The 72,089-nt window shown below is 41.0% G+C and overlaps 2 protein-coding genes and 1 pseudogene across 2 annotated transcripts in view; all 3 read right to left on the bottom strand.

Annotated features, from left to right (window-relative positions):
* LOC143106805 (histone acetyltransferase p300-like) overlaps nucleotides 1-10,149 on the bottom strand; it is a 37,519-nt gene extending 27,370 nt beyond the window's left edge. The window contains exons 1-11 of the mRNA XM_076271282.1: nucleotides 9,840-10,149; nucleotides 8,649-8,752; nucleotides 8,361-8,408; nucleotides 6,921-7,016; nucleotides 6,098-6,608; nucleotides 5,736-5,800; nucleotides 4,021-4,122; nucleotides 3,462-3,572; nucleotides 1,914-2,018; nucleotides 862-963; nucleotides 235-345 (exon numbers count right to left, since the gene is read on the bottom strand). Coding sequence (XP_076127397.1) covers nucleotides 235-345; nucleotides 862-963; nucleotides 1,914-2,018; nucleotides 3,462-3,572; nucleotides 4,021-4,122; nucleotides 5,736-5,800; nucleotides 6,098-6,608; nucleotides 6,921-7,016; nucleotides 8,361-8,408; nucleotides 8,649-8,743 — 1,346 coding nt within the window. The 5' untranslated portion in view covers nucleotides 8,744-8,752; nucleotides 9,840-10,149. The remainder of the gene's footprint in view (nucleotides 1-234; nucleotides 346-861; nucleotides 964-1,913; nucleotides 2,019-3,461; nucleotides 3,573-4,020; nucleotides 4,123-5,735; nucleotides 5,801-6,097; nucleotides 6,609-6,920; nucleotides 7,017-8,360; nucleotides 8,409-8,648; nucleotides 8,753-9,839) is intronic.
* An 8,399-nt stretch (nucleotides 10,150-18,548) lies between these two features.
* Nucleotides 18,549-66,476, bottom strand: LOC143106804 (histone acetyltransferase p300-like; annotated as a pseudogene).
* A 3,964-nt stretch (nucleotides 66,477-70,440) lies between these two features.
* Nucleotides 70,441-72,089, bottom strand: part of unc119b (unc-119 lipid binding chaperone B) — a 7,638-nt gene continuing 5,989 nt past the window's right edge. Inside the window, exon 5 of the mRNA XM_076269754.1 lies at nucleotides 70,441-72,089. This exon is cut by the window's right edge and continues 1,784 nt beyond it. The gene's annotated coding sequence lies outside the window, so the exon portion shown is untranslated.

The following is a 72,089-nucleotide window of genomic DNA, read 5'->3' as shown; positions in this document are numbered from 1 at the left end:
TGACCTGACTACTCACGGAGTGATATGAAAGACGTGAATATGAAGCACAAAACCCATTTTTCTTGACAGCGGTCTGTTATACTTAGCAACGGTCTGTTATCGAGAAATATCAGACCTCCGAACATTGGGAAGGCCCATTTAAGTGAATGGAGCATTAGGCAGCATTATGAAGAGCCGTGTAATAATAATTTATATCAATCATCTTCCATTCTAAATTAATGATGTGCCGCTCACCTTGAATCATATGGTGTAAATGTTCCTCTTTTTTTGAAGTCGTCTGGTGGGTCCATTGACTTCAGAGACACACAGCTGGGTGCAGGTGAGTCTGACCTCTCTGTCTTCACTCTGAAATTACATGTTCAATTTTAAAATTGAAAAAAAAAAATCTATGATGATCTACACATGCTGTCCTACTTCAGGGTAGTCTTGAGACAGATAAAAAAAAACCTTTTAAAATGATAGGCTTCATTCAACATAATCAATAAGAATATGTAAGAGTGTCTAATAATGTAAGAAGTGTTCACTCAATTGCAAGGGGGTAAAGATTTACAGGGGAGGAGTTTTTATGCTCTTAGTGGGAAGGAGTCAGGTCTTTCAGGGGATAAGACCCAATTGGCATGCTGCCTATGATCATGCACAAAACATTCATGTTCATGATTAAAAAAAAGTTAAGATCTAATATTAAAGAGTTGAAAATTGCATTACCATTTTAGGGGACTTTAGTGGACTGGTATTTTATTCCAAATTAAAAAACTACAGCCAAACTGATCATCGTAAAGAGTTCAGATATTAAGACTGCGTGTAAGACTGCCAGACCAGTTCAGTTGCCTCTTGGTAGACGAGAAAAATTACAAAACTCACATTGAATCAGGTTTGGATTCTCGCTTAAAGTCATCAGGTGGATCCATTGACTTCAGAGTCACACAACTGGGTGCAGGGGAGTCTGATTTCTCCAGCTTCACTCTGTAATTAATTACTCAAAATGATTTGCATATTAAAGGATCAAAATAAGGTACCAACAAACTATATAGTTAACATTAACCTCTGGTTAACATAAACATGGTAACTGAGGTAGTTCTGTTTGACCTAAGTATGCCATTTGCATACTTAGGTCAAACAGAACTACCTCAGCCATTTATTGGCCAGACTTTTGCACTATTATTATATTGACTGTCTACTGTATGCACAAATGCACAATTTCAACCCATTTTTTTTGCTGCTCTTATTTCTTCACTGTATGTGCCTTCTTATCTACTTTTTATATTGTTTAATTGAATGTTATGTTTTTGTCTGTGGACCTAATTGGTAAAATGTCTTGTCTCCACTGTGGGATAGTGGGAAACGTAATTTCGATCTCTTTGTATGTCTTGACATGTGAAGAAATTGACAATAAAGCAGACTTTGACTTTGTAAGGTGGTCTTGGGGATTCAATTAACTGTTGAATATAATTTACTGTGTGCCCATGACAGAAACACTATCCAGTGTTTCCCATACATTGACTTATTTGTGGCGGCCTACAACAATATCAACATTGATCACCACACATTGATTTTCCAGGTTATACTAAATTGTGCTTAAATCTGGTTAGCATCATAACCACACTGTGCTAATTTGTTTAAAAACTGTTGCATTCAAGTTAATTCTGCAAACCAACCACCACAAATGGAATTCAATTCTGTGGGAAACACTGCTATCTGAACTACAGATACCCAGTGTCAAACTCTCAGGTATAACATTCACAATTGACATTTGACAGGGAACTGTACAGGTTAAATCAACAACTTGTGGAATACAAACACAAGCATTTTTTTTTTGGGGGGGGGGGGGCAAGAACATTTTTACCGGTCATTTATATTTTATACTAATCATCATCTACCATTATCCATTCTAAACAGATGAATGGTGAGTTTACCTTGAGTCACGTGGTGTAAATTCTCCTCTGAAGTCATCAGGTGGATCCATTGACTTCAGAGTCACACAACTGGGTGCAGGGGAGTCTGACCTCTCCAGCTTCACACTGAAATCACAACATATTGAAAATCAGAATGTACTGACGTTTTGAATAAAATGTCCATTGGCTAAAGACATTTCTGATGAATGTGCTTGTGTGTGTAATAACAACAACACTAATTTTGGTGGATATTGGTCTGTGTCTGAAATGTTGCAAACCAGTCACTGCAAATACTTACATCTAAGTAGTAAACCTGCAGTATTTCCACACAAACACATTGCACTCAATTGATCTGACATTGTTAAGAGTCATTAGTATTTTTGGTGTTCTAGAGACAAACAACAGTAATATATCCCTCACCATTCTTATAGGCTTTAAGCACATGATACCACTTTGTCAGTAATATTCACCTACAGTCCTAGAGGCATTAAAGAAGCCCTATGCAACAATTTTAGCAAAAATTACCTTAATTATGCAGGTTGAGAGTCGTTCTGATGGTTCTACAACACTTTTTGGGTCATTTGGTGGGTGCTTCGTCTCCCCCTAGTGCTTCTCCGCGGAAAAACCGACTATGCAACTTTCTGGTCGCGGTCCGAACACATCCGGATGTAACTCAGCGGAAGTATCGCGCCTCGAAAATGTAGTCAGATTGTAGTTTCTGAGAAGACTGCAAAACGGACTCCGACTTGGCTTTGTTGCTGTTGAAATTGTAAGTAGCCTACCCTTGGGTGACCTTTGTTTTTTGTAATGTGATTTGATAGTCTCTTGAACAATGTGTTTGCTCGACCGTTTTATTGTGAGCCCTGTATGTGTTTAGCTTGGTTTCTTGATGGCTAGCTAGCAGTCACTTGCTACCGAAGCTGCAGGGGGAGCTATGTCGTGAAAAATGCGAGCCCAAATCAGACGAAAACCCAGAAACAGGGCTTCTTTAAGTAAGGGATGATGTATCAATCATTATCGGAAAGTAAGTCTCGACTGGCAGGACCCTGACACGCCAGCAGAGGGGCCTTGCTTCGTCCTGAAAATACTTTTTTTCCGACAATAACCGGCGTTCTATACATTATCAGGCTTATTATACAGCTACTTGCCAAAACTAAAAAATAAACTCGACATGATATGACTCTTTACATTTATTTGTTACCGTTTCATCATGGCTTTTGCTGAGAAACAAATAGTTCGCAACACACACTGACCTTGAATCAAACATTCTTTAATACAGCTGATCGACCGTCTGCTTTCACTTTTGAATGAAGTTCCAATGCAAGAAGTGACCTGACTACTCACGGAGTGATATGAAAGACGTGAATATGAAGCACAAAACCCGTTTTTCTTGACAGTGGTCTGTTATACTTTGCAACGGTCTGTTATCGAGAAATATCAGACCTCCGAACATTGGGAAGGCCCATTTAAGTGAATGGAGCATTAGGCAGCATTATGAAGAGGCAGAGCTGTGTAACAATAATTGATATCAATCATCTTCCATTCTAAACAAATGAATGATGTGCTCACCTTGAGTCACATGGTGTAAATTTTCCTCTTTTTTTGAAGTCGTCTGGTGGATCCATTGATTTCAGAGACACACAGCTGGGTGCAGGTGAGTTTGACCTCTCCATCTTCACTCTGAAATTTTAAAATTGAAAAAAAAAAAAAAAACAATCTATGATGATCAATGCATGCTGTCCTACTTCAGGGGGGTCTTGAGACAGAAAAAAATCTTTTTTAAAATGATAGGCTTCATTCAACATAATCAGTAAGAATATGTAAGAGTGTGTAATAATGTAAGAAATGTTCACTCAATTGCAAGGGGGTAAAGATTTACAGGGAAGGGGGGGGGGGTTTGGCTCTTAGTGGGAAGGAGTCAGGTCTTTCAGGGGATAAGACCCAATTGGCATGTTGCCTATGATCATGCACAAAACATTCATGATCATGATTAAACAAAAGTTAGTTGAGACTAGATCTAATATTAAAGAGTTGTAAATTACATTACCATTTAGGGGACTTTACTGGACTGGTATTTTATTCCAAATGTAAAAAAAAACTACAGCCCGAGAAAAATTACTGAACTCACATTGAATCAGGTTTGGATTCCCGCTGAAAGTCATCAGGTGGATCCATTGACTTCAGAGTCACACAACTGGGTGCAGCAGAGTCTGATTTCTCCAGCTTTACTCTGAAATCACATGTTGGAAATCAGAATGTACTGACATTAAATAAAGTGTACTCCATTGTCTAAAGACATTTCTGATGAATGTGCTTGTGTGTGTAATGACATGAACACTAATTTTGGTGGATACTGGTATGTGTCTAACCTTTTGCAAACAAATCACTGCAAATACTTATATATCTAAGTAGTAAACCTACAGTATTTCCACACAAACACATTGCACTCAATTGATCTGACATTGTTAAGAACCATTAGTATTATTTGTATTCTAGAGACAAAAAAAGTAATATATCCCTCATCATTCTTATAGGCTTGGCGCCATGTTGTGCTGGGTGTAAGATAGAGCCCATCACCTTCCTGAAATATTCAAGGTTTTCCCTGATAAAACACATTGCCTGGATGGCATAATGTGATGCTCAAAACCTGTGAACATCATTCAGAATTGATGGGCCTTGCCAGATGGGCAAGATGTCCATGCCATAGGCACTTATGCACCTCCACACCATCATAGATGCTGGCTTTTGAACTGAACCCTATAACAAGTTGGATAAGGTGGATAGTTGGATAGTCCCTCTCCTCTTTAGCCAAGAGGAGTCGATGATTTCCAAAAAGAATGATACATTTTGATTGGTCTAACCACAGGACCGTTTTCAACTTTACCTCAGTCGACCTTAAATGAACTTGGACCCAGATAAGATGGTGGCATTTCTGTGTCAAGTCTAAATAAAATTTCACAGGTTGAGCATGAGCCCATACAATGATTTTCTTTACAGAAAATGGTCTGGTTTCAATGCAGTGCCAGCTGAGGTCTCTCCCCAGCTCAGTCCTGTCCCTTGTTTTAAAGGTTTTTCTGGATTCTCTGAATATTTTAATGATATTACATAGCATAGATGATGAAAATTCCCAAATTCTTCATATTTTTTAATGTTAAGAAACATTATTCTAATATTGTTTCAGCATTTGCCCACACAAGTTTACACAGAGTCATTAGTACCTCCACATCTTAACATCTGCGAGACTCTGCTCTTTTGTATACCCAATCATGGCTCCAGTTCACCTAATTAGTTGTGAAATGTTCCTATATATATTTCCTCAGATGTATCTACTTGTACCAATTTTAAAATGGGCAACCATTCACAGTTCATTTGAAACTTGATGTTGTACAATTTCACACACTTTCCATGTCACTTCATCTAATAATTTAGCCACAGTTGACTGAAGAACTGAAGAACATTTTGTTGATTGTAGATAGTATAGATAATAAAGTCTTCTCTGTCTCAATGCTACATTTCATATTTTTATTTAAACCTACAACTCCATTTCTACATAGCCAAAATAGCAGAATCCTGGTTTAGGAAGTAAGAATATTTGCAATGCACTTTCTAATCAGACTGTTCAAATTTTTGGATGGATTTATTGTTTTTAGAAATATGTTCTCTCTCATTTTGTAATGATGAACTTCTTTTAAAGCTATTTTCCAAAGCAAATGACAAATATTCAGTTGTAAGAACTTGTATTGTTGCCCCACTGTAAATCCCCATACATGGCAATCTGGCCTAGAGCAGGTTTAGCATAAGGCCATGATAGAATGTTGCACTGAAATATACTGGGTTAGGTACCGTTGGTCCAGTGTCCCTTGCTGGATACTTTGATCTGCATCTGGAGACCATAGGCCATACGAAAGCTGGGTCATACAGGACAGATAGAAACAGGTGAGAGACTTTAGTGTGAGCATCACGTTGTTAGCCTCCAGAATGTTTCAATTAATTATGACTAAAGTCAGCTTTAAAGTAATATAGACCTATATATAGATACACATTTATATTTGATAAGCCATGCTGTTGTTACCGATAGATACATACAGATTGCCTCTGTATAAGACGTTTTTTATCAGTCTGAATCTGTAATTAATTCTACCAAAAAATAATTTAACTTTTAATCACAGCCGTAAAGACAACTCGGTAACTGCTACATATCTTACCCATTCTAGGTCTTCACCCTCAATACATTTAAAGTCTTCGATTTTGATGTTGTGCTGCTGACTGAGCTTTTGTTCCTGGATTTGGGGTTCCACCAGTGTGTGTTTCTGCAGTACTGCAACTGTGTAGTGCTGCCTAATGTGAGACTCACAGTAGGAGGCAGAGCAGGTCAGACAGGATTTCACAGCTCTGAGTTTCCCCCCAGTGCAGAAATCACAGGCCACATCTCCAGGACCAACGTAGCATTGAGCAGGAGGAACAGGACTGAACTGCTGGAGCTTCTGGACCACCACTGCTAAGGCTGAGTTTGAGTAAAGTGCAGGACAGGAGCTGTATGTCTGTGAGCACTGGGGACAGGCATAGTGTCCTGCATGGTTAGGCTGGGCCCAGTATGAGGTGATGCACTGCCTGCAGTAACTGTGTCCACATGGGATGGAGACTGGGTCCTTCAGCACGTCTGTACAAACGGAGCATGTGAAGTGGTCCTTTGTCAGGAGACTGGTAGTCAGCTCACTGTAGAGATATAAGCAGACAGAGTAATTACTTAACACCGTTTAACTGTACTGCATGAAGACCATACACTTTATCAATCAAAGTATTAATTAATTATTTATTTAATTAGTATCTATTTTGCTTAATGCAGGCTTACAACATTTTTTAATCTGTTTACTGGTAATTTTAACTATTGTAATGTATTGTAATATTGTGTAAGTTGCTTTAGACAAAATGTCTGCTAAATACAATAACTATAAACATTACCACAATCATAATTTATCAGTGAACAGTGGTGAGGAGCATTTCAGTGAACTGGCAAACTAAACTCACCTTGAGTCAAGTAGTCTTAATGCTAGTTTAAATTGATCAGGTAGATCCTTTGATGTACAGCTTGGTGCAGATGAGTCTGACCTCTCCTGCTTTAGACTGAAATCACAACATATATTGTTCATATGAACTTGTTTAATGACATCACTTTTGGAAAATAAGGGTTCTTGATGTACATCAACTTTACCCTGGAAATCCAGAGTTCTCGAGAGCACAATGGAATGGTCTCTGCGAGACACTCTGGCAAAGAGCAATGATGCACGTTACTTTTACCCCAACATTCCGGGGAACCAGCTAAACTGATTAAGACAGCGCTGCAACGTTGGAGGACAGTACACATTGTTATCCGATTGCGTCAAAGTCCGAAATCATTCAGAGTAAACATGGTGTAGTGTTATCCAATTGCGTGCAGTGAGATTTTTAAATGCATGCTTGTTGCCGCCCCTCGAGTTGGGCCATTACATTGTTCTTTGCCAGACCCTTATCATTAGATTATCAGGGTCTGGATTTTCCAGGCTACATCAACTTTATAATCCTTGACAGAACCAGCCCTCCTTACAATACTAAGAACAAGTATGCCATTGAGAGAAAATGTGTAGAGCCCAAAACAAGAGAACAATACACTACATCGCCACAGAATTCTGTATCTTACACGGAAGCATGAAGCAGATGAATAATAAAACCTTCATCTTCAGTTAGAATATGAACATCTGTGTCTAATGCAGTGCTGATGATCCAAATTAAGGCAAAATGAAAATACACAAGTGAAAATATGTGCATTAAACATATTTTTTAAATACAATATGTGTATTAAAATGGGAAGCTTGGGCTTCAAGCAAATCTGAATTCCTTCCAATGTCACTTCTTGAACTTATTCTCCATCCTAATTATCCCTTTAGGATTTACAATGATTTACTGTAAGCCATCTTAATAATATTTCAAACCTGAAAACAGGTATAATCAATCCAGTGTAAAAATGAAGCCTGTTTTAAGTGAAAAATGTATAGCTGACCCTAAATCCAGAGGTTTACATTGTTCTTTAACATTTTCATGTGGATCCATTAACTTTAGAGACCTACAGCTGGGTGCAAAGTGAGTCTGATTTCTCTACCTTCACGCTGAAATCATGATATAGGCTACAAAAGAATGATAACCAATAACAAAGTTAGCGGTTGTTCTAGACGAAAATCTATTTTCAAAATTCTAAATATAAATGATCTGAAAATAAGATGCTCTGATTAAGAAGGATGTTTCAGGTGACTCTTGGATCATATTCATGGTCATTCATGTCTCATTCATATATAACAATCAAGCAGCAACATTCTAATCTGAAGAATGAAGCCAACCCAGTTAGTGTATGATAATGATGCAACAAATTGTTGCAATCAGAAAGAATGGCTCAGCTGACCTTGACTAAAATAGCTTAGTTTTATTAATACTCACACATTTAGACAGCTGGGTGCAGGGGAGTCTGGTCTTTCCTGCTTCAGTCTTAAAAACACATTGGAAACTATGATTATCAAAGCATGTTGCACATTTTGATTACCAAAAAACACCTAAATGTCAAATAAAAAAAATAACTTAAAAGATTAGAGACTGCAAATTTCCCAGGCCAGACTCACTGGGCCATGCATCCTTTAAAATGTGTCTTAACTCAGAAGCACGAATCAGTTAAAAACCTTCTTCAATCATTTATATTGTGTAAGAGTGCAAAGAATGCCAGTTGCTTACCTTTTCTCTGACGTGAATCGTTCGGGTGATGTTGCCCTCTTCAACATGGTTACGGAAATTCCACTTGCAGTTGCAATCTTGCATTTTGTTGACATGTAGTCTACCTTTTTTGCATCAACAATATCCAAGTATCAACCTACAAACAGCAACAATAACAACAACAAAAGAAAGCAAGAACTTCTCTGTGGACAAGATGAGCGCACTGTCCCTGGTCTAATGCTTGATGTTGGTCCTTCCACTACCCAACACATAAAGGCATACAGCGCTTTATGGACATGCCGTTCAGCGTCAGCTGTGTTTAATTCAAATTTCCATGTTTTTTTCATCTGGGCAGCAATGGCATCTTGCAGTATAGAAGCACTCTCAAATAACTTTTGGATGTCATCATCAGTTGGATGTCATCATTAGTGTTAGAAGGTTAAGCTTCTGTGCCCTATTCTCATTCTTGTGAGTATATTTTCCTCCTGATCCAAACACTTTTCAAAACATCGCTCAAGCAAGGCATAAGCAGTTTCCTCCTGAGGTCAACCTCCATTTCCCATCCCTGGGCTGACTGCAGGAGATTCTGCCTGGCTTGGCTGTGGACGACAGGACTTTTCCATTTTTATCTTACTAACACATCAAGCTGTCCTTGGCCAGAATCTAGTGGTATCCGGGGGGCCTTTTTCATGGAAAAGTTTGGGAACCCCTGGGCTAGAGGAGCTAGAAGCTGAGACTGACTGACAAACTGAACCACTCTGGAGATAACATAGTAGGCCTAGGTTAGAAGCAACAACTTGGGCAGTGAAGTGATGCATAAGGTAGCCATTTCCCATGTTCATGTCACGTGAGCTAGAGCTGCTTGCTCTGTAAGGCCCTATTTCTGTTCCTCCCAAACTGCGTTAAAATGGTAGCCTGACGAGCCAGACCCACATTAACATCTAATTTGCCTCCGCTAGGGTGCGTCTAGATTTATAGGCTATTAAAATGGTGTTTTGCAGCCAGATTTCAACACACACACACACACACACCAAGTGTGTGTGTAACTGTAAAAGTTAAAAGCTTTTGTTCGTGCGGTTAGCTTAGGTCTATTTGATAAGGGATGTAATTGGTAGACTGACGTGATTAAGGAAGGCTGTGCCTGTAGGCTTAGGTTTTACATAGGCTCAATAAGATATGTTACACATTAGGCAAAATCAACCAAAAGCTCACATTTTGTACGTAGGCTTAGCCCAGGGGTGTCAAACATAAGGCCCGGGGGCCAGATCAGGCCCGCCAGCAGGTTTCATACGGCCCCCTAGATGTTTTGGGTAGGAATGGAAAATTAGAAAAAAAGATCACATCCAGTTATCTTCAACAATGTGTAATAAGCAATATCTCTATAAAAATTGGTAACACTACAAACCATCCCCAGGAAGGAAGAAGCAGAAAAACTAACATGAAAGTAGAGCATTTCAAGAGAGAAAGAGCAGTATATGACAGCAGTGCATTATTGTGTACTTGTTTTCTCATACACTAAGTGATAAAATCAAACAACACTGCAGAAAAATTATAATAACCTTGACAATGACGGCCCCCCATGAGGTCTCATTCCAACAAATCCGGCCCACTACCTAATATGAGTTTGACACCCCAGGCTTAGCCGGTCAGAGTGCGGGTCGGGTATCATTTTGTCTTCTTAATTAAAATAGTCGCGGTTTGATTTGCGATCGGGCTGATTTAAATATCGGACGAGTGGGCTCAAAGAGCTCCATAGCCCAGGGGCCTCAGGTTGTAGGCTACAGGTGATGAGAACATGAGCACAGGTGAGAACATGAGCACAGGTTGACGGAACCGTCTTTTGTAACTCATTTTCCGACTGATATTTTTTTTGCAACACAGCTTGATTAAGCTTGAAAGTTAACCTGCTACCGACCAGGCAAGTTCTGGGCATAGCCTATTCCCATAGTTAGCCTGTCGGGATTCACGTAATGAACGGAGCTCTCACTCGCCTTTAGCGAGGATCAGACCAATGCCCGTGCACCCACTTTGTAAAAAATAGGCTAAATAAATTAACATTATAATGCATAGCATCTAGGCCTTATAAGGCTTAGGCTAGGCCTACATTAAATGACAACACATCACCACATTCCGCTGAGACATCAAAATTGCTACGTAGCCTACTAGCCGTGCCTGCATTAAGGTCTCTATCGATACATGAAAGAGAATCACTACGAATATTAAATTATTTAGCGCTCCCCCCCCCCCCCCCCCCCCCTCAATCTCTCTCTCTCTCTCTCTCTCTCTCTCTGTCATATCTAACATTCTTACCTGTTGCTTAGTTTAAGTTTAGTTTACTTTTCTTCTTCCTCGATGTCTTGTCTCAAACAAAATGGATCCAGTGCCTGCAGGCCTAGCATACCCATAAGTTTCGGTTTCACCTTCTCACCTCTACCTGAGGCCTTTTGAGTTGGCTACGGGGGGCAATGTGGTTCTGGCTTTGAAATGTTAATTTTTGGAGAGTGGTTGGACTGTCTTTTGGGGTCATTGAACATTAAGAAAAATGATATACAAATAAAATGATTTTTTCACCTGTTTCAACATATATTTTCACAAAACAGTTATTTTCAGGTATGATTGTATTCATTATTATTATACAGATGTTTCAGAATACAGAATATCTTTTTTTAAATGTATTTTGTCACATAAGGCTTAAAATGCAACATTATTATATTAATATATGTGTGCAAATAATAATAATAATAATAATAATAATAATAATAATAATGGGCTAGTTTTCAGGTGATTTAATTTGTGCAATTTTGCAGTTGCAATCTTGCATTTTGTTGACATGTAGCCTACCTTTTTTGCATCAACAATATCCAAGTATCAACTTACAAACAGCAACAATAACAACAAACACAATTATCAGGAAAATGCTAGTGTTGATATGAAACAGTCCTTGTTGCTTTGACTTGAAACTAGAGGCTTTATATGTTCTGGCTGAAAGAAAGAACTTCTCTGTGGATAAGATGAGCGCACTGTCCCTGGTGTGATGTTTGATGTTTGACCAGCTTGATGTTGGTCCTTCCACTACCCAACACATACAGTCTGACCAAGGCCCTACGTCCCAGATTACTCAGTTTGACTGAGTGGTCAGATCTAGGAAGATTGTTCCAAAATGTTCCATTTGAGAATGATGGAGGCTACCATGCTCTTACTTACTTACTTACTTACTTACTGTCCGTTTTGCCTCCTGGCAAGTAGGGCAGCAACAAAGGTTCTCCACTCTGGTCAATTCTGGGCTGTTTTATGGACACCTTCCCATGTCAGGTTCATATATTTCATTTCCTCTTCTACTGTGCGCCGCCAGGTGTTCTTGGGTCGTCCTCTCTTTCTTCTCCCTTCAGGTGTCCAGCGAAGGGCTATTCTTGGGATGCTGTCTTGCTCTCTTCTCAGAACATCCAATCAATCAGAAAGTCCAATCCAGTTCCAGCGCCTCTTTGTTATAATACCATCCATGCTGTCTTGTTGGCATCTAGTCAGTAGATCTTCGTTGGATATCTTATTGGGCCAAAAAATTAAACATATTCTTCATAGACTTTTTGTGTGGAAGAATGGCAGTTCACACAGGTCGCTTGTTGTCATCCTCCAGCATTCTGCTCCATACAGGAGGGTGGATAGCACACAACTCTGATATATCCTCAGTTTTGTCTTTGTTCTATTGCTGTGACTTCCATATGTTGTTCAACATTCTGAACGCATTCCTGGCTTTATTGATTCTGTTTTTTATGTCATTGTGTGCACCCCCATCAAATCTTACAGTACTGCCAAGGTAGGTGAACTCCTTTGTTGTTGTTAGAGCTTCTCCATACACAAGGATTGGTGGTGGATCTGAGACGTGCTCTTGGGCACTTGGGCACAAGCACTTTGAATGCTTGTATCCTTCCCCAGATCTGACTTCACACCCTGTCTCGTAGGTCTACGGACAATTCTCTGGACCTCATGGCTTGGTTTTCACTCATTGCTTGACACACACCATCAACTGTGAGACCTTATAAAGACAGATGTGTGTCTCTCCTAATAATGTCCAATCAAGTTGTAGAAGCATCTCAAGGACCACTGATATAAGTAGAATGCACCAGAACTCAATTGCAAGAGTTCTCTGTACACAGAATCTGTACTTACAATATACACCATCACCTGAAAATATGAGGTTTTGATATGTTGGTGCATGCATATTGTTGTTGTGACAACATTGTTTCTAAAGTCCACAAGATGGCGCAACACCTCATTCCTCTCTTGCGTCACAGCAGAAAAAGGGAAAGGAAGTTGATTAAACTTGTCACTCCAGTGAATCCCAGTGTGCAAAAAGTTTAGTGTGGCTTTAGTTTGGCTTAATATATTTGAGAAAAGAGCAAAACCTTTTGTATTGTAAAATTGGAATTGGAACAATACTGTATTATGTGTAACAATTGAGATGCATATTATCACCTCTGTGACAGTTCCCACCGTAACTACTATTATAACATGTATACTGACACACTCTGATACAACGTTCTCATTATCAGCAGTCATTTCATGACTTTACGCTTCTCTTATCCTCCCAAAGGAATTCTGGATCTCATTCATAGTGACCACTGGGTCCTTGGTTACCTGTCTGACCAAGGCCCTTCGTCCCAGATTACTCAGTTTTGCTGAGCGGCCAGATCTAGGAACAACTGTTGGTTGTTCCAAACTTTTCCATTTGAGAATGATGGAGGCTACCGTGCTCTTGGGCACTTTCAATGCTGCAGAAATGTTCTTGTATCCTTCCCCAGATCTGTGTCTTCACACAACCCTGTCTCACAGTTCTACGGACAATTCTCTCGACCCTTGTGGCTTGGTTTTCACTCCGACATACACTATCAACTGTGAGACCTTAAAGAGATGTGTGCCTCTCCTACTAATGTCTAGTGAATTCATTTAGGCACAGGTGGACTCCAATCAAGTTGTAGAAGCATCTCAGAGACCATTGATAGAAGTAGATAGGATGCACCAGAGCTCAATTGCAAACGTCATAACAAAGGGTCTGAATATTTATGTAAATGGAATATTTCAGTCTTTAATTTTTTTTCATAAATTTACGAAACACTCCAAACACCTGCTTTTTTGTGGAGTGTTGGAGTATTGTGTGTAGATTGATGAGAAAAAAATGAATTTAATCCATTTTAAGATCAGCCTGGAAAATATGTGTGTGAAATCAGTGTTAATGGCAGCCATTTGGACCTAGACATTTTGAAGGAAAACATGTCGGAGGTCGATAAATGTCTCAAGAGTGTTTTGTTCAACATAATGGATGAGCTGCTCCTCTTGGCAAGATTTGCACCTTTTTTCCCATGACCACATAAATCCATGTGTTTTAATTTCCTCTAAATGTTCCTCTGTTGACCATCTAAACTCTAAATTATAATCAGTCATGGTCTTGGCGGACCAATCAAACGATCTGATTTTAGTTGACTTGTAGAAATTTCAAAAAGTCTATAGCCATTGGTTTATTTTCAGTTCGTTTTGTTAATCCACACCAGACATTATGATTATGGTGGAGAGTTAAAATGAATGTTTTCATCCAAATAACTACTCCAAGTGAAACCAGCAGGGTCTCAGTTTTACGGCCCATTTTGGTCCCTGTAATTCATGTCCAACCCTGCAACACTGTCGCTTATTGTGTGTCTGTGTGTGCGAGAGTGAATCCATATAGAGGTGCTGACTGCTGATCTGCTTGCCATGTATTGTGTGTAAAGACAGACAAGAGAGAAAATTGTACAAAATATTTTTGTTTGAGGGTTCTTTAAATTTACTTTCATTCTTTTAGGTCAACTTCACAGAGAAAAAAAACTTAAACTGACCTAAAGTTGGAATGAATAAAGATTATTATTCACAAAAGGGTGTCTTGTATTTCTTAGTGATGATCTAGGGCTAAATTGTAAAATGCCTATACAACTCTTTGGGCAGCCGTCATATCAACACTGGTCCTCAGTAGTCATTGTATTATGAAAGTGGCAGGTGGGGAAGAAGGATACACACACAATTTAAAATAAAAAAAATATTATATATATATATTATTATATATTATATTTATTATATATTTATATTTGTCACCTTATGACTCACAGTAGTGTACTCTGCAGATCATGCTGAACCATTGTGATTCAAGAGGGGCTTAATAAACTAAGACTTTATGAAGAGAAGCTTAGGCATAATGCTCTGATAAAACACATCATTGGTACTGTAGAAATCGAAGATTGGCACCTTGGTTATTATGTAATACAGTACATAATGCGTGCAGGGGAGCATGGGTAAGGGTCTGAGGGGCCTAAAATGTATTCTACATGTACAGTAGGGGAGTGATGGGGTAGGACGCTTCATCCACGAGGAGGTTTTGGAGATGATGGAGTAGCTGATGGACAGAGGCTGCTGCTGGGTGAAGTATTGTTGCGGCTTTTACCCTACTCATGCTGGCGTTGCGTTACTGCTTGCCAGTGGGTTTTCCAGATGTTCGGTGGGGTGTACTATAGTGTGCTTTGAAACATAACCGTAATTTGAATGGCTACCCATTTCAACAGTCTACCCAGTTTGAAGAGTTTTGTGAATTGTAGCAGTCGCAGGGTAGCCTACATAACAAGCGACTGGTTGACCGAGAAAAAGGAAACACAAAACAATACAACGTTTATTGAATTAAATCACTTGCTCTTTAATATTTCACCACTTTTTTATTCTTAAAAATATCTCCTAAAAAAGATACTCTTCTCCAAACCAACCCCCAAAATATTACTACTTCTCTAAGGGAGAAAAATGTCCCTTCTCTTTGTACACAATTGCTAAAAAAAAATAATATATATATTAGGGCTGTCAAAATAACTGATTAATTTCGATTAATTAATTTGAGAAAAAATAACTGATTAAAAAAATTAGTGCAGATTAATCGATTCCGTATGACCTTTGACCCCGAGCCGTTTTAGCCAGTAAAAATTAGACTGTAAAATGAAGGAGAGAGAAGAAAACGTGCTGCCTGGATAATTGATTGGAACATTTACTTTTAAAAAATGGCCTGATGGTGTTGATCAAAAATAAAGTGTTGAAAATAAAGTCCTCTGCAATGTCTGCAGCAAGGAATTTGCATATCACCAGAGTTCATCAACTCTATAGTCGCACATCAATGCAGAGAAATAAGTGTTGACATTGAGGGGAGTGTTAATTCATTTTCATTGTGTCCCCTAGGTTATATCTGTGGCCTGAAATGCCTTGTATGTGAAAAAAAAAACTTCTTCCCGAAGCACTTTTGAACTTATTTCCTCAGCATATTAGGTCATATCATAGATTATTATGGAAATTATTTGAACAGTGAAAATAATAATAAAAGAGTTTTTGAACTTTAATGTCACTAATGCTGCTTATTCCATGATTCATTTGAATTTAAATATTTAAAATACCTTCACAGCAAAAATTATATATGCGATTAATTTAGATTAATTAATCACAGAGTATGTAATTAATTAGATTAATTTTTTTAATCGATTGACAGCCCTAATATATATATATATATATATATATATATATACTGTATGTAGGGCTGCTGTGCTGGGTGGAGGACCCCCCTGCCAGGTGCTGCTGCTGCTGCAGGGCCTGGTAGAGCAGTGGTTCTCATTGTTTATTTTTTAAACAATGCGCCCAGGGGTGTGGTAATTAACAACCTAAGGAGTGGCCTAGCGCATTGTCCAAAAATCTCTATTGTACACCACCTAAAACGCATTATGCCACTGACCAAGAGAAACCTGGTCAGAAGTCTATGGCGAGTTGTTTATATGTTATTTTAAAAGCGCATTGTCAACAGTCATATTGGCAAGTGCACAACGCACCATCCTTCTATCCTCCATGAACGCGCACCAGCGCACATCCATGCAAAACATTAGAAATTAGGATACAATGGGAAACATAATTAAAATAAAGATATTAGGAAATACATCTCACAATGCATTTTCAGATTGGTAATGACTGTTAAAAGTGATTAGGCGAGAGCGCAGCTGAAGACGCACTATCAGGAGATATAAGCAATTCCTCTGCAGGATAAACGTTTTATTCAGTCATTCGAAAAATATTAGGGTAAGTGTTGCTTTTTCTAGCCTATGTTTTTTCTATGGTAACCCATTGTCAGTCAATAGTAAAAGTAACTTACTGCGTATAACTGCCTTGTCATTGACTGACACCATGGTGAAGTTAGTTTCACTTTGCCAATGAGTTCAAATAATAGATGAGTGCAAATGTGTAAAGGCTATGCTAGGTTTTAGTAAAGCATGGTTTAGTGGAATTACTGTTCCATACGGTCTCGCAAGCAGCCTCCTTCAAATGCGCCATTGACTGTCAAAATACTGATGCATTCTTTGACGTTGCGCTTTGCGAATGCCAGATGTCATTCTTATTGGTTTAAATGATGTTACGCCCCAAACACACCCATGACTGATTAAGAAACCTAGGAAGACCTTGTTGCGCCATGCGCTCGACGTTTGATAATGAAAACACTCCCAATGTGGACTGAATATCCTATTAAATTTTAAAAAGCTTTTGACTAGTGACGATACGCTTTAGACTGTCATGATAGGGCCTGTGAGGGACCAGGCAACAGGGACGCAGAAATAAAGTTTAGAAATAAGGATTTATTTTTACAAAAATAATAATTTGCACACATATATATTGGTGGATCCTACCAATTAAACAGACAAGGGGAGACAACAACTACATACAATTCACAAGAGGACAAACACAAGGACAACAGCCAGCTAGGATAAACACAAACAGTATCCAAACTCATACAGTTAATAATTAATGCAAACAACAAATTATTCTCCCCCCCTGACGCATGCGCAATGGTGGTGCCTTCCGGGAGACACTTAACTGGCATTCCGACGGTTAGAGAGAAGGGGGTCGCGAGACTTGGCCCATGTTTTTTGGGGGGGTTGCCAGATAAAAAGTTTAAGAACCAGTGTGCCAGAGGAGGGATTGGGTCTGCGGGCCGACCTGGCCGCCCAGCTGCTGGGGAGGGTGCTGCGGACCTCCCACTCCTCCTCCAACTGGACCTCCCTCAGCCCCCTGCAGCATGGCGTGCTGCTGTTGCATCTGGAGCCTCTGCTGTAGGGCTGCTGTAGCTGCCTGCTGCGGCTGTTGGGCCCCAGGAGGGAGTTGCTGGCCACCAGGGGCCACCTGCATGCTCCCAGGCTGGCCCATGCAGCTCCGCGGAGGCTTCTGCTGGAGGGGCTGGGGCTGCTGGAACTGAGCGTGGTTCGCCATCTGCTGCTGCTGTTGTTGCTGCAGGTGCCTCCTCAGTAGGAGCTCTTGCAATTGGGGGCTGTTGGCTATGCTGGTCATAGAGTGTCCCTGCTCTGGGATGCCCCCGTGTTGTTGCTGCTGCTGCAGTTGGGCTATCGACTGCATGCCAACATCCTGACCAGAGCTAGTGAGCGGAGCTGAGCGGTGCGAATATCCCGCTTCTCGCTCAGGTGGCTATTCACTCGGCCGCTCCTCCGCTCAAATTCACGTCAGGCCGCTCCGCTCGATTTCGCTCCCCGCTCCACTTCAAAATCCTCCCGCTCCAGTGAAATCGCTCCACGCTCGCTCCAATTTAAAAGAGGGAGAAATAATCTACAAGCCGAATTGTCACCTTAGAAAACTTAAATCCCAAAGAACTAAGAGAAATGGCAATGTCACTCATAGAACATGTATTGTAAAACAGCCTAATGCAACACCGACAGTGCAACAACGAACAAGCTTGGCAACGTACACATAAGCCTCAAACTAAAGGGATCAGTGGGATTAATTGCCTAAATAATACAGGTTTAGCGTCCCAGTTTTACTTCAGCCTTACTTAAAGCATAGGCCTTACTTAAAGCATAGGCCTTACTTAAAGCAGGCCATTCAGCCTTACTTACTTAAAGCTTAGGCCATTCAAATTGCTCACGGTTTCCTTTGCTCTCCGCAGCACACTCATGTTTCCGCGAAATGTGTCTTCTTAAATTCCAAAATAAATCTCACTGGAACAGTATCACGACATAGGCTATTTGTTTTTGCTCTACATTGTTTGTATCTAGTTGTTATGTAGGAATAGTACGCTTGTAAGCCCTATGAATTTCAGTTTCCTTTCTAAAATATTTAGCGACTTCATCCCCAACGAACTCATTGTAACGTCGGCAAGCTGGACTGTGTGCTACGGACTCTGGGACAATGCATTCTGGGATACGGGGGAGAACTCTGGGGGTTGTTTGTGTGTGTTAATGCCTTTATTTACTGTTTTAATCTCCGTGTTTTAGTGTAGTGTGTTACCCTTTTAGGTCTTCCTCCTGTGTGATCCTTTTTGTGTGGGGGGCTGCGTTCACCCCTGTATGCGTAGTGTGTGTGTGCGTTTGATCTGGCAAAGTGCGCTTTTCGTGGCCTGCGTCCCTGCTCCTGTTTCTGAATGCTAGGCACTGAACGCGGCCTCTGCACCTAGCTGCAGCAACGAATCTGTTACATCACTATGGCAAGTGTCTTCATTTTGAAATGTAACGGTCTTCATTTCATTATGAAGACGTGAGTTCTGGGTGGATTTGGGCCTCAGACTCGTAGTGTGAGCGGCGCCGGAGCGAAATTGGAGCGGAACAGAGCGGCCGCTCCGGTCTCAGAATTAAAAAGCGTTCCGCGCTCCACCAAAATTCCATCCGCTCCGCTCCTCGCTCACGCTCCGCTCACTAGCTCTGATCCTGACCTAAGTGTATACCACCTTGGGGAGCACCTGTGCCAACAGCGCCCAGTTTTCCGCCCATTGCTCCGGGTACCCCCTGGGGTCCCGCTCCTGGTCGTCCACCAGGGGACGCCCCACCAGCCGCCCAACGATTGTATTTGTAGCCTCTTTGCTTGATGAAGTGGGCCATGAGCTTAGGGTTGGAGCGCAGGATGTTGAGCACCTCCTCCTGCTGCTGTTGTGGTTGGGCGCGAGGGGACGAGCCGGTCTGCGTAGGGGTCTGCGGCATGGGCGTGCTGGGCCCAGTGGTGCCGTTGTTTCCAGGAGAAGGGGGTCCCCCCAGGGGGGGCCGCCAGGGCAGTGCTGTCCGGCCTTCTGCATGCTGGCTATGCGCCGTCGCTACTCACTTAAGGGAAGACTGCTGCTGCTGCTGCCGCAGCTTGTGCTTGATGTTCAGGCAGAAGGGCACGGGGCACTTGCTCTCCTGGCAGTGCTTGGCGTGGTAGCAGCAGAGCGCAATGAGCTGCTTGCAGATGGAGCAGCCGCCGTTGGTCTTGCGCTTGCAGCCCTTGGTGTGTAGCACCACGCGCTTCATCTTCTGGCACGAGGGCAGCGAGCACTTGGGGATGCGGCACTGGCAGGCGTGCACCAGAGACTGGATGCAGCGCTGGATGCTCAGGCACCGAAAGTCTCCTGGGTTCGCCACGGCCGCCGCTTGGTTGTTGCTCCCGTCGTCTAGGCCCAGGTCATGCTTCTCCATCTTGTGCAAATGGCCTTTGATGCTGTAGCAGCTGATGCACAGGTTGTAGTCCTGGGTAACAGAGAAATGGTGTCAAACGATGTGGAAACACAGTGGATTTCAGGCAGTGCCAACACTGAATAGTTTTGAACAGGCATTCAAGACTACATTTATCATTCCTTTCACCATTTATTCTACTCAAGAATGAATCCCATTCTCCTACCGACTACAGTGTTACACAAACATTAAAGGTTAGCGGGGATACATCACTTCTGTTGATGTTCAAACTCCCTCCCCTTCCCTCCTGTGCAATGGAGTCGTGAAGTGTGACGTAGCGTTTCCATGACGGCAGAATCACTGGATCTAAACAAACTTTCGAAGTGGCTTAAATAGCATTGAATGTAGACATGTGGCATCATTTCTAGCTAATAAATTGTTTTAAATGAAGGCTATAGCCATTTAAACGTGCTATACCTGCTAGGCAGCAGCTTAGCCACATAACACGGATTCCCTGGCAGGTGTAATAGTAAGAAACAAAATTCCAGTGGATATTTCACGTCTTCTCAAAGACTGGCGGCTGTTAAGAGTGACGTTTTTTGCCCAAAAAATAAAGCCAAAACACGTCCGTGAATTTAAGGATTTTAAACGCATGCTGTGAAGTTACATGCAGGTCTCTTTTACGGAGGAAACCCATACTAAAATAAAACTCTGTAGTCACGAATTTGATTGTGTTGGTATGAATATATGTTGTAATATGTGATTCCTACAGTGTAAAAAAAATATACTAACGTCTAAGAAACGTTGTAAAATGATTGAAATATATTAAGAAAGCCACCGCTATGGTGATTTCTAATGGTAGATTGATTTGTTTAGATCCAGTGATATCGCTGCCTTGACAACGCTACGTCATGGCTTCGGGACTCTATTGAAACTCTCCTAATTGCGCATCTCATTGGATATTGGTTGAAACACTTTGTTTTGCCTTTGAGTGGTTGCCAACCCTTGTTGGTAGCAGTTGTTTTTGTGTACAGATCTCGGAGCCTAGGCGTATTTTTTTTTGAGAGCGTGACGTGTTTTTTTGACGGCCTGCTTATGGGGCGGGCAGCTAGCGGATCGTTAGGACAGATTACATGAATGTGATCATTTATGTTTGGGCCTTTTTTGGGCCTGAAATCGCTGATACAACCTTTAAGATGGTCATAAGTGGCCATTTCCACTCGCCGGTCGGATCCTCACCTCGCAGACGGTGCAGTGCCAGCACGTCTCCATGCGGTGCTGGCACTCGTTGCAGGTGTAGAAGAAGTCCCAGATCTGGTCATGCAGTTCCACCAGCATGCACATGGTGCTCCACTTGCAGCGCCGCAGCGAGGAGAACTCCAGGTGCTTGTCGCGCGCCAGCTTCAGGAATGGGTCGCGCCCGTCGATCAGAGTGCACGCCATCAGGGGGTCCGGGTCGACGATGGGCGGCAGCGCATTGGCGATGGGCCTGGTGCTCAGCTGGATCACAAAGAATGCCTGGCAGAGGGGAGGAAGAGGAGAACAAATCAGAGAAGTTGAGGACGTTTTACTTGTCGTACTTAGGCACTTCAAGACAACTGTTGCACAGGCAGGCAGAAGATTCAATTCAATTTAATTTTAGCTATATAGCACTGTAACATATAAATAGGTCTAAATTTGCATTTTTGGGCCCAACTTGAACTCAAAGTGCTTCATAGAGCCCAGCTCTGCCCAGCAGATTGGGCCTGAATCAACATGATGTTCCACCTTCCTGTTGCCTACCTCTGTGTGCTTCTCCATGGTGGTGTAGAGCTTCTGGGAGAGGTCGTTGGACAAGTTGGGCATCCCGGGTTCCTTCTTGGCGTTCTTGCTGTCACCTTTAGCCTGTGGGAAGCATAATGATGACATCAATGCATTTTATTTTAGAAGCACCGTTTCTTCTGAAAATCAAAAAGGTGATTGAAAAAAGGTGAAAGTGCCAAGGTAGTGAAACAAAATAATTGAATGACATTTCGATTTTGTACTTGAACTGACTCTTAAAAATTGTAATTATTATAAATTAAAAATATTTACTGTAACGGATAAGCACCATTAAGATTTTCCTTTTTCATTCAGATAGTAAAAGAAGCTCATTATTTTAGCATGCATTAAAGAGTATGCACAACACCAAAATAGCCATTTCTCTTAGACGTCTCTGCTCCACCTCTCAGACAGAGGCTCATTCTGGAATAGACCGGGCCATTCCAGTCCTGCGGGTTGTGCTGATGTAGGATGCCATAGAATATAACTCCAGCGGTGGTAGTGTAGTGGTAGTACTTTGGATAAAAGAGTCTGCTAAATTAATAAATGTAAATGTCCCAGTCAGACCTGCCAGTTGTGCTGAGTTAGGATGCCAGATAATATATCTCCAGGTTTCATTAACAGAGCCAGAGATATGCATGATACTAGGCAAATGAGTGAGTGCTTCATTCCATGTTCCCCACAGTTATAAGCATGTACTACAGCCAGGAATTAAGGACTTTGGAGAAGTCAGTCTCTCACCATCCCCTCCCACTGAAATGAATGTTCCTTAATGATTGTGTAATGAACTGTATGCAAATATGATTAGCTAAGTGAAGATGTAGTCAAACAGGGCCAGTCCATTAAATCAAGAGACTTAAAGTCACACTCACATCAGCGCTCTCATTGGAAGTGCTGTTCTCCTCCCTCCTTCTCTCCTCCTCCTCCAGCTCTTTGATGCTCTCCTCCAGGACATTAGGCCAAAAGTCATCTTCAAAATAGGGCAACTCTTTGGCACTGGTCAGGTGGTCCTTCGTGGCCTGTTTGAAGATGTCCTGAAAACAACAACAAACATGGCGGTCAAAACCAGACGAGAAAAGAGAAAAGAATAATAAAAACGACATCCTTTAAACCTCTACTGAACATCAAGCTTGTGTCTATGATGCTGTCGTGTCACACTGATTACTAACCTTGTAGCCGTGCACTATCCTCTCGGCCACGGCCTTGTCCAGCATCTTCTTGTACCACTCCTGCAGTCTCTTGGGCTTTGGGATCTTCTGATCCACAGGGTGACAGTGGAAGATGTAGTCATCGCCTTCGCTAGGTGGGCGAGCCCAGATATGCCCCTGGGTAAACCTACACACTCAGGGAAGTCATTAATTATTAAGACATCACCCGGTTTGTTATCATTGTCTCACCCACAAGTAAGTTATTAGTAAGGGCTACAGAGCTTTGTAACTCACCCTAATCTCCTTGCGTACTCTAGGTACCCAAGAAGGATCTCGTGGTACACTGCCGTCCTAAGATGGTGTGGCTGGAAGAAGTGGACACTGTCCAGATAGGATATGTAAACTCGCCTACGGGGGAAAAGGGGAGAGACCAGGGGCCGTATTCACAAAGCCTTTTATCTCACCTCCTAGTACTCCTAAATCGCACTAAAATATTTTAGCTAGGAGTTTTCTCTTAAAAGTTTTTCACAAAGCCTTTCAGACCTACTCTTAGTAAGGAAAAATGACAACTTCTAAACTAAGAGTGAGTCTTCATTGCTATGGATGACGTCATTACTCATGCACAAGCTTGACTGAAGTGACCACCTTGATTGGCTGATGATTGTAACGCGGGAATGATTCCAAACACCTCCCTTACGACGATGAGTGGCAGGTGACAGGTCTGAGAATGCGTGCGCTACACCAGGACGGAAGATGATGAATAACTGAATAAAAAGGCCTAGCCTAAATGAATAAAGAGTAAGGCAAAACAAATAGCCTATAGTCTAATGAAACATGCGAATTGATGCAGTATCTTTGCAACATTATTAAATTAACCTGTCACCTTAGCCTATGCCTACGTTTGCAAAGAGGAGAACATTTTAATTTGATTCACAATGAAACGCTACATTAAATTTACATATTGACAATGAGTAGTTTTGGTTGTTGTTGGTGGTGTTATTGCATCCCTTTTATGCCTACAATGCAAAATTGTTACCTCGCGATTGGAAGCTCCTGTAGCTGCATACGCATTTCAAAACATTGCAACGTGAAATGCCACAAAAAGGGTTTGTGAATAGGTCTTAGTGAGTTAGGAGTCCTCTTGACTTCTTTTAAGCTGTCCCAGACTTAGGTGCAGGTGCTACTTTTAGGTATAAAATGCTTTGTGAATTACTTTTAGTGAAAAAAATTAGGAGTCCTAAGAAGAAGAACCTCACATCTTTTCTTCAACTGACCCATCACTCTATAGACACCTCATGTGGTCACTGTAGTATGACTGTAATTGAGTGAAACTCACCTCTGATTGGGTTGTGGGCAGTCAGAGCCATACTCCTGTACATGCATGCCAAAAAAGCAGACATCCACCCCATCAATGTCCTCAAACGCAAACAGAGCTTTGGAGCGGTAAGGAAAGGACTCTGCCATTTCTCCACTGTCCACAAACCTACAGGAAGACAGAAAGACACACACACAGACTTCATCAATCTCCCGATTCATGATAGAGCAATATTTTTTTTGTGGAGATTAGACTACAGGTCATCAGTTGGTCTCTGTGCTCACCTGGACTTCATTCCTGGTTTGACTTCCACGACCTTGTCGGAGATGTGAACCACGCGGATGGTGACATCGCCGGATTCGGGGTGAGAATGTTGTCTCAGGTAGTCGTTCACCCGTGTCTCCAGATGGCTGCTGAGTTTAGTCTGAGGCAGCCCTGGTGAAGGACAAAATACAAGATAACAGTGACAACAGGAGTGCTACAGCTTAAGGTCCAGTGATGTGTAGGCACTCCTCCACTCTGCGTAAATGGGCCAGAAGGAAGGTCAAGGTTGTGCTTACTCTTGGCTGCATATTTATTCTCCTTCCGGAACTTATTTGATTTCTTCAGACAGTTGTTACATACAAATCTGCAATAAACAAGATGAACGGTGTGAGGTCAGACAAGAGCAACTGTAAACGAGTTGAGAAGCAACATCAAATCAAGAGTGAGACAACACAGGAAGATTGTTTAGCTCACCCTGATGGCCAAATCGTATCATGGTGCAGAACACAGATTTGATGCATTTTACGCCCACAGTCCAAACAGGTTGAAAACCTGCAGAGAAGTACAAAGTACATGCAAAAAATACAGACGAGTGAAAAATGACTAAAACTACATTACATACTATTTGTAACTAAACGTCAACAGGAATTTGAAGGGCTATTTGTGTAAGGGATAATGTATTGTCTTCTTATTCTTATTTTCTGATAATTACCGGCAGACAATACATTATCCCGCTTATTACACGGCTACTTGCCAAAACGAGAAAAGAAACCTAACACAATGAATCTTTAAAAATGATTTTGCTACCGTTTCGTGTCTTCCGCTGACAAAATAAATAGTTCGTCACACAGATAGAACTTGACAGTTTCAGGTGTTGCGTGGCAACGTCTTACTAGCTTACTTTCCCTTTCAATGAAATTCCATTGCAATAAGCGAACGGAATTCTTGCGGAGGGATATGAAAGACGTTAATCAACCCGTTGCCATTGACAGCAGTGATTATATACTTTGCCAGTGATTTATATAGATTTAACATTGGCCATTCATGTGAATGGAACTTTCTGCAGCACTCTGAAGAGCCGTGTAATAAATTTAGCCATCTCAATCTGGCCATACTACATGGTTATGATTACATACACCAACAAGCTCAAATTAAGTGACTATTAACACGTACATTTCAGGATCAAGTGTGTCATTCTTCTTCTTCTCAAACTGCTCTTTATTGATGGACCTACAAAGGGGATGGAGAGACACAACAAACACAGTCCCAGAGAAAAAGACAGTGATGCTAACAAACAAACAAACAAACACAACTTGTAACAAAGACTATGCTTTTGCAAGGTTACATTCCATGAGCCTTGTGAGACCAAATGTAAAGCACCCATCTGGCGGAGTCAGGTTAACATTCCATGCTAGAGGATTCAATTTAGACTGATAGACTGTCATGAATTTAGACTGTTAAAAAGTTAACTGACTTGCAATGTTTCTCTCTTCAAAACAGACTGTTGTTTTATTTTTCTTAGTATTCAGACATTGGCTCATTTCAAGGTTCTTCTGTTTCAGATTCAACCAAGACTCTTGGGAACTTAGGAGTTGGTATAGTCCAAATAGCCACAGGGCCTTTTGAATCCCTTATAAGTCATACAATTAGTCAATTTATTATTCAGGAAACTGAACTCCCATCAGTATACTTAAGACTCAGAAATATTCCTATCCTTTGGCAGAAGTTATTTTCAGGATCTTTCGACACAACAGGAACAGAAGCCAATGAAGCAGGGGGGATGAATTAGATGGGAAATGTGAGAGTAAAAAAACAATAAAAAAAAGGAAAAAATCATTCATATTTTGATATTGTTATGACTTGTTATTCAGACATGACAGTCATTCCTATTTGATGTATCTGGAAATCATGACCCAACATGTCTTGTTTCCTTTTTTTTAAATAATGTTGATGCTTTTCAGGTGCAATTACTTTCAGAACAGATATTTTCCACAAAACCGGAGTTGCATTAATCCCCTGACAATTTAGCCACTTCTCTTTGCAACCCAAACCTGGAAAAGCATGCGCCGGCTCTGTCCAGGATGCCTTATGAACCACTGACAGGTTGACATTTGGAGGAGTGGAGAAGATTTATTGGGCTCTACTCTGCTGTTCATGGAAGGTCTCTATTGTGAGTGAGTGAGTGAGTGAGTGAGTGAGTGAGTGTGCATGTTGGTTAATTATTGGATTTGAACCTGGCGACAAAAGACTGTCTGGGGATGAAGGAAGGAAGGGAGGGAAGAAAGGAGGAGGAGGAGGATGAGGAAGGAAAAGAGGAGGGTACTCACGTCTGAGGCTGGGTGGGGTCATCCCCCAGGGACACACTCTCACCCTGGATCTCGTTGAAGCACTTCTCACAGAAGTGGTATCTGTGAGCAAGAAGCCCATATTTTGGTGAATTATACTGTTCCACCATAAGGCAACAGCCAATCACAGAGACGGCACAACAAGGCACCTTATCTCAAATTAGTGTTGCAAATTACTAGAAGGCCTACAAGAATGACAACAGAATGAGCGCCAACTTTTAAAATGGCCGAATATAGCATAGCAGAATATAGCAAAGATTGCATGTGGCAACACATAAATTGTCTGGCTTAACTTTAGTTGTAAAATCGATTTAGTATGTTTAGTAGGATTAAGTTGTACAGTGGTAGGAAACAGATGATCTACTGGCTTTGGATGACATTTTCAAACACAAACAGTGTTGTGCACTCATACGTGCCTGTGTGTTTATATGTGGATGTCTGTCTTTTTGATGTGTGTTTGTTTATTCATACCTGTTCTGATAACTGAAGTAAGCAGCATCTTGTGGTATAGTGCACCGCTGCTTGCCATAGCAGCATAGAGTTTGGGGGGAGAATTCCAACTGTTAAAGACGAGAGTTTACTGTGAGTGGTGAGCAACCTTTCCTTGTGCTGATTAAATGAATGGGTTTTGGTAAATGCTGAAACAAAACAAGGCTGTGCTCGAAGGCCTAAAATCGCTGTGCAAGTCATTGTAAGATGACTCGCCCCATAAATTTGGGAACACATAACTTAGCTCAAGGCTCTGTATTTTGTGACACAATCGTCTGCATACACACCAAGTTTAAAAGCCTGTCTTTGCCTGAAGATTGCCCGAAGCAATCACTACCAAGACGGGTTAACTGGCATGTGCCCCCCTCCGTTATAACATACAAACAATTGCCCCCCTGCCCCCACGGGCTCTCCCAGAAGGTTATGTGCTGAGCTCTCCGGCATTTAACGCTCGGCCTCACATGGCTCTCCTCTATGACAGGTGCGATGACAGGTGCAGAGAACTGCGGGCCGTCCACTGACTCGGGCTAAAATGGATCAGTGGCCTGGCCGGTGGAGCCAACAGTAGATCCATCACGCAAGCAAGGGCAAAAAAGGCCAAGCACACAGGAACACCAGAAAACCGTGTAGAGCTGTACATCTCAAATCAAGTAAACACTTTAGAGTAGTTTATGCACACACACACACACACACCTTTCTCCCACAGCAGTAGCCTAGGATCTGCATGACTGGGTCGATCTCCTGCTCGAAGACCTCAGCCAGCTTGGAGCAGTATTTGTAGACACGTGAGGTCTTACGGTGGTAGAGCCAGGCGTTGTTGAACATGAGCCAGATATCATCCACGTACTGCCAGGGCTCCTGGTACTTGCCCGTGTCTAGTTTGCGCTTGATGGTGGACAAGTCAATGGGGTTCTTGACAACGTCGAAGTAGTCCTGGAGAGAACACCACCAAACAGTTTCACAAGACAGGGACCACTAAGTGGAGAGCTTTTACAGTTATGTAGCTCCTTATTTTGAGAATGGCTGTTCTGGTATATGAAAGCATGGTGTCAACAGACACTTGTTTTGTCTAAATGTTAAGGAGGAACATGATGGTCAGTTATTTTCTCCTAGAAGTCTCCACTATTCACACAGTGCTTCTGGCCATCTTCTAATGGTGTTCATCTGTACAGAATACCGCTACTACACTCACAACTCTTACTAAGAGCTTTGCTCAGAAAGCTAAGAAAGTTTGTCCTTTCTCAGCTGCTGTACACTACAATGTTGTCAGGTTTCATTCCATTTGAAACTCTTAATAGTCTTTTACACCTCCATAATTTACAACTACTTGAACAATTCTTCTCATAGACATGAGCCTCAACTAACATAAATATCTGCATGCCATAAGGCATTATCAGCACTTCAACTCTAAAGGTGAATCCTACGTACAGGAAGGCCCAGCAACTGTGGATCCACAGGATGGCGGAAGGGCAGAGATTCTGGGTCCTGGCGGTACAAAGCCTCCATAGTGGGCATTAGGGCTTGGCGCAGCTCCTCTGGCTTGAAGACTGCACACAGGGGAGATATCAGAGGTCAAAGGTCAATGACATTTGCTAAAGCTAAAACTAAGCATCACTTCAAGTATGTACCAGGAACAATTATTGATCACACCATTAATAACAAATAAGCAATAACTAATCATTTGAATATTAATAACTAATGATTAATAACCATTCATGTTAAATTTGACTCTGCAGCATCATTGCATTATATGCTTGTTCAGAACAATAAAGCTAAAGAAAGAAGAACGCAGAACACTGAAGTAGTTGAAATGAAAAGCACTGAATGTCTATTGAAATGAACTCCATACTCTTCTTTTTGCTCTGCGCTCCTGCAGGTGAGGAGCTGGTAGCTGATGGAGTTGATGCCTCCTCCTCTTCTTTGGGTTCCGTCGTCACTTCCAGCTTCCTGTCCTCCGCCATAGATGTTTCCATGGTGCTGCCTTTCCTGCCATCACCCGATGGCTCCTCTTTCTTTACCTTGAAGGGGACATTCAGATTTCAAGTTTAACACAACATTATAATTATTTAACTCGACAACACGTCACCATTATTACATGATAACACAACATGGCGTGTATAATGTACTATAACAGATGTCATGAATAAAGAAACAAACACAAAATGAGTTCACATGACATGACTTACATCTGGTTTCTCTTCGGCCACATAACATTACACGACTTTCAAATTGTTCAGTTGCTACTGACCAGCTAACTAGCAGCAAATATCTGAAGTGCCAAATGTTGGTTGGTTAACCTTAGGCTACTCTTTTGTTTAATGTTAATGACTCCTTTGAAATATTGCTCTTTTTCAGTACCAGTAAATGTAGACTACGGTGAAGTGTAACCTAGCTATGTAATTTCAAGAAAGAATAATCATGTGAAGGACAGCAGAGACAGGAGCTCAAAATATGTGTTTGTTCCCATTCATTCATTAACATTAGCAGTACTGACAACTTTCTGTTAGCAGCATACCACCACCATTCGCAATATCAATACCAAACAGCCTACATACCATATGATTAAATAGTTTAATATTTCAAGACTGCAATAAGTACATGTAATATAACCAGGTGTCTATCCAAAGTAAGGGACATGTTTCAAAGTCAACTGATAGTCATTCAAATCAATCAAACCTCGACAGGCAATTTGTAAGGTTACGGACAACAAAGCTTCCACTCATGTTTAAGGCCTGCTAGAACACTTGAAATGGAGATCAGAATATAATTGGATGCCATATATCCTAAAATCCAGCGATGAAACAAAGCATGTCAACTCCCATTAAAGGTGAATTCTCCTCTGTCATTGTCAAAGCACCTCGTTGTTTGCATTTAGAAAAACTGTGCGTCACGTTACGTTTTACTATTTGGTAATGCCTCCTAGCTCCCCAAAATCCCAGCTTATAAGTGAAAAGAGTTGCTGATGGTTTCCATCTGGTACCCAAGCTCATCCTGTCTCTATAGTATTGGCAACACTAAATGCATTCAGACAGAATCTACAGGGGAACTAGAATTTCTTTGAACTGATAACAATACTTCCACAAAACACAGACAAGACTCACCTGATTTAGCTCTTCAGTCTTAATATCACACTTAATATCCGGGGGGGTTTGCTTTATATCCGGGGGGGTTTGGTGTGTACATTCTGTCAATATATGTGTCTGCAGTACTGGAACTGTGTAGTGGTGTTGGACATGGATTTCACAATAGGAGGCAGAGCAGGTCAGACAGGATTTCACAGCTCTGAGTTTCCTCCCAGTGCAGAAATCACAGGCCACATCTCCAGGACAGGAGCTGTATGTCCATGAGCACTGGGGACAGGCATAGTGTCCTGCATGGTTAGGCAGGGCCCAGTATAAGGTGATGCACTGCCTGCAGTAACTGTGTCCACAGGGGATGGAGACTGGGTCCTTCAGCACTTCCGTACACACTGAACACCTGAAGTGGTCCTTTGTCAGCAGACTGGCTATAAACTCACTGCAGGAAAGAAGAATACATAGTAGATAAGTATTTTAAAAGACTGTTTCCTCACTGCAGAAATCTGGTTAAAATAAATATGGTGGTCTTGGACATTCAAGCTTTTTTTCAATGGGCATTCAAGTTTTGAATACAATTTATCACATATTCCCTTAATTTAGATCAAGAATGCGGAGATTGTGCACATTGTGTGTCCATAACAGAAACACTATCTAAACTACAGATACTCTGTCAAACTCTCAGGCATAACATTTTGAATGGACATTTGACAGCATGCTCAGTAGGTTAACTGAATATGTTGTGGGAAACATAACCTAGGATTTTGGGGGGCAGCAAGAACACTTTAAATCATAAATCATTTAATGATCATCATCTCTATCATTGTCCATTTTAAATGGATAAATTATTGGCTTACTTTAAGTCACATGGTGTAAATTCTCCTCTGAAATCTTCTGGTGGGTCCACTGACTTTAGAGACACACAGCTGGGTGCAGGTGAGTCTGACCCCTCCAGCTTCACTCTGAAATTACATGTTAAAATGTTCAAATTGAAAAAAAAATCAAACAAAACAAAAAACATTACATATCAATACTGTCCTACTTCAAGGGAGTCTTAAGACAGAAAAAACGTACCAATTTTAAAATGGGCAGCCATTCACAATTCATTTGACACTTGATGTTGTACAATTTCATAAACTTTTCATGTCACTTCATCAAATAATTTGGCCACAGCTGTACTTCAACTAAAAACTGAAGAACATGTTGTTGATTGTAGCTAGTACAATGGAAAAATGAAGGAGCTGAAGGGATGCTTCCACTGCACAGACTGGGATATCTTTTCCAAGGATGCAGACACTGACAGTGTCACTGAATCATACTGCCTATATTGTATTGACTCTGTTATACCCCAGGAAACTTTTAAATTATATACTAACAACAAACCCTATATCACAGAAGGTATTAAGGAATGCATTAACAGAAAGAGAACAACTTTCAAATCTGGAGATAAAGCAGGTACAAAAAGACCTTAATCTGCAAATGAGAGCAGCTCAGCGGTAGCACAAGGAGTGTGCAGGACAATATCTGTCAGAATCCAACACAAAGAAACTGTGGGACTCTATCAGACAAATGACCAATATGGACACTAAAAGGAAGCCCCTGTTTGCCCACAAAGAAACTGCAAGGGCAAAAAAACGAAAAAACTTTTAAAAAGTAGCTCACTAGTTCAGCTTGTTGTACAATTTTCGCTGGCCCTATAGCAGCAATAGTATGGACAGTTAGCTTGTTAGCACTTGTTAGCACACATTAGCACTTTCTAATCAGACTGTTCAATTATAATTTTTGGATGGATTTATTGTTTTTAGAAATGTTCTCTCTCATTTTGTAATAATTAACTTCTTTTAAAGCTATTTTCCAAAGCAAATGACACATTTTCAGTAAATCTCCATACATGGCAATCTGGCCTAGCAGGAATGTTGCAATGAAATATACTGGGTTAGGTACCGTTGGTCCAGTGTCCCTTGCTGGTCTGCTTGATCTGCATCTGGAGACCATAGGCCATACAAAAGCTGGGTCATACAGGACAGATAGAAACAGGTGAGAGACTTTAGTGTGAGCATCACGTTGTTAGCCTCCATATATAGATACACATTTATATTTGATAAGCCATGTTGTTGTTACAGATATATACATACAGATTGCCTGTGTATAAAAGTTCTTTATCAGTCTGAATCTGTAATGAATTCTACCAAAAAATAATTTAACTTTTAATCACAGCCATAAAGACAACTCGGTAACTGCTACATATCTTACCCATTCTAGGTCTTCACCCTCAATACATTTAAAGTCTTCAATTTTGATGTGCTGCTGACTGAGCTTTTGTTCCTGGATTTGGGGCTCCACCAGTGTGTGTTTCTGCAGTGCTGGAACTGTGTAGTGCTGCCTGATGTGAGCCTCACAATAGGAGGCAGTGCAGGTCAGACAGCATTTCACAGCTCTGAGTTTCCTCCCAGTGCAGAAATCACAGGCCACATCTCCAGCGTAGCATTGAGCAGGAAAAACAGGACTGAACTGCTGGAGCTTCTGGACCACCACTGCTAAATCTGAGTTTGTGTAAAGTGCAGGACAGGAGCTGTATGTCTGTGAGCACTGGGGACAGGCATAGTGTCCTGCATGGTTAGGCTGGGCCCAGTGTGACGTGATGCACAGCCTGCAGTAGCTGTGTCCACAGGGGATGGAGACTGGGTCCTTCAGCACGTCTGCACACACGGAGCATGTGAAGTGGTCCTTTGTCAGGAGTAGTCCTTCAGTCAGCTCACTGTAGAGACATAAGCAGAGACAGAGTAATTTACTGAACAATGTTAAACTGTACCGCATGAAGACCACACACTTCAATCAATGTATTTATTAATTACTTGTTGATTTAATTATTATCTATTTTGCTTAATGCAGGCTTACCACATTTTTTAAATCTGTTTACTGTTAATTTTAACTATTGTAATGTATTGTAATATTTTGTAAGTCGCTTTAGACAAAATGTCTGCTAAATACGATAACTATAAACATAACCACAATAATAATTTATCAGTGAACAGTGGTGAGGAGCATTTCAGTGAACCGGCGAACTCGCCTTGAGTCAAGTAGTCTTAATGCTAGTTTAAAGTGATCAGGTAGATCCTTTGCTGTACAGCTTGGTGCAGGTGAGTCTGACCTCTCCTGCTTTAGACTGAAATTGCAACATATATTGTTCATATGAACTTGTTTAATATTGTAAAATTAATCACTTTTGGAAAAATTAAAAACTGAAAATGAGGGTTCTATCAACTTTATAATCCTTAACAGAACCAGCCCTCCTTACAATACTCAGAACAAGTTCATCATTGAGAGAAAATGTGTAGAGCCCAAAACAAGAGAACAATACACTACATTGCCACAGAATTCTGTATCTTACACGGAAGCATGAAGCAGATGAATAATAAAACCTTCATCTTCAGTTAGCATATGAACATCTGTGTATTTTGTGCCACCAGCGCATGGCGTAATACTCGTTATTCACCCACGGAAAGTTGAATTCGGTATTTTGCACGTTTATTTTTTAAGCATTGCGCCCAGGGGTGTGGCAATTAACAACCTAGGGAGGGGACTCGCGCATTGTCTAAAAATCGCTATCATACACCACCTAAACCTGGTCAGAAGTCAATGGCGGTTGTTCATATGCTATTTTAAGAGCGCATGTCAACAGTCATATTGGCAGGTGCACGCACCATCCTTCTATCATTCATGAACGCACACCAGCGCACGTCCATGCAAAGCATTACAAATTGCACGATTACAATGGGAAACATAATTAATAAAGATATTACGAAATACTGTACATCTTATGATGAGTAGTTATTCACCATCATTTGCAAATTGGTAATGACGGTTAAAAGTGATTAGAGGAGAGGCGAGAGACACGTATGGAGCACAGCTGAAGACTCACTGTCACGAGATATAAGCAACTCCTCTGCAGGATAAATGTTGTTTTATTCAGTCATTTGAGCAACATTAGGGTAAGTGTTGCTTTTTCCAGCCTATGTTTTCGGTGGTAACCCATTGTCAGTCAATAGTGAAAGTAACTGCATATAACTGTCTTGTCGTTGACTGACTCCTTGGTGAAGTTAGTTTCACTTTGCCAATGAGTTCAAATAATATACGAGTGCAAATGCGTGAAGGCTATGCTAGGTTTTAGTAAAGCATGGTTTAAGAATGACTATTCCATACGGTCTCGCAAGCAGCCTCCTTCAAATGCGCCATTGAATGCCAAAATACCGATGCAATTATTTGACATATCGCGCGTTGCGCCGTTAAAGGGAATGACAGATGTCAGTCTCATTGGTTTAAAATGATGTTACGCCCCAAACACACCCATATGACTGATTAAAAGACCTAGGAACACCTTGTTACGCCATGCGCTCCACTTTTCATAACGAAACCCCTCCCAATGTGAACTGGACATCCTACTAAATTTGAATAGACTTTTGACGAGTGACAATGCACTTTAGAATGTCATGATAGGGCCCGATGCATTTATTTGACATATCGCGCGTTGCGCCGTTAAAGGGAATGATAGATGTCATTCTCATTGGTTTAAAATGATGTTACGCCCCAAACACACCCATATGACTGATTAAAAGACCTAGGAACACCTTGTTACGCCATGCGCTCCACTTTTGAGAACGAAACCCCTCCCAATGTGAACTGGACATCCTACTAAATTTGAATAGACTTTTGACGAGTGACGATGCACTTTAGAATGTCATGATAGGGCCCTAATGCAGTGCTGATGATCCAAATTAAGCCAAATGAATGAAAATACACAAGTGAAAATATGTGCAATGTATTAAAATGGGAAGCTTGGGCTTCAAGGAAATCCTTCACTTCAATGTCACTTCTTGAACTTATTCTCCATCCTAATTATCCCTTTAGGATTTACAATCATTTACAGTAAGCCATCTTAATAATATTTCAAGTCTGAAAACAGGTATAATCAGTCCAGTGTAAAAGTATATTTTAAGTGAGGAATTTATATCTGACCCCAAATCCAGAGGTTTAATTTCTTCTTTAACATTTTCTCGTGGATCCATTGACTCTAGAGACATACAGCTGGGTGTGGGTGAGTCTGATGTCTCCAGCTTCACCCTGAAATTATAATACAAACAATAACAAAGTCAGCTGTTGTTCTAGCAGAACAGCTTTTTCAGAATAAAGAACATTTACTTTCAAATTCAAAATATAAATGGCCTGAAAATAAGATAGGCTACTCCAATGTAGAACGATGTTTCAAGTGATTTTAGATCATGTTATTACAACCAGAAACAGGTCTCATTATAATGCCAAAAACAGTGCAATGTGAAAAAATTGCTCAGCTATAAATTGTCCATTGTCAGTGGACCGCCATGCTTCCCTTTAAAAGCAGGCTGTTCAATCATTTGTCTTGTGTAGGCTACAATTGTGAATTGCCCACCTTTTCTCTGACGTGAATGGTTCGGGTGATGTCGCCCTCTTCATCATGGTTATGGAAGTTCATCAGATTCATAATTCATGAACACAACTGTGTAGGTCTACCTGGCCTATTAGTCTACAAAACAATGCATCCGATCAACGCCCGCGAACCAACTTTGTATGAAGAAACACAATCAATTAAATGCGTCTTTATTCAATCTTCTTACATGACAACACACCACACCACACCATCAATAGCAGCAATAGGCCTACATCGGTTACCGACATCGTCCCTGCAGGCCCGTCTGAACGGGTCTCTAGGCTAAACGAAACAGAGCATTATAGCCTACCTATCCATTCTTTACGCCACCCTCCCCCTTGTCAGATCTAACATTCTCACCTGTTGCTTAGTTTAAGTTTAGTTCAGGCTACGTGTTTCCTCGATGTCTTGTCACATACAAAATGGATTCGGTGGCCGTAAACACAGGCTACGTTATAAAGCCCGCCTACCGAAGTAGACACTTTCGGTTTCACCAGAGCCCGTCTTATTGGACATTCTCTGGTTTCACTCTGACGCCTCACTACCTGAGGCTTTAACTGCCATAGGCTACAATTATTGTAGGCTACGTCTTTTACTATTGCTTGGCATTGTTGATATGTTTTGTAGCATCATTTTTTTTTGCATATTTTGGTTTATTTTTGTGAATTAATTTGTTTGTGTCCACGTGAATTACCATGGATGACGTCATGCTCCACTCGACGCAAGTCAAGTCAAGTCAAGTCAAGTTTATTTATATAGCGCATTTCATACACAGAGGTCATTCAATGTGCTTTACATAAACAAAACCAAACAATAATAACAAATAAAAGCATAGAAGGGCAATATAGTCAAAGAATAGTTAAAAGGTAAAGATCATAATAAAAAGGAAACATAAAACAAGGTAAAATCATTTAAAAATAAAGAATAATTAGTAAGCAAAACAAAGGCAAAAGTAGTAAAAAAAAGTAATAAAAGACAAAGTAGAATAATTATCAAGGCTGATTCAGAATTTGTTACTCGGCACAGTTAGCAGAAAGCATCTGAGAACAGTTTGGTCTTAAGTCTAGATTTAAAACTGGCTACAGTTGGGGCCTTTTTGATGTCATCCGAAAGTTGGTTCCACAGCTGAGCCGCATAGCAGCTAAAAGCTGCTTCACCATGTTTAGTTCTAACTGTAGGTTTTACTAGCAGGTTTTTCACCTGGGACCTGAGAGGACGAGAAGGTGTGTACTGCTGAAGCATGTCTGACAAGTATTTAGGTCCTGCTCCATTTACTGATTTATAAACAAGCAATAGTGCTTTAAAGTCAATTCTGTGACTTACTGGAAGCCAGTGCAAGGACTTAAGAATTGGAGTAATGTGGTCAGTTCTTTTAGTTTTTGTTAGAATCCTAGCTGCTGCATTTTGTATCACCTGAAGCTGTTTAATAGTCTTTTTAGGAAGGCCTGTGAACAGTCCATTGCAGTAATCAACTCTGCTGGAGATAAATGCATGAATGAGTTTTTCTAAGTCATATTTTGACATCAGCCCTCTGAGTTTGGCAATATTTTTGAGGTGGTAAAAAGCTGATTTAGTTATCGCTTTCATGTGGCTGTTGAAATTTAGATCACTGTCAATTAATACACCAAGATTTTTAACAGTATCCTTTGCCTTCAACCCTTTTGTGCCAAGGAGAGTGGCAACCCTAAGTCTTTCCTCATTTTTACCAAATATAATTACTTCAGTTTTTTCTTTGTTCAGCTGAAGAAAATTTTGAGACATCCAGGTGTTGATTTGTTCTATACACTGACACATAGATTCAAGAGGACCATAGTCGTTTGGTGATAGAGCTAAGTAAATTTGTGTGTCATCTGCATAGCTATGATATGAAATCAAATTATTTTGAATGATTTGTCCAAGTGGGAGCATATAGAGGTTGAATAATAGTGGCCCCAAGATTGACCCCTGGGGAACACCACAGGTCAAGGACGTTGGTGTTGAGGTACAGTTTCCGATGGCAACAAAGAAGCTCCTTTCTTGTAGATATGATTTTATCCAGCTGATAACTATGCCTGTAAATCCAACCCAGTGTTCTAGTCTGTGTAGTAAAATATTGTGATCAACAGTGTCAAATGCTGCACTAAGGTCCAGTAGCACTAGGACTGATGTTTTACCTGAATCTGTGTTGAGGCGTATGTCATTGGAAACTTTAATGAGAGCTGTTTCAGTGCTGTGATTTGCCCGAAAACCAGACTGAAAGTAATCAAAATACCCATTTGATGTTAGGAAGGTGGTTAATTGATTAAAGACTACTTTTTCAATAATTTTGCCAATAAAAGGCAGATTGGATATGGGCCTGTAATTGTTTAGCATGGAGGCATCCAGGTTATTCTTCTTGAGAAGTGGCTTTACAACAGCTGTTTTCAGTGACTTAGGAAAAGTGCCAGACAGCAGTGATACATTTACAATTTGAAGGACATCCGCCGCTATGAGGTGAAAAACAGTTTTGAAGAAATTGGTAGGCAGAGTGTCTAAGACACATGTGGAAGAGCTGAGATTCTGTACCGTTTTTTCAAGTGTTTCGTAGTCTATCAAGCTGAACTCTGACATCAAGTTTAGTTTCCCTCTGTTTGTTGCTGGAAGTTCAGGTTGTTGAATTTGTAATTGAGCAGATATGTTGAGTCTGATTTTGTCAATTTTACCTTTAAAAAAAGATGAAAACTCATTGCATTTATTAGTTGAGAGAAGTTCAGGCGCTAATTGTGAGGGGGGATTTGTTAACTTATCAACAGTTGAAAATAGAATACGAGTGTTATTTGAACTTCTATTGATAATGTTAGAAAAGAAAGACTGTCTTGCTTTGCATATTTCAGAGTTATACGTGCGGAGCATCTCTTTATGGATTTCATAGTGGATCTGAAGTTTGTATTTACGCCATTTTCTTTCAGTCTTCCTACACTCTCTTTTTAGAAGTTTAACTGCTGGATTTTGCCTCCATGGTGCTTTCTGTTTGTCCTTAACTTTCTTGAATTGTAATGGAGCAATGTCATCCATAATGTTTGCCATTTTTGCATTAAAGTGATCAAATAAGTCTTCAGAGTCTGACAGTTGACTTGACTTTAGTGAAAGTGCTTGCTCAAAGAGAGCACTTGTCTGATCATTTATGATTCTCCTTTTTACAATCATAGCTGTGTTTTGAGTGTGTGGGGACATAGACACATCAAAGAACACGCAGAAATGATCAGATAAGGCCAGGTCTTTAACAGCTGTAGAGACATCGAGACCCTTTGTGATAACAAGGTCGAGGGTATGGCCGAGAGAGTGTGTTGGCCCCTGTACATGCTGTGTTAGGGAGAAAGTATCGATTAGTGCAATGAATTCCTTGGCATAATTGTTTTCAGGATTATCCACATGCAAGTTTAGATCCCCTGATATAATAAGACAGTCAAACTCTATGCAAACAACTGATAGCAGTTCACCTAGTTCTTCAAGAAAAACTTTAGCTGAATGTTTTGGAGGCCTGTAAATTGTCAGTAATAAAATCTGAGGAGAAGACTTAATGCATGCACACAGATATTCAAATGAAGTAAAGTCACCGAATGACGACTGATTGCACTGAAAAGACGTCTTGAAAATTGTAGCTATCCCCCCACCTCTTTTATTTGCTCTGGTAGCACTCAAAAAACTGAAATTTGGGGGAGCTGATTCGATGAGAGTAGCAGCACTGTTTGCTTGATCTAACCATGTCTCAGTTAAAAGTAAAAAATCAAGGTTGTGTGTGCAAATTAGATCATAAATTAAGAATGATTTGTTTGAAAGAGATCTGATATTTAGGAGTGCTAGTTTTGCTGTAAGTGTTGGGGAAATATGATCCATGGGGCGAATCTGAGGTTGATGTGGTACAGGTAGGAGATTGGACTGGTTTACCCTATAAGCTCGATGCATTTGTGTTCTATTTCTTGTCAATACAGGAATAGAGAATGTCATGGGCTTACTGGGTCCCGGCATGTTCTCAAGAGCAGACGCAGAGCCTTGGCTGTTCTGGTAGCCTATATGTATATTTGTTGCTTTTCTGTGGTCTTTGTATTCCTAAATTTGAATATTGTTATGCAGCATTGCACAGCATAGCCTTACTTTTAGCTTACTTTTAAAGTATCAGAAGTTGTCTGCTCTAACTTCATCAGCACATATCAGTAGCCTAGGCCTTGTGTGCACAGATTTAAGAACATTATGCCAACTTATAATATAAACTGATATTGCTAGTAGTCATGCAAAGTGTACAAGTTAAACAGCTTATAAAGGTATGCAGCATCTTCTATGAAGGAATATACTTGTTTCATATGCATAATTTTAAATTACAATAATTTATACATCAAAGATACAGCAGCATGTTGTATCACTATAGATAGTAAAACTATATATTGAAAAAAAAATCGTCTCTTCCCCCTTGTCTGTCCACCCCCACTGTAATTTGATGGGGAAAGTGACCTCAGGGTCGACTTTCGGCTCTTTTGAGAGAGAGAGTCCTTCAATGCCCTGGGCCGGTCTTTGAGACCCTGCATGGTCTTCTTGTTCTGGTTGGCCAGTGGCACCTTGAACCGTGTGGTGGCCAGGGTATTTGACATGCCCTTTGACATGGGCTTTGCCTATATGGCAGGTTCGGCGGCCTTCACCCGCTGGTTGGGAGCATTCGTGGCTGCCACGTACGGGTGGAGTCGCCATCTGAGGATGCAGCCTGCTATGAGGGCAGCCGTGGCCCACTGGTTAGCACTCTGGACTTGTAACCGGAGGGTTGCCGGTTCGAGCCCCGACCAGTGGGCCGCGGCTGAAGTGCCCTTGAGCAAGGCACCTAACTCCTCACTGCTCCCCGAGCGCCGCCGTTGTAGCAGGCAGCTCACTGCGCCGGGATTAGTGTGTGCTTCACCTCACTGTGTGTTCACTGTGTGCTGTTTGTGTTTCACTAATTCACCGATTGGGTTAAATGCAGAGACCAAATTTCCCTCACGGGATCAAAAAAGTATATATACTTATACTTATATACTTTTAACAGCAAGCTGTTTTACTCAATTCAGCTGCAGGCCATCTGTGACTATGCTGCCAAATTCATACACGTGTTTGTGGGTTACCCTGGGTAAGTACATGCCAGGGTCTTGAAAAATAGCCCTGTGTACTACGCACAGTCGTATAAACCACAGGGGTACTGCATCATCGGGGATGGTGGCTACCCCTGCCTGACCCACCCCATCCGCCTCATAACCACGTAGAGGCAGCCTGTCTGCAACCACCTCCAGGCTCGCTTTAACAGCCACCTGTTGAAGGCGAGGTGTGTTGTGGAGAGGTCCTTCCAAATCATGCAGACAAGATGGAGGTCCATTTTCCTGAAGGCCGTGGAAGTTTGTGCCGGAGGTCATCACCTGCTGCACGATCCTTCACAATACCTCCAGGTGCCATCTGTGGAGCAGATGAGAGACACAGGATGGTAACACTGTTATACTCCTGGTCATGATTATGTGTAAATCAATAAATAATTTGGCAATAATTTGTGTGTGTGTGTAAACATTCACTTGATATATATATATAGCTTTTATTTACTATCCATATTCACAGTTTGTTCGCTAATTTCTCTAGGACGGCCAGGAAGCATTCCTCCCTGCAGCTGCCTCCCTATCCCTCTGAAGGTGAAGATGAGAGAAGCTTACAGAAGGACAATCATCAGTGTAGCACTCCACTAATCAGCCTTTACGGTAAAGTGGCTGAACGGAAGGCATTTTTTGCCGGGTGTTTGCCAAAAAGCACCTAAACGACTCTCAGACTATGAGAAGTAACAAAAATTTAACTATTTGGCCACAATTCCCAACAGCATGTGTGGAAGAAACCAGGCACTGAGCTGCACTGATGGTTGTCATTCTGTAAAGGTTCTCCCATGTCCACAAAGGAACTCTGTATCTCATTCATTGTGACCATTGGGTCCTTGGTTACCTGTCTGACCAAGGCAATTCGTCCCGGATTACTCAGTTTGGCTCAGAGTACCTAGATAGGAAGTCTGTTGGTTGTTCCAAACTTTTCTATTTGAGACTGATGGAGGCTACCGTGCTCTTGGGCATTTTCAATGCTGCAGAAATGTTCCTGTATCCTTCCCCAGATCTGACTTCACACCCTGTCTCGCAGGTCTACGGACAATTCTCTCGACCTCATGGCTTGGTTTTCACTCTGACATAAACCATCACCTAATATAGACAGATGTGTGTCCCTCCTAATAATGTCCAATGAATTCATTTAGGCACAGGTGGACACCAATCAACTGCAAGAGTCTCTGTAAAGTTCTCTGTACACAGTATCTGTACTTACAATATATACTATCATATTTACCTGACAATATGAGGTTTTGATATTTTGGTGCATGCATATGCACTCAACATTGTTGTTGTGACAACATTGTTTCTAAAGTCCACAAGATGGCGCAACACCTCATTCCTCTCTTGAGTCACAGCAGAAACGGGAAAGGAAGTTGATTAAACTTGCCACTCCAGAGACCCCCAGTGTGCAAAAAGTTTAGTGTGGCTTTAGTTTGGCTTAATATATTTGAGAAAAGAGTAAAACCTTTTGTATTGTAAAATTGGAATTGGAACAATACTGTATTATGTGTAACAATATTGAGATGCATATTATCACCATATGGCAATTCCCACCGTAACTACTATTATAACATGTATACTGACACATTCTGATACAACGTTCTCATTATCAGCAGTCATTTCATGACTTTTTGTCCCCTCCTGGCTGCTCCCCAGCCCTCTTGTGCTCCCCCTGGTGGTGTGGTGTGGTGCTGCTGTTACAGATGGACTGATGGTTCCCAGTCTGGGTGAACACAGTCCTGTGCTGAGCGTGGGCAGTATGGAGGATGACTCCCACTGCATGTCCTTCGCCCAGGTACACACACACACACACACACACACACACATATACACACACACGCACACACACACACACACACAAACATATACACACACACACACACACACATATATATATATATATATATATATATATATATATATATACTGTATATACACTGACTGTCAGAAAGAAGTGAACTTAAGTGAGTGTGAATATCAGACATTGCGAGTTTTACACAAAATTAAAGGCGTTCTAATATGTGGACATATTTGCATAGTAGTGATATTCTGACACACTCTTTAAAGGTTGACCATAACATTCACTTTAGGACGTTGGTTAAAGTTTCTGTGGATTATTATTTTTCTCTGTTGTGTCCTTGTGGCATCTGTGAGACCTTTTGTCTCTCCATTACTGCATTACAGATGCTCCGAGATGGCAAAACCAAGGGTGATGTTGGGCCTAAGACTACCCCAAATAAAGGTAACACACACACACACACACACACAATTCTCACCCCAAAGAAAGGTTTATCTTACGCCCTGTCTGTGCTCGGATTGGTGGTATGCCTACACCTAAAACAGATCATCAGATCTTTGGAGGTCAATCCTTAAATCACTACTGTTTGGAAATAATGTCTAGGAAATTCTACAATTACAGTGCAAATGGAAAGTTTTCAGACCCTTTTCTCATTAATCTACATACAATACTCCAACACTCCACAAAAAAAGTTTTTTGTTTTTTTTAATTGATTAAAAAAAAGACTGTAATATTATTGATTTACATAAGTATTCAGACCCTTTGTTATGACGCTTGCAATTGAGTTCTGGTGCATCCTCCTTCTATCAATGGTCCTTGAGATGCTTCTACAATTTGATTGGAGTCCACCTGTGCCTAAATGAATTCACTGGATGAGTTCCTTTGCACATTTTTTGGGAAATTTACAGTATGTACTGTATATCTATTATCTATATTACTTTCTGTCTTTTTTTTCTCCTACCATCTTCCCTTTCACATTACGCCCCCCCCCCCCCCCAGGCCTTTGAGAAGGCACTGATGCAGCTGGACCATGTGCCCCCGGCTGCTCCACAGCCTGCTCCCATGCCAGGTGTGTGTGTGTTTTCAGATGGTGGTTCTACCCCCTCCACCACACCCTCCATAAGTGTGTGTATGGGTAGTTGACTATCTCTCACACTAAATGTGTACTTTGCATTGTGTGTGTGTGCTACTACTGTATGTTTCATGGTAAGCTTGTGGAGCACATATGGTCAGATGGTTAGATTTTGGTCAAACCCACATGTGCTCTACCCTCACTCTATTTTATCTGTTGTGTTTCCTCTGCTATAGAAGAGAAAGGGGGCAAGAAGAAAAGGAAAAAGCAGAAGCTTCCGTTCAGCACCTCTAGATTACCAGTATAATCAGTTACGGCCTTGGGGGACCAATCAGATGAGCCGATTTTTAAAATTTAGGTCAACTTCACAGGAAGAGAAAAAAACTTAAACTGACCTAAAGTTGGAATGAATAAAGATTATTATACACAGCCTACACAGGTGTCTTGTATGTTATTTTAATGATATAGGGCATAACAGAAGAGAGAATGTCTGCACACCAGAGTTTAGGTCCAAACTTTTAATTAAAAACCAACAATGTTTCAACCTGGCATTAGCCTGAAGAAAACCTAGACGGGTCGAAACGTTGTTGGTTTTTAATTACCGGTAAAAGTTTGGCGCTAAACTCCAGGGTGCGGACATTCTCTCTTCTGTTATGCTTGTATACCTTGTCCTGCACCTGGCCTAAAGAAAGGTGGGATGTGCACACAACTACTCCACTAAATTGTGAAATGCTCAGAGCACGTTGGGCAGCAGTCATACAGTGCCCTTCAGAATTATCGCCACCCCTGGATGATTTATTGTAATCTCAATGAAAACAATGAGGTAAAATCCAATCTTGAAGGGAAGCAAATTTATTCTGAGAAAAAGGAAAATCACATAAACAAATACATATTTTTCAGTAAAAACACATCACCCACAATTATTGGCACCCCTAGAAAATGTACAAGAATTTTTTCCATTTATAGTCAACGTCTTTAAGTTAATCAGAGTGTCTGAACTATCATATCAGAAGTAGTTAATGACTTTCTTTTTCACTAAGGTATGAAAATAAAGTGACAGGTGTGACACACAATAAAGTGACACGCGCAAATGTGACGGAGGAGCATACCATTTCCTTAACTCCACTAGTCATTTTCCAACATGGGAAGAGGAGAATACAATACATTTACATAAAAGGTGTGTTGACATCTTTAAGTCAGGGAATGGCTATACAAACTAGGTGCTTGGTTGGAAAATGCCTATATTTACAGTTAAAACAATAATTAAAAGGTTGTCAACTTGAAATGTGACAAAGAAAGACCCATGTTTATCTTACCCCCTCCTGCTTATACAGTAATACCTTGTTAAGCCTCCCTTTGTGAATAAAACAGCTTGTAATATTCTCCTATGACATCCAATGAAGTTGGAGAATACAAAGCAAGGGGTTTGAGACCATTCCTCTTTACAAAATCTCCCCAGATCATTCAGATGTCTAAGTCCACACTTGTGCACTCTCAAGATTTCAAACAGGAGGCTTGGGGCAGGCCATTGGGGACCTTGCCCCCGCTGGGGTCCCATCATGCCCTGCTTCAGCAGTCGTTTCCGCGGCTACACTTCCAGCATCTTCTGAATCTTGTCTCTATCACAATGTGATAAGTGTCACAAACAGACAGAGACGGAATGTCCCAGTGAAGACCATAGAGTTAAGATAACAAGTTACCACATGCAACCAAACAAAACACTCAACTGTAACCTGTCTTATACACCAGCCAATGGTCACACACACACACTGTTTTTCGAGCAAACTGCTAGTCAGACACAAGTCAGAAAGGCGCTTACCTGCTATCGGCACACTTGGACGCTTCCCCCTCCACCTTACATGCACGCTGGGCTAGGCCATCGTCGCTCCTCCTCCCATTCCCATCTGGTGAGGAAGGAAACACACACACACAAAAATACAGCCGTCAGACGCATGAACATTTGCTTACAGTTTTTCTCAGTCGCTTTGGTGCTTTTCTCACATCACTATTAACATTTGCACTGCAGTTAGTGCATTTCTCAAAACAATTAGTGCAAACTGCAAAACCTAGCGGATAACCTGCAAAAGCATGTCACTTGCTCAAAATAGATAGTCCATTCCTCAAAAGAAAGTATTTATGTCAATGAAACTGCCAGTGTCATCAAAATGAGAAGTCTTGACACCATTGTTTATGAACAAGATAGTCAAATGGCTTTGTCATGTTTTCATTATGGCAGTTTATTCTCTCAGTGTTTTCCCATGCAAAAGAAGGTCAGAACTTGGTGACACTACCTGATCATGCTCAAGACAGCACTATACAGTACTTGTACAGCCATTTGAAAACTACAGTAAAGTTAGAAATTGCTGTAGTTAGGAGGGTAAGTGAGTACAAGACACTGAATATGTACATTTCACATTTTTACTGTATATGCTCTTTGCAATTCTACAGCATTGTGACAGAATTTGATAACTAGTTCACCAATTTTGTATGTAATGACTCAAGCAATGAAATGAAGACTATTAGTTTTATTGGGAACGACTAAGTATAGTTCATTTTGACTGACATGACAAAGCAACTGATACATGTCCAAAAGCATTTGCAATTTGTTCAGGGGAAGGAGAAATTGCTACTATGATGTGCACAAATTACTAATTGTTGTGGAGGTTGAACTAATAGTTATGAGAATTTTCATTCTGATCTGAGAAAAGCACCAAAGCGACTCAGAAAAACTGTAACTGGGTCACACTGACACCACACAGACACTGAACTATGCATCAGCAGTGGCAAGGCACCAGTGTCCTATGAGTAGTGACCAGTGGGCAGCAGCCATGGGCCGAGGGGGCTGGTCAGAGCACTCACCTGGTTCATGGGCGTGCCGAACTGAGGGGGCAGAGTAGACCAGGGGCCCATCTGGTTAAAGGGGGGCATTCCTACCAACCCAGGGAGGAGGAGAAGAGGACGTTAGACTGAAAGCAGTTCTATGGCAATGGAGTCTGAATCAAAATTCTTTTTTTTTTAAAATGAGACTGTTAATGGTGAGAAACACCACCTCACAACAATTACCACAATTTTATTGTGAATTTTGATTGAATATGTTTTCTTATTTGAACAAAAACAATGGCCAATCATACCTGCAGGGTTCTGCATGCGGTCGACCATTTGCGCTGACAATGCACCATCTACAGATAAAGAAAGGGGAGGAGATTGAGACACTGTGTGCATTGGGAATTAGTGTAGGATGAGTAAGACAGAGCATGATGTGTTTTTGTGGTGCTAATATAAAACTGTGTGTGTGTGTGTCCACTCACTAAGTGGCAGTCCCACTGGCGGTGTCGGCTGGCTCATTACAGGAGGGCCTGTTGGCAGGACAATGGGGGCCATGCCTGGTTGACTTCCCATCATGCCTTGCTTCTGCAGTCGTGTCTGCCGCTTCTCTTCCAACTCCTTCTGGATCTTGAATATCTTCTCTGCTATGAGATGGTAGTACTCAGCCTGAAACACCACCAAGGAGTGCAAGAGTCACAAATAAATAAACAAACAAAGATGGAACATCCCACTTAAGACTGAAGGAGTGAATATTACCCATATGTAACCAAACAAAACACCAGCCAATGGCCACACACAGGAACACTTCCAGAAAGTCAAGGCAGGAGCTGTGCCTGTTTCTCCAGCAAACTGCTCCCATCCAGACACAATAACAGACAGAACGGCGCTTACCCTGCTGTTGGCAGACTCATACATGTCCCCCTCAAATTTGCGTGCATACGCCACCAGGTTCTCCATCCGCCGGTCCTTCAGAGCAGCAGGGTCTGGTGTTGGGAAAATGGCCTGAACACTAGAGAGCGAGACGAGAGTGAGTGAAATAAATGGGAGGATCATGATCTGAACATGCAATGTGGTATCAGTTATGACAGAGTTTATAAAGAGACTTATTACACGGCTCTTCATAATGCTGCAGAATGCTCCATTCACTTGAATGGGCCTTCCCAACGTTCGGTGGTCTGCTAATTCTCAATAACAGAACGTTGCTAAGTATAACAGACCGCTGTCAAGGAAAATGGGTTTTGTGCTTCTAATTCCCATCTTTCATATCACTACGCAAGGACTGGAACTTCATTCAAAAGTGAAAGCAGACGGTTGATTCAAGTTCAAGTTGATTGTTTGATTCAAGTTCAGCAAACTATTTGTTTCTCAGCAAAAGCCACGATGAAACGGTAACAAATAGGCTATAGCCTAGGCTATGTAGGCTAAAGAGTCATATCGTGGGGAGTTTATTGTTTCGTTTTGGCAAGTAGCCGTGTAATAAGCGGGATAATGTATAGAGCGCCAGGGTCCGGTTCGCCCTGTCGGGACCTATTTCCCGATAATGACGAGCCTTCTATACATTATCCCTTACATGATGAATGAAGGTAACACAACTGAAAAAAAGTTTGGTAAATCACTAATGGTGTGTGTGTGTGGCTTACATCTTGTCGACGAGATGACTGCGCAGATCCTGTGTGATGTCCTCATGCCAGCTCTTCCTCATGCCCCCTGTGGAGGGCGGGTTGACTGTGTAAATGGTGTTGCTACTGTTCATCATGCTGAAGGGAGGAAGAGGAAAAGAGACGAAGAAAAGAGAGGAGAGAGAACTCACTGTCTGTAAGTAGACCGCTAGGCTTTGGTAGACTTAACTAGCTTACAGGTAGCTTATTAGGTAACATTTAAATGAGCCCATGAATAAAGCAAGAGTGAAATGACAATGGATTTATCTATTGCAAATGTCAGCTGATTTGGTTGGTCAATAAATGTCATGTCACTATGTGTTAGGATCTTATAAACCAACAAGGTCTCACACATCTAATGTGTCAGCATAACAGTGTTTCTTACCCAAACTGAAGAATTTCATGTCACAGTAAATATTTTCTGTTTGTACAAACTATTCCATGACCTATAGGCCTACTATTTAAATTATGAATTATGATATTATATTAAAATAAACATCATCTAACTTTTAAAATGCATTTAATTTAATTCCATTAAAAACGTTTATTTGCTTATGTGCGCTGTTTTTATGCCGCCTGCTGCATCTCCTGTCGTCTCTCATGAAACAGGCGACTTGCCTAGCAACTTGCCGTAACTAATGTGTACAAATATTATTCTTTTGGATGACGTGTAAATGATTAGCTGAACATTGCTATATGCTAGTTATCGATGCAAAATGTCGTTGTCAAAAGCCTTGAAAAGAAAAATTGATTCAGAATGCAGGACCTACAAAGAAGAATGGAAGCAGAGGTATGTGTTGAGCCTGCCTGCATTTATTAATGCCAAGCCTATTAATTTAACGAAACATAGGCTATTTTTGACCTTGCCCACTGGAAGAGGGAGACAGGACACTTTTTTTTTTTTTTTTGCACAAGATTACGCGCACTCGCGTGCCAATACCGTTCCGACCTGTGCGTCATGGATAACTGCAAGGATGTTCCACCTGTTGTTTTGTCACTTTAGTAGGACTATCATCTATACCTCAATAAATGTTTTGAAATTGATGGGATTGCTGTAGGCCTTTTTTTCTTTTTAAAAACATGGGGTTAAAAAAAATTTCATTTTTTTATTTTTTATTATTTAAACAGCAAATTAACGTCATCTCGCGGGCCAGATAGAATAGATGGCGGGCCAAAATTGGCCCGCGGGCCACTATTTGCCGACCCCTGGTTTACAGGGTTGCAGGAGGATAAAATTAAAGGCTTACTTCTTTGAGTCCATGTTGTGGTGCATCAAGGTGTCCTGCTGGTTGCCCACTGCTCCATTCACTGAGTTCCCTCCTGAGAAAACAAATGTTGTGTGAACAGAGCTTGGACAAAGAGAAGATGAGCAAAACTTTAAAGCATGCACGCACGCACAACCTGTCTGGGAGTTGCACATCAAAGTGGCATCCAATTTAAAAATGTCCAAGTAGGCTTAGTTGAAAGATATGTCACACTACACATCTCCACATTTATTAACCACATGATCCCCACAGGAAATGGGGATTTGTTATAAAAGTGATTGATCTGCTTTTCAAGTCGGCCTATCAGAAACACCATTTAATGAAAGAGCAACATGCTAGCAAATTTTGAAAAAGTATGACAACAAGCACTTAAACAAAGAGTGTGGTGCTCTATCTGTGTCACTCTTTTAAGAGTTGATGCCCATCCTTTGTTTTGCCCACAACCCTTACCCATGGCATTGAGTGGTCTGGACATGGGCTGGTTGGGCACCTGGTTGCCCTTGTAAGTGAGGCCCAGGGCGGCGTAGGCCCTCTCGATGATGCTGGGGTCAATCTGGCTTGGGGGGTTGAGGTTGGGGGCGCTGGGCTGACCATCTGATCCCTGCTCAGTGCCCGCAGAGCCCACAAGAGCTGTGGGGGGAGAGGAGAAAGAGACATCGGACATAAAAAGGAAAGGTGGAGGAGGAAGAGATAAAGTCACTAATTTAGTAAAACATTAGTACAAGTCATAGTGTGCATGCTAAGCAACAAACACATATCATGACTAGGATGGTTTGGTTATGGTTTTCTATGTGACCAAAGCTGAACCCAAAGAAATAAACATTCTAGAAAGACAATAGGTTCACACTACCATGCCAAATCCGATTCTTTCACTTGATGTGACACATGATGTTGTCCAAACAGTGTGAACCGTGCAAGTCACATGAAATCTAACTTTTTCAATTCTCATTTGAGCCAGTTTCCACTTCCATCACCATAAGCAAAAAATCAGAATTGAGCATTACGACTTGCGGTGTGACCTCTGTTTGTTTAGCATCTTAACAGACACCATGCTTTAGGGCAGTGTTTTTCAAATGGTTACAAGTACCTTGGCTTCTTACAAGTGAGGTGGGCCTCCCTTGGGGGGCACCAAAGATCCAGCACTGGGGGGAGGGGGGGGGGTAACGATTCACATCTGTAGGCTACTGATAATCTGCGTGTTTTATCTTTCCGTGTTTAATAAATGTATCTCTTTTTAGTGACAAGAGTACAGATGTCTACGGTAAGAGAGAAGACTGGGAAATCACTGGATTTGATGATGCTCTGTAGTCACAGAGTTATTTGCAAAGAGGTGCTAGCAAATTACAGTGTGAGACCTTATAAGCTGCGGCATCCCATTGAGACCAAACACTCTGGTTTGGTGGCCAAGTGTGTGTGCGCTTGAGTTTTTTGACAGAAAGCTGAATGTACACTCACAAAGGGGCAGTCCTGGTGGTGGTGCCGGCTGGCCCATTAGGACAGGTGGGAGGCTTGTGACAGGCCCCTGGGGGCCTTCCCCCACTGAGTTCCCCTTCAAGGCCTTCTGATGCCATATCTGAATCACTATCTTCTGAATTCTGAAGATATTCTCTGCCATGAGATGGTAATACTCAGACTGAAATATGATGAGAGTCAAACAAAAACAAAGATGAAATAACCAAACAAACCAAACCAAACAAAACACACAACTTTAACGTGTCCTATACACCAGCCAATGGCCACACACACACACAGGAACACTTCCAGGAAGTCCAGACAGAAGCCATGCTTGTTTCTCCAGCAACTGCTTAACAATAGAGGCTATTGCTGAAGCACCAGTGTAAGCTTCAGCCCTAATTTGAGCCGTCCTTATGTATGACGGACGCGTTAAAAACAAGCAAGTTTACCGAGCACAGGCACCGACAAAGGCAAAAATGTGCCGTTCCTCCATATCTGTTATCACCGGTCATCGCAGAAAACGGCATCATGCCAAAAGAGGCAGAAATCTGATTAACCTCAAGTCACTTAAACAGTCCTCACCTACAGGAACCTCCTTCTCCATGGGCTTGCGGAACTGCCAATCCGCAGTCAACAAAGCTGATTTCATTGCTAGCTAGGCCAACCACCTTTCTTTGGAACTCCTTGCTCTCACTGAGACTTAGATCAAACCAGAGAACACTGCCACCCCGGCTGCGCTCGCGCCCCGGGACGCTCAGACCAATCCAAACTTTCATCTGTTGTTCCTCGTTGGTGGAACACGCTACCAGTTCCTACTAGAGCAGGGACATCCCTCTCCATCTTCAAAAAACTTCTGAGGACCCTGCTTTTCAGAGAATATCTCCTCTCCTAGCACTACATACAACTAGCCTTCTAATTCTTGTGCTTATCACCTGACTACAACTGCACTCACTGATGCACTTTTCTGTACTCTACTTTTTAAATTTGTTTTAAATGTAAACTATGCAGTATTGGCAATTTCCTTAATGTTTTCTCGGTTTTTGCTTCTTTTTCGCTGGCTCTGTCATGACGAATGTCTGAGAAACTCCATCGGTACCTTTTTCTAGCCGGTGCCTGGCGTGTATGTGTATTTGAATGCAGTAAAGCAATTCGTTACACTCGTTATACTTCCTGACACTGAGGCCGTCGGCCCACCGGCCCACAGTTGCAAGGGTGGTTTTTCCGCTCACAGGCGCTAGGGGGAAGCGAGACGGCCACCATTCAACCCGAAAAAAGTCATATAACCATTCCAATGACTCTGAAGCTGTTAAATGAAGGTAAATTAAGCTAAGAAAACTTGCATATTAAGCTAAAAATACCTGCATAGTGTGCCTTTAAATTGCTCTAGAATTGTTGGGAGACTTGTTTTAGAAGCTTTAAACTGTTAACCATGTTGTAAGTTGCTTTGGCTAAAAAGCTTCAGCCAAATGTAATGTGCAGACACAACAGACAGAAAATCACTTACCCTGCTTTTGGCAAACTTGTACACGTTCTCCTCCTTCTTGCGTACGAACTCCACCGCTTTCTCCATCCGCCGGTCCTTCAGACCATCATGGTTTGGCATCGGGAAAAGTGTCCTAACACTAGAGAGCAAGATGAGGGTGAGTAAAGTAAATGGGAGGATCATGATCTGGAAATGCTGTGATATCAGTAATGTGACAGAGTTCATGAAGAGACATGATGAATGTAGGTAACACAACTTGAAAGAAAGTTTGTTAAATCACTAATTGTGTGTGTGCGTGTGTGTATGGCTTACAAAAACTGGATGAGGTGATCGCGCAGATCCTGTGTGATCTCCTCATACCAGCTCCTCATGCCCTCTATGGATGCCAGGTTGAATGTTGGCATGGTGCTGCTACTGTTCATCAGGCTGCAGCGATGAAGAGGAAGAGAAAGGGAGAAAACAGGAGAGAGCACTCACTGTCTGCGAGTACCTCTAGGCTTTGAGAGACCAAACTAGCTTACAGGTATAGGTAAGATTTAAATTAATCCATGCATAAAGCAGGAGGGAAATGGCAAAATTCTAAAACAAATTTGCCTGTTTCAATTGTCAGCTGACATAGGACTTGACTGGTCATTATATTTATAGTTATTCTTTTGGCTGACGCCATTACTCAAAGCGATTTACATATGCCAATTATTACAAAGGCCAATCTCCCCAGTAAATGTTAAAAGTAGTTAAATGTCACCATGTGTTGGGATCTTATACACCAAAAACAAAGTCTCACACATCTCGTATGTCAGCCTAACTATGTTTTTCAAGCTACATTGAATAATTACATATATCACAGTAAACATTGTATAGCCTAAACTGTTTGTACCAAATATTCCATGGCCTTACCTAAACACCCCATATGTAGGACACCCATGGATCAAGTAATCCTTGGAAAACTGATTATTTTTTTTTAGTTTCAGTTTTTACCTCACCTAGACATCTGCTCATTATCTGGCAGCTTAACAAATACTTTTAAGTTCTACAAAGTCTTCCAACTCATCCAGGAGAGTTTTGAGCACTCTCTATCCACAATGGTTGTTCAAAAGTGTTTCAAGGAAACACCTTCCTGACCTCACACTATTCCCATGAATCACTCCTACATTGCATGTCTGTTGACTGGTTGCAAAACTAAAGGCTCACTTCGGAGAGTTCCTGTTGAGGTGCATCATGGTGTCCTGCAGAGGGCTGCCTTCCTGCTTGGGTGCCTGGTTGCCCACTGCTCCATTAACTAGGTTATCTTCTGGGAACATAAGACACAGGTGAGGAGAGATAGGATGAACATACACACGTTCAAAAAAACCTTTTCAAAACACCACAGTGGTGTCCACTTTACAAACTTCTGAGCAATGAATGTTCCAAAGAGGGCAAGTCTGACAAAATGCTGCTACTAATGCTGCTACTAATGCTAACCACTTGCTTTCATTTTCCTTTGTATCTCTTTTGTATATCTCTCTGCATTTATTGAACTGTGTTCATTTCTTTCTTTAAAAATATTTTGGAATGAGAATCTTCTACTTTATAATTCTAGATATCATTGTACTGGGAACTAAAACTCATCTTGCTTTTTTGCAGGGTGTGTTATTCTGAACCATGTACTGTGTAGTGTTGCAAAGTGCTATGTATTGTATTGTTAAGCATGAAACATTAAAATTGACCTATAAATAGAATCACATTGTGAAGAAACACGTAAAAAAAAAAAACGCCTATGTTGTGGTGCCCAAATATCCATTAAATTAAGCATGCAAACAAGCAAGGTCTCTTGTAATAATTAGTAAGTGTGTTACTGTATTAGATACAATGCAAATCCATGGAATTATGAACTCAACAAACATGTAAACATAAAGGTGTGTTCACAACAACTCAAACCTACACAAAGTACAAAGTACCTTTAAAAAGCAAAACAATAGACTGCAGTTAATAATGAAACTATCATCTCTACTCTGGCTGAGACTTCAAGAACCCCAAAGCGAGTTCTTGCTGTTGCAGTTTCTGCAGTACAATACATTTGCTTCTTTTAGTACCTGGGGCTTAAGTACCACTAGTTCCACTATCACTGTGCAGTCACCACATTGTTTATATTGTCATCCAGATCCTTTATCCTTACCCAGCTCTTCAAACAAGTACTCGAGTCCTTGGTCAATATCCTGTGGAAAGAAAGATTAAGTGGGTATGGACACATGATATGTAGAGCTTAGAAGTAGATGTGGAATTATAATTTGATTTGAAACATAGGTCATAATTACATGAACAGCAAACCAATCAATCTAACAGCCAGACTCTGCTGAAGCAATCTCCTTCACGCTGCTAGAGATGCACTTGACTAAAAAGTTAGTCCAGGCTGCATGCCAATGCCCCCCGAGGTTTGTTGTGTCAGTTATAGTAGTAGTAGGGCAATTCCACGCAAAACTGTCACATTCATAACGCCAACACAATGCCATGGTATTTAGTTGCCGTTATGGACGTGACAGTTTTGTGTGGAATTGCCCAGTATTAATGTTTGGGTCTGAGCATCTTTCGCATGTTTCAGGTGTCCATTTTTTATAGAATACAACTGGCTGGGTTCCTTCTGATGCCAAAAACAGCATATGAAAACAAAAAAACAGCTACTAAAGCAATATGTGTGATGATCAGTATTTATATCTTACCAGTTTGAAGTCTTCATTCTTAATCTCGCACTGCTCCTTATTTTTTTTCACCTGGTGTTCAGGCTCCACCAGTGTGTGTTTCTGCAGTGCTGGAACTGTGTAGTGCTGCCTGATGTGAGACTCACAATAGGAGGCAGTGCAGGTCAGACAGGATTTCACAGCTCTGAGTTTCCTCCCAATGCAGAAATCACAGGCCACATCTCCAAGACCAGCGTAGCATTGAGCAGGAGGAACAGGACTGAACTGCTGGAGCTTCTGAACCACTACTGCTAAGGCTGAGTTTGTGTAAAGTGCAGGACAGGAGCTATATGTCTGTGAGCACTCAGAACAGGCATAGTGTCCTGCATGGTTAGGCAGGGCCCAGTATAAGGTGATGCACTGCCTGCAGTAGCTGTGTCCACAGGGGATGGAGACTGGATCCTTTAGCACTTCCGTACACACTGAACATCTGAAGTGGTCCTCTGTCAGAAGACTGGCTGATGGCTCACTGTAGACATAAGCAGAGACTGTAATTTACCCAACAACGTTATCCTGGTGTTTCAGACTTTATCCATCATTCTAATTAATGGAGAGCACCTGTAGAGTGGTCTAATGGGTCAGCTTGGAAATGTTGTCTCTTTATCTGCACTCTCAGTCTGGGGCTGGGGGTTAACCTGTGATGCAGGAGTCTATGGGGGAGTTTATGGCTGCTTATGTAACAGAGGTCGTAATTCGTCCGCCACTCACGGCCCTCTAACCCGCCACCTCGACACTCACCGGCATGGGAGTCGAACGCTCCAACAACTGAGCTAAAAGCCCAGGCTTCCAACTCAGCGGTTAGCGTTCTTAAGGTTAGGGCTGTGAGGATTTACAGCACGCTAGCTCAGTTCGCCTCCGCTACACAGAAACCAGCCTCCATAGCTATAGAAGGCACTTAACTGAGTTAAAAAATATCAATGTAGGCCTACAGTGTTGAGGAATTCCTCCGAAAATCACCTTGAGTCAGATAATGCAAATTCTCGTTTAAAGTTTGCTGGTGGGTCCATTGACTTCAGAGACTCACAGCTGGGTGCAGGTGAGTCTGATGTCTCCTTCACTCTGAAATCACAACATATTCAAAGTCACAAAGATTGTATACCCCCCTAGCCTATTTCATGAGCCTGTGCAAAAACGTATAAAAAACTCACGCTGGTTGAGAACGACAGGCTTAGATCACTCATCTTCATATTACAACCCCAAAACAGAAAAAGTTGGGATGTTGTGTAAAATGTTAATAAAAACAGAATGTAATAATCTGTAAATCTCTTAAACTCATATTTACTTGCAAAAAGGACACAGACAGCATATCAACTGTTTAAAATTACAAATTTGACTATTTTATGGAAAATATATGTTAATTTTTAATTTGATACCAGTAACATGTTTAAAAAAAAGTTGGGACAGGGATAACAAAATGCTGGAAAAGGTGTGTAATGATAAAGAAAACAAAAGGAGGAATGTTTCACAACTAATTAGGGTAATTGGCAACATGATTGGGTATGAAAAAGAACATCCCAGAGAAGCAGGGTCTCTTAGAAGTAAAGATCTAGGGGTATTCATCACTCTGTGTAAACCTGTGTAGGCTACACAAATGATGAAACAATGTCATTGTAATGCTTCTTAAGATGTGAAGTATTTGGGGGGTTCATCATCTACAGGACATAATATTATTAAAACATTCAGAGAATCCAGAGAAATCTTTGCAAACAAGGGAAGGAGCTGAAAAACACATTGGATGGTCGTGGTCTTTTGGACCTCAGATGGCACTGCATCAACACCAGACCTGTTTCCACACCTGTCATTGTATGGGCACAGGACAACCTCTGATAACCATTGTCTATGTGCACAGTTTGATACTCAATTCAAAAACTGCAGCCAAAATGTTAACAACCAAAATTGTATTGAGACACGATACAGAAAATACCACCGTCTTATCTGGGCCTGAGCTTGTTTAAAATGGACTGAGGTAACATGGAAAAAGGTCCTGTGGGTAGACCAATCAAAATTTGCCATTATTTTTGGAAATCATGGACTCATCTGGGCTAAAGAGGAGAGGGCCTATCCATGTATCCAACCAATCCAACTTGTTTTAGTGCTCAGTTCGAAACCCAACATCTATGATGGTGTGGAGGAGCATTAGTGCCTACAGCATGGGCATCTTGCACATTTGGCAAAGCACAATCAATTCTGAAAGATTTATACAGGTTTTGAGCAACATATACTGCCATCCAGGCAATATCTATTCCAGGGAAGACCTTGAATATTTCAGAAAAACAATGGCAAAATGAATTCTGCACATATTTAAATCGTATTTATCCATAGAGGAAGAGTCCATGTGCTAAAATGGCCTGTCTGCATACCAGATTTGTCAAATTAGGTGCATAATGGAATGAAAAACATAACTAAGAATACCCCATACTGTTGAGCAACTAAAATCGTGTATTGGGGAGTAATGGGACAACATTGCGTTCTCAAAACTCTAGCAAATAGTCTCCTCAGTTCCTAAACATTTACAGAATTGTGTTAAATGAAGAGGTGAAGCAGCACAGTGGTAAACATGCTCCCGTCCCAACTTTTTTTGAAACATGTTGCTCGCATCAAATTCAAAATGAACATATATTTTCCATGAAATAGTCCAAATTTTCATTTTCAACATTAGATATGTTGTCTGTGTCCTTTTTGCTGCTAAATATGAGTTTACGAGACTTGTATATTATCACATTTAGTTTTTATTTGCATTTTGCACAACGTCCCAACTTTTTCTGTTTTGGGGTTGTACAACCTGAAAACAGGTCTCATCTCAAAAGTGGAAGGTTGCTATACAGAGTTACAGACCTTGAATCACATAATTCCTGCTTGAAGTTTGCTGGTGGGTCCATTGACTTCAGTGACACACAACTTGATGCAGGTGAGCCTGATCTCTCCTGCTTTACTCTGAAATCACAACAAATTAAGTCACAAAGATCATATTGTAAACATGCTAATTACCAACCATTTCGTTCGAAAATGTTAAAACAACGATGTTTTTTAATACTTCAAAATAACATTTGCTAAATGAACCTTACATTTTTCAGTAGCCATAGGTGTGTAGATTTGAACAAAATCTAGTTTGGTTCTTACCGGGGGTTTTACTGCCTGAAATATCCGATTTTGTTTACCACACTCAGAGTTTAGTGCTGGGCTGGTGGGTGCTTATTCCCAACCTTTCTCACAGCACATCAACGGTTAGACCGAGAATTTTCGTCAGCAATTCAAAATTCCACTGGAGCTCCAAGCGGATCTGTACACGCAGCCTTACAACACTGTTTACAGCTCTTCGAGTCACGATAAAATGTAATTTTTGGTACATAGCTAATATAGATAAACGTATGGTGTGGGTGCTTGCGTTTCTTTAGGAATCCGCCGTCTTGGTTTGTATAGAAATGAATATTAAGTGACACAAACACATAAGAGGTTTGACATACGTGACGGTTGGTAATATGTCAAGTTCCTACATGATTGTTCTATTATATTCAATTTACAAGTGTGAAATAACAAAAAAGAATCTACTTATAATATTTCTGTGGTCACATGATCTCACTGGGTTAGATATATACTCTATGTTTATTTGTAAACATGCAGGTTTTGTCACTGCAGTTAAATAAACAGGTGTTCTTATTACTAGAACTGATGCACTGGCAAACTGTCTATAATCTTAGATCATACATCTTATTAAAGAAACACACACATAAAAAACACACATGCAGACAAGCAGGCACACGCACACACCCCATTACCCCCCCCCCACACACACACACACACACACACACTCACACACTCACAAGCAAACATACACACACACACACACACACACACACACTCACAAGCAAACATACACACACACACACACACACACACACACACACAGGCAAGAAGACACACACACACACACACAGAGAAAACAGGTCTTATTTAAAATGTTGGACGGTTGCTATACTGACTTTGAATCACACATTGATTCCTGCTTGAAGTTTGCAGGTGGGTCCATTGACTTCAGAGACACACAGCTGGACGCAAGTGAGTCTGACCTCTCCATCTTCACTCTGAAATCACAACAAATTCAAAACCATGATGAAAGTTTGCAGCACATTTTTGAATATTAGAGTAGACAGCAAAGTGAGAACATTTCAAGGGATACTGCCATCTAACTTTTTAGTTTTAACACATACAGAGGCTTACATATCTTACATATAAGCACTGGTTTTGTGCATCAGTTACCACGCGTGAGAATAGCCTGAGAAACCGATTTGGTCATTTCATTGACACAATGACACAGAGACAGTGAAACAAGGTGCACAAAGCATAAATGGGTTACTAGATGGGGAACTAGATGTACCACAAAGCGGTACAAAATATGACCGCCGCTCAGTCCTGCACATTCCCTCTGCAAAAATGAATTTGTCTCCATCTCCTAATCCATCCCCTACTCTTGCAGCTTTTGCATATGTAAATGAGTGTATACATGTGTGCGTTTGCTTTGGTGCATATGTGTGATTCTCTGTGTGAGTTTGTGTCTGTGGCCTGTGTAGTTGTGTTGTTACATGTGTCTGTGGCCTGTGTAGTTGTGTTGTTGCATGTGTCTGTGGCCTGTGTAGTTGTGTTGTTGCATGTGTCTGTGGCCTGTGTAGTTGTGTTGTTGCACATGTCTGTGGTCTGTGTAGTTGTGTTGTTGCATGTGTCTGTGGCCTGTGTAGTTGTGTTGTTGCACATGTCTGTGGCCTGTGTAGTTGTGTTGTGGCGTGTGTCTGTGGCCTGTGTAGTTGTGTTGTTGCATGTGTCTGTGGCCTGTGTAGTTGTGTTGTGGCGTGTGTCTGTGGCCTGTGTAGTTGTGTTGTTGCATGTGTCTGTGGCCTGTGTAGTTGTGTTGTTGCATGTGTCTGTGGCCTGTATAGTTGTGTTGTTGCGTGTGTCTGTGGCCTGTGTAGTTGTGTTGTTGCGTGTGTCTGTGGCCTGTGTAGTTGTGTTGTTGCACATGTCTGTGGCCTGTTGTGACTACCGTCCCCCAGGTGTTCTGTGCTTTTGTCCTTGTGGAGTTCCTAGGGCCACTGGCAAAAACAGCTTGGCCACACATACTGTATGCACTTGCTTTGTGCTCTGAATGTAGACAGACACACACTCACACACACACACACACACACACACGCACACACATGCAAATACACACACACCCAGACAAATACACACACACACACACACACACAGACACACACACACACACACACACACACAAATTCACACACACTCCATTGTGGGTGTGGGGGTGCGTGGAGTGTGTGTGTGTGTGTGTGAGGCGCGTGTATGCCTGGTGGAAGCCCAGAAAGGTGCTTTTTAACCACTGATTCTGCTATTAGCCTTAGGAGGCACCACAGCACCAGCCGGCTGCGGCACTTAAAACACACTTCTGCCCGGGGAAACAGCTGGCATCTTGGCTGGCATCCGCGTATAAGGAACGGGGAGGAAAGGAGCGGGGCTGGCGGGAGAGCAAAATGAATCAGATTAATTCTGGATGAAGCGAAGGAAGCGGATGAATTCGATTACGAGCGCTCATGTAATTGTGATCCACTTAGGAGCCATATTTTGAAATATATTTTTAATTTGCGGAATGACATTACATTCCTTCTTTTGGGAGTCGCAGATGGACACATCCAGAGGGGGTGGAGGAGGCACTCATGCCGTCTGTGTGTGTGTGTCTTCTTGCCTGCATGTGTGTGTGTGTGTGTTTTATGTGTCTGTGCGTGTACGTGTGTGTGTGTGTGTGTGTGTGTGTGTGTGTGTGTGTGTATGTTTGCTTGTGAGTGTGTGTGTGTGGGAGTAATGAGGTGTGTGCGTGTGCCTGCTTGTCTGCATGTTTGTGTTTTTTATGTGTTCCCCGTGTACGTGTGTGTGTTTGTGTGGTTGTGTTTGTGCATGTGTGTGTGTGCTTGTGTATGTGCCTGCGTGTGTGTGTGCATGCATGTGAGTCTGTGCGTGCTTGCCTGTGTGTGTGTGTGTGCATGTGCATGTGCGTGTGTGCGTGCATATGCCTGCATGTCTACTGTGTCTTTATGTGTGTGTTTATGTGTATGTGTGTGTGCGCGTACGTGTGTTTGTTTATGTGTGCGCGTGTGTGTGTGTGTGTGTGCGCGCGTGTGTTTGTGCATGTGTTTGTGTGCTTGACTGTGTGTGTGTGTGTGCGTGCATGTGAGACTGTGCGTGCTTGCCTGTGTGTGAGCATGTGCGTGTGTGCGTGCATATGCCTGCATATCTACTGTGTGTGTATGTGTGTAGGGCCCTATGAAATCCGTTTTATTATTTTCAAAATTCCGTTTTATTTTTTCTCAAATTCCGTTTTTTCGGATTTAATTTTAGTTCTTTTTTTTTTTTTTTTTACTTCTAAGCAGTCTTCACTTATAAAAACTCAATGACAGACTCAATTCAGGTTTTTAAATATTTAGCAATGTCAATCATTCAAAATTCTCCGACATTTTGCCAAACATTTAACAAATCTCTGCGCAAAAACAACAGTTAGGGGCTTGGGCCTACATAACTTGAACTACATGGCCATAACTAGGCTGCAAGTTTAGATCTCAATAAAAGGACACTGTGTAACTCAAAATGTTCCACTAAAAAGTAGTCTACTTCTTTGTAGATTTATGTTTCATTTGAAATATGTGTTGAAAGTGCTGCAATAGAGAATCTATTGCAGCACTTTTTTTATGGTGGGTCTGCGGGTCTGCTTGAGGTTGCTGACATTCGCGTCTGAGAATGGGACTGCTTGCGATGTTTCAAGAAACTGACACAGTGGTATGTCAGCTTCTTCACACATTTCAACAATCTTCCACAAACTCATGTCTTGCATCTACTGATTTTGTCATTGTCTTGGCTGGAGGGATTTGTGTGCAGTGGATTTAGCTTTGTTCTTAAGTTGCCCATTTTATTTCTATGGTTGCTACATGTGTATTTGCTAGTCAGGTCAGTTATGTTGCAAACTAGTTGTTTTCAGACTCATAGTAGTCATTGTGGTATAGTTAAGCCCCGTTATTTAGCAATCAAGCAGTTTAGTGTTTTGCCACCGTTGTCGGGATCGCTTCTTTTCTTTGTCACGCACGCACCAATCAAACTCAATGCACTTGAATATTCGAGATATAATTACTAGGCTACGCAACGCGTTTAACTATGTCTTTCGGTCACGGTTTAGGCAGAGACCTTCTTATATGCTTTTTGTTTTTAAATAAACTGAAATAAAAGTGAAGCAAGTAGAAAAAACGCCCGTTTATTTAATGTGTCAACAGAATATCTGCAAATTCCGTGCAATTCCGTGTTCATAAGAGAATTCCGTTTTCATGTAGATTCCGTGATTCCGTCCGCGTTTTCCGCATCGCGGAAATCATAGTAAATTTTAAGAAAATTGTCACGTGCGATAGTGTGAGGGCACAGTTATTATTAGCCTTACGGTAGCGTGATTTTGAACTGACTATGTGCAGTTTCATCAACCATGCAGTGAGTGTCTTTTTCTGCCCCGTAGTTAATACCTGGGACGATCATAAGGTGTCACTATAGAATATAACTAATATATGTCGGGGGAAGTAAGGGGAGAGGAAGTTCTGTGTGCAGATTGTGTATACTTTTAAAATGCGCTACATCAATAGAAAACTTCTATTGATCCCTAAAATGCGGCCAGGATATTTCTAAAAGTTTGTGCTTTTGACCGTTCGTGCCCTGAAAGGCAAGTCTTTCACATTCATATTCTGTTACATCTGCCAAGAACGACAGAGCTGACACATTGATTAAATTGTAGCTCTACCGTAAAACCTTAGAGCGGCGTGGACAAAGGGAATGACTGCTAATGTGTTGAATCTTCACCTAAATAAAGTCAGGGTTTAACAGTCAAAACTTATGTTTTTCCGTGAAATTTGTTCACAATATGAAAGTGTAGACTGTATACTGTCAGTTACTCCCAGATTAAAACTAAACTCTAAGTGGCAGCCGTATTTCCACAATATATTAAATTACAATATCACTATTTGCAGTATGATACCACACATAGGCCGATAACATTTGCTTTATCATTGATTTAGCATGTCTCATGCTATGTACTTCATTTGTAAAAGCATTTCCCAAAGTTACATAGTTATGAGTGGACAATGTGAAATACAATGTGTATTTTAAGTTTCATTGTTTTGATAGAAAATGCCTTTGATGATGAAGTCTTTCAAAATTAATTCCTAAGTCTTTAGCCTCTGTGTACGATGTTGCATATAACCAATTAACCTATAGCAACTGCAAAAGGATATACTAAATGTATAAACCAGTAAGTGACCTCTGCTTCTCCATAGATTAAATATGCATGTATGGCTGTTCTCTGAATAACTGCAGTATACCTGGTGGACGACATGGATAAAGTATGTAAATAAATCCACTAAATATTAATAAGCTTTGATGTGTAGTACTGTGCTCCTAAAAGGTCATGCCTGCAGTGCTTTTTGTATTTGTATATTGTAAAATACCACTGACACTTCGGACAAATATATGGCTCATTTCAAATCTACGGTTAGGCTTAGGCTGTTAGGTTATGTCATGATTTTCTACATTGAAATTATGCAAATAAAAGAGAAGAGCAACAGGACAGAGAAGAATAGCCTATTTTATGTTGTTTCGGTTTCAGTCCCTTGTGAGATTAGCCTGACGAGCCAGACCCACATTAAAATGTAGGGTCTGGGCACTCACCGTTAGCAGTGCTTAGTCCGAGGGGCGGGATAATCGGTTGTCTTTCAAATTCCCTCTGCACGCAATAGGACAGCGCTACAACTCATGAGTCCCATGTGTTTTCCCACCAGCGGAGCTAGTTGGCTAGTTCAAACTTTTGGCAACTTAAAAAAAGCTTAACTCGTGTCACGCTGTTCGCCAACAGCAACATCCATCTTCTTTGTTTTCAATTAGCAGGGAATTAAAGCCAAACTGTTGCAACTCTGCCATCAATCATTATGTTAAGCCCTCCTAAAGTCTCTATACACGATGTGATTGGCCCTATCGAAGTTTAATTTTTCCAGCTCGCAAGCCAACGGAGAGTTGCTAGACTAGCCCAGGCCGCAAATTACATTTGCTGCCGCTAGGGTGAGTCTAGATTTCTAGGCTATTGTGAGATAATATTTAAGGTGATATTTTGTAGTTGTATCATTGGATATGTTCATCTCACTGGATCAAATGTATGGAAAAGTACTGATTGTAAATACATTGGTGTTTAGTTTTATGCAAATCTGTTTTAAACCAGAGTTTTAAGTTAATTTACATCATGGTTTTACGCTATTAACATTACATTACATTACAATACATTACATTTAGCAGACACTTCTTGACCAAAGTGACTTACATATGTCAGCTATATTACAAGGGATCACATTGTCCCCGGAGCAACTTGGGGTTAAGTGCCTTGCTCAAGGGCACAACGGTGGAAGCCGGGAATTGAACCGACAACTTTCAGGCTACTGCACGCTAGCCCAGCTCCTTAACCACTACACTACCACCGCCTATATTAAGATATAGCTCTTCCTCCCCTCCCTTCAATAAGAATATCATAATCAAGTCAAAGCAGTAGTTTGTTTGAAAGGTGAAATTTGGTCTTGCACTCAGAACCATTTATCTGATGTATTATATTTCAAACCTAAAAACAGATTTATCAAATAAAAAACAGTTTTAAGTGAACTCCTCAGCTGACCTTGAATCAGGTGTAAACTCTTCTTTGAAGTTTGCTGGTGGATCCATGGACTTTACAGACAAACAGCTGGGTGCAGGTGAGTCGGACCTCTCCATTTTGACCCTGAAATCATTGAAGCTTCAAATCAAAGCCGATTCTTTTACACAGTCCCTTTTGTTAAGCTTAAAAATTATATTTGATAAAGGAATCCACAAGCAATTGAGAATCTGGAGAATGTACTGTAGCCCAATTATACCTTTTGTCTGATGTGGATTCGGGGGATTTCTTTCTCTTCATCATGTTTCTAGATGCCTATTCCTTCTCGAATTTGACAACAACAGAAAAGCATGAGTGCACATTCACAAAATGAGTTAACCTGTCATTTAAAGCGCTCTGTAAGAGGGTCTGACTCATTGACCAGTTTGAGGTAGGCTAGGCTGTGTCCATCTTGAGGCTATCAAGGTGGACACATGTTCTAAAGATGTCAAATTGTTACCAAAATGATAGCCAAAGGTGCCAGAAGTGAACATACATGTATAGAAACTGTGCTTTCATTATACAAATAAACACTTTTATTAATCATTGAGCCTTTCTATGTGATCTCAATGGCGATGCAGCTTTTGTTTGCACCTTCAACAGCATAGCCTACCTGTTACCCCACAAATGCCTAATGCCCAAAAGTTTGTGTTAAAGGTCAGGGGCGCCGCTAGGGTTGTATTCCATAGTACGCAGCTTGGGGCTGGCAGCTAGCGGATCGTTAGGAAAGATTAAAGTGAAATATGTCGTGCGTCTGGCAGCCAACTCTTTAAAGGTTGCATTGCATTGCGATTGCAGGCCCCAAAAGGCCCAAAATGATCACATCAATCACCAAACACAAAGCATAACCCTAGAAATACATTTAACAAAAAGTCAACTACGGTTGAGGACTGTCCTGTTTCTTAAACCCATGGATTATAGTTTATGCTTTTAAAGAGGTGACGAACGAACTTGGCCAAGGCTGATGGAATCAAGAAAAGTGATGCCGATCCGAGCCAATTTAATCAAAGTTTGCGCACCTTCCTGTTAAAAGTATATAACGGCACACATTGATATAGATAGATTAATTAAAATATATCATCTACATATCAATGATGAAACACGGTGGTCAAAGTAGGCCTAGGGTAGGCCTTGTCCGTGCCAGAGCGGAAGTCTTGAAGTGGCGTAGCCGTGTTAGTTTAACGAAAATAGTATTCCTTCGAGTAGATACGCACTTTACCTCTTAAACTGTTCTGATCAGTCGTGGTAGAATTCTCCTCTTAAGTTAACTTCTCTTTCGCTGCAAAATTGCGAATAGGATCGCCTCAAACTAAATGTGTCCTCCTGTAATGCTATGTAAGTTAGCCACAGTAAACGGATTGGTTTCGGTTTCTAGCCGACTTATGGGCTATCGGTGCAGGTAAAGAAAATTGGATGGAAAATTAAATATCGTGGAAAAATCCATTGCCCTGTCCACACTCAGGAAACAATTGCTGGTGTTTTGACCTGATTAGCTGATTTGAGCGCTTATCAGGTCGACATTTCTATAAATTCTCTATTCTAATATTTTAGATAGATAGATAGATAGATACTTTATTGATCCCCAGGGGAAATTCAAGGTTTTTTGAGATAGCATATGCCTAGGCTACTGGATTTTTGATTTCCACGAGCTGTAAGACCTAAGAACAAAATAAGCTTGACATATTTCACTTTATGTAGGCCTATAGTGAATTTAGAATAAAGTTTCACTTTTTGAAATAAATAACTGGGAATTAGGTTATATCTATGGGCTTTGGATGCCCTCTGTTGGAGAATGCACCCTAGTAATCAAGGATCTTTGCTATCACTACTGTCTGGCACGTTTCCTAATTTCAACAGCAGTCGTAAAGTAGCTAGGCCTATTATACATAGACATAATATAGATATACATAATATATATCTCTATTATGTCTATGCTATTATACCTTGTCAAGAAAAAATATACTTCCGTGCTAAGAACTTAGCCTACAAGCCAGGTGACAAAATGCTACTATTCTCTCTTTAAAAAAAAAAAAAAAAACAAGAACTGACCACATAATTACTCCAATAGCCTACTTAAAGGAGAATTCCAGCATTTTTTCAGATTGCACATAGACTCCTAACACTGTCTGAATATGTGACTTATAGATTAGATTCAACTTTATTGTGCAGAGTACAAGTACAACTATATTGTGCAGAGTAGCCTACAAGTAGGCCTACAAAGACAACAAAATGCAGTTTGAGTCTAACCAGAAGTAGTGACAAAAAAACTGAAAAGTGCAATATGATATACAAATAGTTGATGCATAGACAAGATACTGTATATAGTTCAATGTAAACAGTAGTATACAGTTGGTTTACAGAAGATAGTTTACAGTAAATAAATTAAATGTAATGCAGTGTATAGCAGTAGTCTTATAAGAGCGGAATAAATATGGCTATGTAGTATGAACAATGTATGAACACATGTTGTTTTCAACACATTGCTTTTGTTATTTGTTACACAATGTGTTGAAAAATAACACTTGTGTTGAAAATAACACAACTTTTGTTACAAACTGTGTTGTCCTTACCTAAACACATCAATGTGTTATATTATTTCCAACACAATATGTGTTATTTTCAACACAAGTTGTGTTATTTCCAACACATCCTTTTTGAGAGTCAGTATACAGTACAGTGCCCTCCACATGCGTTGGCACCTCGTTGGCACCCCTGGTGAAGATGGGTTAAAAAGGTTTTTAAAAAAATCTTTTGGTATTTTATGTGTTTCACAATGAAAACAATAAGGTTACCAATGACATTGGCATTAACTTTGAAATCCATCCTTGAAGGAAAGCAAATTTATTCTGAGAAAAACATCCTCATGAAGAAATAAATATATACTTTTCACAAAAACACACTTGTTAGCACCCCTAGAAATTCCGAACAAAATGTAACTGAAACTTTTTTTGAATTCATATCCAGCTCCATCTCGCCCAGCAGCAGGACCAGTGGTCTCCCTCAGTCTGGCCAGGCACCTGCGCACCATCCGTGGCTGCTGGATCCCTGCTGCTGCAGCTTGTGCCTAATGTTCAGGCAGTAAGACATGGGGCATTTGATCTGCACGCAATCCTTGGTGTGGTAGCAACAAGTCAAGTCAAGTTAGTCAAGTTTATTTATATAGCGCGTTTCATACACAGAGGTCATTCAATGTGCTTTACATAAACAAAACCAAACAACAGTGAGTGTGATCAACTTTTTGCGTACAGGGCAGCCACCGCTGGTTTTGTGCTTGCAGCCCTTAGTGTGCTGCACTCACCACACACTTCATCTTTTGGCCTGAGGGCAGTGAGTAGTCACTGCTGCATCCCTCTCCATTTTCAAAAAACTCCTGAAGACCCAGCTCTTTAGAGAACATCTCCTCTCATAGCACCACTTACAACAAGTCTTGCTGATCCTAGCACTTACCAGCTGTCTTGAACTGACACGTAACTGTTAAAAACATCACTCACTGATGCACTTATTCTTACTGTACTCTACCGTTTTTAAATTGTCCTAAAATTGTTGAGAATTGCTTTAAAACTTAAACTGTTTACCATGTTGTTAGTCGCTTTGGTTAAAAATGCGTCAGCCAAATGTAATGTAATGTAGTGTGCACATGATTGGAAACATGCTGAACTGTGCTGAATTGGCATGTGGCACACTTCAGTGGAGTTTTGCCCAGTAGCAGGATCCTCCTGGAGGAGATGGTGGATGGGAGGACTGTGGAGATGGTTGTCTTAACTGAAGAGAACTCAAGAGATTCACTTGGCTGTGGTTGTATATCAGCCAGGGTCCTCAGTGCTTTGTTGTGTCTGCTACTTCTGCTGCATTAGTTGTCTGAAAGCAGTGGGATAATACCGTCCAGCTATGGTCACTGTTTATGCTTGTAGGAGAATTACGAAAAAGCCATTAGAAACTCATTATCCACATGCGAGTTAGACATGTTGTACATATATTAAACTCTTAGGAGTATAAGAGCCTCGAGGAAACTTAGTTTCTAACCATTACCACTGGAGGAATCTTTTCAGTTCAGAGAGCTTCCTCGTGGAAAACTCTCAGAAAGGTTTTTTTAAGTAACCACCATGTACAGCCTTAAAGGGGTTTAGGGCTCAATTGTATTAATATTATTATTAAGGCTTCAAACCAATTCTTCAGCCAAAACTGTACAACGTATACACACCACATTTTCATTTGGTGCATAAGTGCATATAGTCTTAACGTACCAAAGATCACAGAACCCACTCGAAGGAAGATGAGGCAAAACATCTGCATTTCAGACTTGAGAGTGAGAGTAACAGGTGCGATTATTCAAAATCCCCATGCTATTGTCCCACAGGAAAAATGGCAAGATACTGGATCTCTTTATATGGGCAAATATGGCAGCTTTTTTGTAGGCGAACATCAGAGGTCTATGGAGAAATGTTTCTGACCCAACGTAATGGATCATTTGCATTAAAGGCACACTATGCAGGTTTTTTAGCTTAATATGCAAGTTTTTTTAGCTTCATTTACCTTCATTTAACAGCTTCAGAGTCATTGGAATGGTTATATGACTTTTTTCGGGTTGAATGGTGGCTGTCTCGCTTCCCCCTAGTGCCTGTGAGCGGAAAAACCACCCTTGCAACTGTGGGCCGGCGGGCCGACGGCCTCAGTGTCAGGAAGTATAACTAGTGTAACAAATTGCTTTACTGTATTCAAATACACATACACGCCAGGCACCGGCTAGAAAAAGGTAGCGATGGAGTTTCTCAGACATTCGTCATGACAGAGCCAGCGAAAAACCGAGAAAACAGTAAGGAAATTGCCAATACTGCATAGTTTACCTTTAAAGGAGTACCGTCACACCGGTGTGATGGGAATGTTGGGAAATGAACGTTCTAAAGAATATCTGGGTTCATTGAATTCAACATAGAATTTTAGAACCTTCAATTGTTGCAGAACTTAGAATGTTCAAAAACCTACACCTTTAAGGGCTAACTTTGAAATCTTTGGTCCAGACTAACCAATCACATTGATCAGGGATTCTTAACGTTACTTCCTACTTTGCTTAATAACCCATATTGGCTGTCAGGAAACAAATGTATTTATCTTTGCTATATAAATGTACACATTCTTTTCTGTATCTTTGCAGGCATTGGAGGTTATTCAAGTTGTGGTTCATGTGGTTTTATTAAATTATTTTTGCTTGCTCTGGATAAGTTTTCTCTGATGAAATGTACTGAAGTCGTTATGACTATGATAAGAAAAGTTTAAATTTGAAGACAACTCTTACAGAGAGACATCAAGGCAACAACATTATGAAATGAGTCATTTATTTCCCTCAAGGGCATCAAAATGAACCAACTCAGACATTGTCAAAGACCAACTAAAAGCATAGGAACCACTTTCATACATTCCCTTACACTCACATGATGAGATTTTGGTCACATGGGCCTTTTTGGTGCAAAATGAAACCAAAACTATAACTCAATGTGAATGTCCAAAACAAAAGACAGTATTTTCACTCCAAAACTGTAACTCAGTGTGAATGTCCTAAACAAAAGACAGTATTTTCACTCCAAAACTGTCAAAAGTGGCCCAACAACAGAGACAACACTGATAAACAACAACACATCTCTACACTCCTGCGCTGCTGTCTCCTGCCAACTGCACCTGCTTGGTGAAAGTCACACAGGAAGATAGGCAGGGACTGAGGTCTTAAACTCCAAAAACACCCATAGGCATATTGAGGAACTCAGAACAGAACAGAGAACAGAAAGCACAACCAATTTACATGACAAATCTCCTGATACAGGCTTATCAAAATAAACATGTAACAATAATAACGGTAGTTTGTTGTTGCAAAGAAACATAATATTTCAGTCAGAAATAACAAGTGAATAACAAAATAAGAAAAATAAATCATGAAATGCTAGAGGGTTCCAGTTCACATGCAATGGTGACGAATCAACAGGCACCAGGTCACCTGACGGGGACTCTGTCCTTCATCGGCAGCCATTATTTATCATCAATCAACCAATCAATCAATAAAGTAACCAATCAATCAATCATTCTCCATCCTTTTAGTTTTACAATCACACAATAAAGGCAGAAATGTGTAACAGGGTTTTTTTTTTAATACAGAAACATATATTTTAACAGGAGATGGTCGACCAAACACACAGTTTGCAGCTGACTTGTAACACTCACACACAGCATCACTGCAAACACATAAACTTCCCCTCAGTGTACCTGGAATTCAGGCAGTCAGAGTTGGAGAGAGGATTTAGTCCAAACACACAAGCCAACCTCCGTGGAAAATATGTACACTTAGAAATATAGGCTGAGTTAAGAATGAATGTGGATGACCATCTTTGAACAACTCAATGTCAGGTTTGCCTGAAATGAATGACTTTTTAATCAATCAACACATTGTATCCTGAAAAATGTCAGCAACATATAAGGACTATGTAACAGTATAGTACAAAAGAAAGTAAATACAACTCTGGACCAGGGGTAGCTATCTGAACCCCAAACTGTGAAAGGCGGCTGTACCCCATCTACACAGGTCACAACGATCCTGCTCTGACATCCAATGTGACAGACGGTCACCAATGCAGGTCAAACTAAATCAGATCTCTCAACATCTCAACTGTGAACATCATCTGTCTGCTATCATGCATCTCATCAGCATCAAGTATATCTGGATTAACAACGCAAAGCTTTTGTGGTGAATCCAATTCACTTCTTCTGCCAAGAGATTCACTGTCTGTAAAGTGTGATGGGTCCAGTCTTGTGGAAATGCTAGCGTGCCACTTCAAACTAAGGTCTTCATGAACCCATCAAACGTTTCTTCACTTTGATGTTGGTTTGTTGACCCTAGTCTGTTCCTACAGTACATGCAGGGGAGCCCTCCACACACCTGATCCACTCATAAAAATGACATGTGGGAATCATATATTAAC

Source organism: Alosa pseudoharengus, unplaced genomic scaffold, assembly GCF_046254945.1.
Source record: "Alosa pseudoharengus isolate Yale_2024_CS ecotype anadromous, Long Island Sound unplaced genomic scaffold, YU_APseudo_1.1 YU_APseudo_1.1_scf_6, whole genome shotgun sequence".
NCBI classification, from domain to species: Eukaryota; Metazoa; Chordata; class Actinopteri; order Clupeiformes; family Clupeidae; genus Alosa; species Alosa pseudoharengus.
Note: the sequence above shows the minus strand (reverse complement) of the source record. Positions and strands in the feature narration are given on the sequence as shown.